Genomic DNA, 72089 nt, shown 5'->3' with positions numbered 1-72089 from the left:
CCTAGTCCCTCCCACAATTCTCTGTATACACCAAATGATTGGGCCAGCACAGGATAGTGGGAAGGGCCATTTTCCAAGCATATTCTTATAGAGTATTGTCCAATCAGTAACTAGCTTCAAGTGCTCTATTGTCCAACCCAGTGCATTGACTCAAGAGTTTCAGCCTTTTACAATAGGGTTCTTTTGAATGGAATAAAACAAGTTATCTTTAAAAAAAAAAAAAAATGTATTATATCTTTTCATTTACAAAACATATGCATGGGTAATTTTTGAACATTGATCCTTGTAAAACCTTCTGTTCCAAATTTTCCCCTCCTTCCTCCCACCCCCTCCCTAGATGGCAGGTAGTCCAATTCATGTTAAATATGTTAAAATATATAGTAAATCCAATATATGTATACATATTTATACTGTTATCTTCCTACATCAGAAAAATTGGATTTAGAAAGAAAGGAAAAAACCTGAGAATGAAAACAAAAATGCAAGCAAACAAAATGTTATGTTGTGGCCCACATTAATTTCTCCTAGTCCTCTCTCTGGGTATAAATAACTGTCTTTATTACTGAACAATTGGAACTGGTTTGAATCATCTCATTGTTGAAGAGAGCCACGCCTATCAGAGTTGATCATTGTATCGTCCTATTGCCATGTATAATGATCTGGTTCTACTCATTTCACTTAGCATCAGTTCATGTAAGTCTCTCCAGGCCTCTCTGAAATCATCCTGTTCGTCATTTCTTACAGAACAATAATATTCCATAATATTCATATACCACAATTTATTCAGCCATTTTCCAATTGATGGGCAACCACTCAGTTTCCAGTTTCTAGCTACTACAAAAAGGGCTGCCACAAACACTTTTGCACATGTGGGTCCCTTTCCTCCTTTAAGATCTCTTTGGAATATAGGCCCAGTAGTAACACTGCTGGGTCAAAGGGTATGCACAGTTGGATAACTTTTTGAGCATAGTTCTAAATCGCTCTCCAGAATGGTTGCATTCGTTCACAGTTTCACCAACAATGCATCGGTGTCCCAGTTTTCCCACATCCCTTCCAACATTTGTCATTATCTTTTCCTGTCATCTTAGCCAACCTGAGAGGTGGTATCTTAGAATTGTCTTAATTTGCAATTCTCTGATCAATAGTGATTTAGAGCACCTTTTCATATGACTAGAAATAGTTTCAATTTCTTCATCTGAAAATTGTCTCTTCATATCCTTTGACTATTTATCAATTGGAGAATGGCTTGATTTCTTATAAATTTGAGTCAGTTTTCTATATATTTTGGAAATAAGGCCTTTATCAGAACCTTTCAAAATAAAAATGTTTTCCCAGTTTATTGCTTCCCTTCTAATCTTGTCTGCATTAGTTTTGTTTGTACAAAACCTTTTTAACTTAATATAATCAAAATTATCTATTTTATGATCAATAATGAACTCTAGTTCTTCTTTGGTCACAGATTCCTTCCTCTTCCACAAGTCTGAGAGGTACACTATCCTATGTTCTAATTTATTTATAATCTCATTCTTTATGTGGAGATCATGAACCCATTTTGACCTTATCTTGATCTACAGTGTTAAACGTGGGTCAATGCCTAATTTCTGCCATACTTGTTTCCGATTTTCCCAGAAGTTTTTGTCAAATAGTGAAATCTTATCCCAAAAGCTGGGATCTTTGGGCTTGTCAAACTCTAGATTGTTATAGTTATTGACTATTTTGTCCTGTGAACCTAATCTATTCCATTGATCAACTAGTCTTATTCTTAGCCAGTATCAAATGGTTTTGATGACCGTTGCCTTATTAAAACAAGTTATCTTTTTTAAAAAATAAAACCTTTTCTTTTCGTTTTTTTATTATAGCTTTTTATTTACAAGATATATGCATGAGTAATTTTTCATCATTGACAATTGCAAAACTTTTTGTTCCAACTTTTCCCCTCCTTCATCCCACCCTTTCCCCCAGATGGCATGTTGACCAATACATGTAAAACAAGTTATATTAAGAAATGTTTTGATGAAGCTGATATAAACTATGTCCCCTTTAATCTTTAGGGGGAAAGGGTTGGAAAGGAATTTTTTGGGGAAGGGTGATGGTGGGGTGGGGCAGAGAGTCTCTAATCTTTCTGGCTTCTGGGAGGGCCACATCCTTCAGTTCATCAGGGAAAGTCCCAGATAAGTAATCTTATTTAATTGGAAATCTCTGCCTAGGGCATAGTCACTCAAACTGCTCCCCTGCTCCAGGCCAAAACAAACCAGACAACCAAACGCCCTTCAATATATCTCTGGGAATTCCTAATCAGGAAAGCCCAGTGAGAAGTAGGTTCTTCTCTGTGTAAACCCATCTTTGCTAAAATCTTTGCAACAATTATCCTAACAGGATTTTGCCGATAAAAAAGCTGTTTTTTAAGAAAGCTTTCTTTCATTCTTGCAACAAACCTCTAGCCTGTATCCATGGGTTTGCGAACTGAGCAAAGGGGATCTCATTGCTGTGAGGGGATCTCTCAACCTCAATTCTCACACCTCAACAAAGCCAACAAGAAAATTAAATATCCTGAGTAGAATGTTTTTAGTAAATGACTACTGAAAACCATCAAACAAGAAGCCTCTTGTAATTTGTATTCCTTTAAGGAAACCTTAAAAAAAGAAACTTTTAAAAAAAAGAATTAAAAAGAATGGGGAAAGGTAGAAAAGAGAATTTACACCCTTCTGAAAGAGAGTCAGAATTGCACAGCTCAATTAAAATAGTAAATCAGGGATTTGCATACAATTCTCTAATATTTACTTGCTCTTCTCTTGGAAAGTCACCCTCTGCAAACTAAGGATGAGGAAGGGAAGGGAAGGGAAGGGCCCTCAGACTGTACCCCCAATACACCAGTTCCCTTTTAAAACCAAGAAATCTGAGATCAATACTCTGACTTATTCCTGTAAGTTGAATTATGAGACTTATGAAATAAATTTGCAAGAAATTTAACTGGTAATTTGTATTGCTCCTAATTTGGCTCTTAACATTATTGCAAATTATTAAGGGATTTTTGTTGTTGTTACTGTTGAGACAAGTGACTTGCCCAGGGTCACACAGCTAGGAAGTGTTAAGTATCTGAGGTCAAATTTGAACTCAGGTCCTCCTTCAGGCTGGTGCTCTATCCACTGTGCCACATTGCTGCTCCTAACATTATTGCAAATTAAAGAAATCAAAACTAGTCACAGGAAAATCTTATTCTGATCAGATAAATTTTAGATTTTGCTGGGCAAAACGGTTTCCCCCTAAAAGGGATTTCTTCTTTATGTGTTTGTCTTATCATTTTGTCTGTGCTTGTGTCTTTGTAAAATGTAGGAAAGTCTTTATCTTGTGTTTGTATTATTTGTAGATTGTGTTACCTTCAAGAATTTCTAAAAAATAAAAGACACTAAAAGAACTCATTATTTTTCCTAATTAGATCCAGTTTCCAGTGTTGATAGGTGAAGATCATCCTATATAACTTCCTCTAAAGCGTCTCTTAGAAACAGAAACAATCAGTTAAGAACTTTGGTGGCAATAGTTTGAATTTTATGAGGTGGGAACTTTTTTGACTAAGTCAAGAAAGAAGCAAATTACTTGGTTAATAAAATAAGCTACACCTTAAAATAAGACACCTCTAGAGTCTTTAAATAATTGGGAGAATTTCAACAGTTTACCTCTTCATTAATTAGTCTAGCTGAAGAAGAGTTGGTTTTTTTAGTGTTTCTCACTTTAAGAGTTTGAGACAGAAATAGAAGAAAACCATCCTATGAAAGGAAAATCCCTTAGAGAAAGAGGGAGAAAAATGATGCTGTTTGAGTGTTCTAGATTCCTAGTGGTCTAGAGTTTAGTGGCTATAAGAGAGTTATTAAGAATCCCCATTAAATCAACTGTAGGTATTGGGAATGAAAGAATTCACTCATTCCTGAATATTAGTTGCAAAATGAAAGGTTATTATTGGATAGAAATCAGTTTAGCCAGAGAATGACTTCTATAGTGGCAGATCTATGGAAAAGGGAATTTTGCACTGAGAATGCAGTTCTCAGTGGACCGAAGGTCCTGGCAGCAAAGGGAGCTGTCTAGGTCCATCTGCAAAAGACCTTAGTTGATGGAAGCTATTTTATTGAGTGTCTTGGTGGGGAGTTGGGACAGCCCTAGCAGATCAGAACCAGTGGAGTCTGGGACAAGCCTGGATCTCCTATTGAAATTCAAAGGGATGCTTTTTGACCAGGATTTGTAATTGAATCAAAGGCTCTGGCACTCTGGAAAGACAACTTATCTGGGGAGGATATGCCTCAGCCAGGAGGAGCTGGGAATCTGAAAGGAATCACAGATCAAGAGGAAATATAGTTTCTTAAAGGGACCCCAATGGGCTTTAAAAGGGATTTGCTTTTCTTTCTCCCTTCTCTCCTCCCTGATCATGTTATAAAGATTTGAGCAGGAGACAGACATTCCAAGGATAGATGCATACAGAAACTGGAAAAAGCTTCAATGACCATAGCCCCTCATAACAGATAAAAATGATGGCTAAGTACCAGAAGTTTTGGGTTACTCCTTTATCATTCATGTTCCTTACATATATATGTGGCTATTTTACATCTAGGCCCACTCTTCTCATGGATATTATGTATATCTATAGGATTGTTCTCTCCAGTTCTTGGTGGAGGGGAGGCTTTACACTAATTATTCTTTACTATTTTAGTAAATGCCTTAGTTAAAAGTTAAATACACTGACTTTTGTCAAAGGAAAATTATAGTGGTAGGGACTCAGAAACTACAATATTAGAAGCATAGTCCTAGAGAAATTGTGAGAAAGTCAATCCCTTCTAAGGGACCAAACATAGAAGTGAGAGTATAAATTGGGGGGGGGGAAGCCCCCAAAGAAATGCTACATACTTTTATTAGTCCTATAAATAACAAAGTGAGTTTTGTAATTGGACATAACCAATTATTACCTGGCAATTTTACAACACTAAACAGAATACATTTTTAAACTGAATGGGTAATTATATTGTGCATAAGTAGCATCATATTAGTGTCCATAAAGTATAATTACAATAATTCTATGATAGATCACCCAAAGGAAACAATTATTGCAACCTTTGTTGTCTTGCCTTCCCGAAGATGACTATGATATCAGGGAGGTAATACCATGACATACAAGTGAAATAGATTTAAGTGAGGGACGGCTGTACAAAATCACTAGTCTTACTTTCTTCTCTAGAGCCATCTGGGTCCAGTGGCTAGATACAGTTCAGGGCAGCTGGAAATGGTACTGGATGCATTGAGAGACCTTGATCTTTTTAAGGTCTTTAACAACTATCTGTTTGATGAGACTATATCATTTGTTGATTAAAACTAGGTAAGAGATGAGGCAAAGAATGGCTTCTTTTATTCAATTAAAAAAAATTAGTCTGGTTAGGTTTCTGGCCAAAACATAAATACTTGCTATTTACATTCACTAGAAGGCAATTTGGACCCAAACAAAGACCAGATGTTAGTCAATAAATGAGAGCCAGAGTGATTTGCGTTTAAGGCAATGTCTTAAGACAATAGAAAGAAATCTAGCCCCAACACATCTTTGTAAGTTTCAGTGATTAATTTTTTTTTTTTTTTTTTTTTAACATTCCTTTTGGATTGAGTACCTACAAGTAACAGCAGGAGGGAAGAAGGGAGGAAGGCAGGCAAGAAGGAAGGAAGAGAGGATGGAGGAAAGAAGAGAAGGAAGGACAGAAGGAAAGAAGAAAGGGGAGAGGGAAAAAAGGAAGAAAGTGTAATATTCTTCTCTAAAATGTAATATTCTCTTTGAGCAGATTTCTTGGGGGGTTTCTGGAGGCAGCCTTCCTTTTACTTCAGTCACCCCAAATACAGCCAGGTATTAAAGTTCAAATCCTTTATTGTCTCCTTCAAAATCTTGTCTCCTTTACTTGGGGTTCTGCTAGCTTTTCTGGAGGCCTTCTGGATCTTGGTTTCAGTGTTCTCCACAGGACGGCCTGCCGCCACTTCTCTGTCTTCCTTAGTTCTCCCCCACTGCCTTCACTGGCTTCTGAATCTCCCCTACTGAATCCTAGTTGAGGCTCCTAATTTATATATCCTCTTTTAAAGGTGTGAATCTTGTGGAATTATAGTAAGTTCTAAGTACCTCTAGAGAACTATTAAGCACTCCGCTAAACAACCATTGTTTCTATCAATTCCACTGACTTAGTACCTTGTTTCAAGTTTTGGTCCATAACAAGAAAGGAAGGAAGGAAGGAAGGAGGGAAAGAAAGAAAGAAGCAAGGAGGGAAAGAAGTAAGGAGAGAGGGAAGGAAGGAAGGTGGGAAAAAAGAAAGAAAAAGTCAAATACACATTAACATTGATGAAATATAATCTTAGGTTTAAAAAGTTATTTTTCATACCATCTTCCACCCACTGGAGAAATCCTTTCTATAACATCCCTAATAGGCAATTAACCATTTTCTATTTGAAAACTCCCAGAAAAGGAAAATTCATTACTTCATTATGAAGTGCATTTATTGAGCTGATACCCTGATATTTCCACCCAGTGGTTTTGGTTCTTTTCTCTTGAAATATGTGGAATGATTTTAAGCTCAATTTTCCATGATCTCTCACTAATATAGGAAGGATAATCCTCAGCATTTTTATACATTGCCAACACAATCCAACAGCAAGAGATACAAAGAGAAATTCCATTCAAAATAACGGTCGATAGTATAAAATATTTGGGAATATATCTACCAAAGGAAAGTCAGGAATTATATGAGCAAAATTACAAAACACTTGCCACAAAAATAAAGTCAGATTTAAATCATTGGAAAGACATTAAGTGCTCTTGGATAGGCCGAGGGAATATAATCAAGATGACAATACTCCCTAAACTAATCTATTTATTTAGTGCTATACTAATCAGACTCCCAAGAAACTATTTTAATGACCTAGAAAAAATAACAACAGAATTCATATAGAACAACAAAAGGTCGAGAATTTCAAGGGAAGTAATGAAAAAAAAATCAAATGAAGGTGGCCTAGCTCTACCTGATCTAGAACTATATTATAAAGTAGCAGTCACCAAAACCATTTGGTATTGGCTAAGAAATAGACTAGTTGATCAGTGGAATAGATTAGGTTCACAGGGCAAGATAGTGAATAAAAATAGCAATCTAGTGTTTGACAAACCCAAAGATCCCAACTTTTGGCATAAGAATTCATTATTTGACAAAAACTGCTGGGAAAACTGGAAATTAGTATGGCAGAAACTAGGCATGGACCACATTTAACACCACATACTAAGATAAGATCAAAATGGGTCCATGATTTAGGCATAAAGAACAAGATCATAAATAAATTAGAGGAACATAGGATAGTTTACCTCTCAGACTTGTGGAGGAGGAAGGAATTTGTGACCAAAGGAGAACTAGAGACCATTATTGATCACAAAATAGAAAATTTTGATTACATCAAATTAAGAAGCTTTTGTACAAACAAAACTAATGCAAACAAGATTAGAAGGGAAGTAACAAATTGGGAAAACATTTTTACAGTTTAAGGTTCTGATAAAGGCCTCATCTCCAAAATATACAGAGAATTAACTCTAATTTATAAAAAATCAAGCCATTCTCCAATTGATAAATGGTCAAAGGATATGAACAGACAATTTTCAGATGATGAAATTTAAACTATTTCCACTCATATGAAAGAGTGTTCCAAATCATTATTGATCAGAGAAATGCAAATTAAGAACTCTGAGATATCACTTACACACCTGTCAGATTGGCTAAGATGACAGGAACAAATAATGATGAATGTTGGAGGGACTGTGGGAAAACTGGGACACTGATGCATTGTTGGTGAAACAGTGAATGAATCCAACCATTCTGGAGAGCAATCTGGAACTATGCCCAAAAAGTTATCAAACTGTGCATACCCTTTGATCCAGCAGTGCTACTACTGGGTTTAATCCCAAGGAAATACTAAAGAAGGGAAAGGGACCTGTATGTGCCAAAATGTTTGTGGCAGCCCTTTTTGTGGTAGCTAGAAACTGGAAAATGAAATTTCAATTGGAGAATGGTTGGATAAATTATAGTATATGAATGTTATGGAATATTATTGTTCTGTAAGAAATGACAACAGGAGGAATACAGAGAGGCTTGAAGAGACTTACATGAACTGATGCTGAGTGAAACAAGCAGAACTAGGAGATCATTATACACTTCAACAATGATACTGTATGAGGATGTATTCTGATGGAAGTAGATATCTTCAACATAGAGAAGAGCTAATCCAATTCCAATTGATCAATGATGGACAGAATCAGCTACACCCAGAAAAGGAACATTGGGAAATGAGTGTAAACTGTTAGCATTTTTTTTTCTCCCCAGGTTATTTTTACTTTCCCAATCCAATTCTTCCTTTGCAACAACAACAACAAAATTCGGTTCTGCACATATATATTGTACCTAGGATATACTATAACATATTTAATATGTATGGCAATGCCTGCCATCTAGGGGAAAGGGTGGAGGGAAGGAGGGAAAAAATTTGGAACAGAAGGGAGTACAAGAGATAATGTTGTAAAAAATTACCTATGCATATGTACTATCAAAAAAAGTTACAATTATAAAATTAATTAAAAAAATAACATAGGAAAGATATGGGGAAAGGATAAGTTACAGTGTTTGTAAAATCTCTGAATAGCATATAGCAAAATTCCTATTCAATAAAGTTGTAATTTCCCTAAAATTTCAGAATTAGGTTTGACTCCAAAGTTGTTAGCTAATTTCCCTGTTCTTTTTTCTTTTCTTTTCTTTTTTCCATTTCACTTTTATTTGCACTGTCATATTTACTCTCGTGCCATAAGCTTTTGCTTCTTCAATTTCTTTTGGGATATCTTTTTTTGAGCAACTTCCTCTTCTGGTTTAGGAACAATTTGCTCCTTTTCAGTAAGGATCAAGTCAATGTGGCAAGGAGAACTCATGTATGGGTTGATTCGACCATGAGCCCTATAAGTATGCTGTTGCATTTTGGGGACCTTGTTAACCTGAATATGCTCAATGACAAGAGAATCCACATCCAAACCCTTCAGTTCTGCATTACTCTCTGCATTTTTAAGTATATGCAGCAAGAACTCAGCACTCTTTTTTGGGCCACTGACCCTATGTCCAACCCCACTGCTTAGCCTGAGCACATCTGCCAACTCCACCATTATATTGGCAGAAAGCCACACATTATTTTTTCAATGTGACATCTTTCAAATACTTGGTAGCTTTTCTGATATGCATGCCCTTGATAGCTTGGGCTGTTTCACAGGTATTCTTGAAATGGACCCAGAGATTTGAGCCCCTTGATTTGCATGATTTTGTGGGGTTCTCTGGATCAAGAGAATACCTCACCATTGTTAATGATTACCTAGGACGGTTCAAGGGAAGAGCAATTTCCCTGTTTCTAAGAGTCCCTGTAAATTAAGTTATACAGGATAGTCATTGATGCGGGTCTAGTGGTAGAGAATTGAGTTGTGAGAATCCCCTCTGGTCAGCAGAGGTCCAATGTGAAAGAATTCACTAACCAAAAAGTCTAAATGGCAAAAGGGATTTTTATTGTCACTGAGAAGCCAGCTTTGTTAAGAAGACAGACTTCTCAATGGCAAGAGGTAATAAAGGTTATCACTGAGAAGAGAATGTATTCATAGTGGGCAAGAGTCCTGATAGGCAGCTGTGCCAAGAAGAGAGATCCCTTGGAAAAGCATAATCCTACTTCAGACTTCTGCAGAGTTTTGGAGTTCAGCATTGTTCTTTATAGTAGTCTGAGGCCTGGTTCCAGTTGGAAAGAGAGACAACAATACCTCCAGGGCTAGTTACTTATCTTGGAATTTCAAGCCACTCAATAGGAATAACATACCCAGATCTCCTAGAGCTTGTAATTTCCTTTTTTTTTTTTTTTTTTTTTTAATTTTTTATTATAGCTTTTTATTTACAAGATATATGAATAGGTAATTTTTCAGCAATTGCAAAAGCTCTTGTTCCAACTTTTCCCCTCCTTCCCCCCACCCTTTCCCCCAGATGGCAGGTTGAGCAATACATGTTGAATATGTTAAAGTATAAGTTAAATACAATATATGTATACATGTACTTTGTTGTACAAAAAGAATTGGACTTTGAAATAGTGTACAATTAGTCTGTGAAGGAAATCAAAAATCCAGGCAGACAAAAATAGAGGGATTGGGAATTCTATGTAGTGGTTCATAGTTGTCTCCCAGAGTTCTTTCTCTGGGTGTAGCTGGTTCAGTTCATTATTGCTCTATTGGAACTGATTTGGTTCATCTGATTGTTGAAGAGGGCCACGTCCATCAGAATTGATCATCACATAGTATTGTTGTTGAAATATATAATGATCTCTTGGTCCTGCTCATTTCACTCAGCAGCAGTTCATGTAAGTTACTCCAAGCCTTTCTGAAATCATCTGCTGGTCATTTCTTACAGAACAATAATATTCCATAATATTCATATACCACAATTTATTCAGCCATTCTCCAATTAATGGGCATCCACTCAGTTTCCAGTTTTTGGTCACTACAAAGAGAGCTGCCACAAACATTCTTGCACATACAGATCCCTTTCCCTTCTTTAAAATCTCTTTGGGATATAAGCCCAGTAGTAACACTGCTGGATCAAAGGGTATGGCACAGTTTGATAACTTTTTGAACATAGCTCCAAATTGCTCTCCAGAATGGCAATTCACAATAATGTATCAGTGTCCCTGTTTTCCCACATCCCCTCCAATATTCTGCATTATCTTTCCCTGTCATTCTAGCCAATCTGACAGGTGTGTAGTGGAATGTCAGAGTTGTTTAAATTTTAATTTCTCTGATTAATAATGACTTGGAGCATCTTCTCAAATGGCTAGAAATAATTTCAATTTCTTCATCTGAAAATTGTCTGTTCATATCCTTTGATCATTTATCAATTGGAGAATGGCTTGATTTCTTATAAATTAGAGTAAATTCTCTATTTTGAGCTTGGAATTTCCTGAAGAGGATCAGGCTACTCCCAGATCAATGGAGAGTAGATTTGACTAAGATTTCCAATTGAATGAAGCCACTTAACTTGTTTGGAAACATATGCTTTCCCAGACTTTTTCAGAGACTTGGGATTGCCCTTCTTTTACAGATCAAAAGGGACACAGTTTCAGAGTTCACTCCCATCAGTCATTATCTTTCAACACTGGAAATTCTGGATCTATTGAAAAAAAAAAAAAAGAGTATTTTAATGACTGAAGCGCTTAGGAAACCATAAATTGTACTTTGGGTAACCTTTTATGCACAAACATCCAATGGACTTCACAGTAGTTTTCCATTTGTTATAGGACATTTGGGGATACCCCCTTAATCTGTTAGATGGTGTTCTTATCCAAGGAGATGGGTAAATACTTTGGTCTTCTTCTGAGGAAATAAAAAACAAAAACCTGTTTTTTGCCTCTGGACAGGAAAGAAGCCTGAAGTCTTAACCTTTCCACCTGGACCCATATGTGGGTATGAATATGGGTCTCTGATTTTTGCTTCTTTGCATTTATTCTTTTAGATGAAGGAGTATTGGACTAGAATACTACTTTGTGAGCCTCAAAAAGTCATGAAGGAAAAAATGAGCCATCAGAGGTATTAGAGCTGATGTCCATGTTGTCACATTTTGTGTACAGATCAGTCTGTTGAGAAGCAAAGTCCTGAACAATCTACTTGACCCAACCTCCCTACTAGCTTCTTGGCATTATTCAAATTATTGTAAAAAAATCAAAGTTAAATAGTATGAAGCAAAGCTTTGATCCCTGAGAGCATGTCATTTGACATTAAATCAACCTTTTTTATTTCTCCCTAATTGATCCTCTAGCCAATATCCTTACTAATTTTTCTAAAGCTTTTTTTTTTTTTTTTCTTCAATGGCTTTCAAAAAACTTCCTCATCTCATTTTCTTAACTTCTGGACCCTTATCTCATAACAAGAATATTGAGAAAGTTTTCTATGAGCTTTTTCTTCTTTTTAATTCTTTATCATAATACACCAAGATCATCCTCTTTTTTTGCTTTAAAATATTTTATATTAATAATTTTTGTTTTTAAATTATTCAGATTTCCTCCTGTTCTCTCCTCTTTTTCTTTCCAAATATCTGAGAAGTTAAAATAAAGATTATAAAGAGGTTAAAAAGAAAGAAGGAAAACATCTCCTCTATTTCTGTTGACGAAATAACTATTCTAGAGACCTAAGTTTGCAACCTTGAAGTCATCCTCAATTCTTCCCTCTCTCACTCACTTCCCTTTTCCAGCCAATCAGTTTCCAAGTCTTTTTCATTTTCCAATCACGTTTTCCAACTATCTATTTCTTTCAACTCATTGGACCTGGGAGCTCCAGTTGATTTGGCTTTAACCAAGTCATCCATAATTTTAAAAATCCATTCCTTCCTCTCATATTTGTAGTGTATCTTTCCTTCTTTGATTCCTTCAAGATGAATGGAGATCAGTACCCCCCCCTACAAGAGTCCTCTTCTGATTCCCCTTGGTATAGAATTCTCTCTGTTGAAATCCTTTTTTTTTTCTCTTTCAATAATATTTCATTTTTCCAAATACATGTAAAGATAGTTTTCAACATTCATTTTTGCAAGACTTTTTGTTCCAAATTTTTCTCTTTACTTTCTCTTCTCTTCTTCTCAGGACAACAATCTGATATGTGTTAAATATATGCAATTTTTTCAAACATATTTCTATATTTTTTATGTTGAACAAGAAAAAAATCAGACCAAAAGGGAAAAAACCTTGAGAAAGAAAAAAAAAACAAATAACAAAAGAGGTAAAAAATATTGTGCTTTAATCCACATTCAGTCTCCATAGTTCTCTCTGGATGAAGAAGGCATCTTCCATCTCAAGTCTAATGTAATCGTCCAAGATTATCTTTTTGATTCCAAAATTGGATGGAAAGATAGCCTTTCATTCACAAAGGCCAGTCCCTTTACACATTGATGCCACCTTCCCATTTTCTCTTACTAATTGCTCTCCCAAATAATCATTCTGGATATTCTTCAGTCTCCATTTTTGCTGCCATCATTAATATGGCTTGAGTCTCCCATATTTTTTGAAAATCCTTGCTAGACCTCTTTTGTTTTCTTTTCTCATCCAAATTTCTCTTGAATCCAGGACCAGCTCTATCCATTGGTGCATCTAGTTGTACCTACCAGATTATTATTATTGTTATTTCTTCTTCTTCTTCTTTTCTTGTTTTTTTTTGTTTGTTTGTTTGTTTTTTTGTGAGGGAATTAGAGTTAAATGACTTGTCCAGGATCACACAACTAGAAAATGTTAAGTGTATGAGGCCAGATTTGAACTTAGGTCTCTCAACCAAATTCCTAGAGAATAAAACTATCTATATTCATTGACTTGCACTCATTTCTCAGTTCTTCGCTTTTGACTTCATCATTCAACAGAACCTACTATTTCCAAAGTTACTGTTGATTTCATAATGGGTAAATTGTATAATGACTTTTCTTAGTCCTCATCCTTTGTGACTTTTTGTAGTATTTAACACAGTTGATCACACTCTCCTCTTGCATACGATCTTCTTTTGAGTTTTCATGACATTATTCTCTCTTGGTTTTCCTTTAACCCTTCCTTGACTCTGGGATTTCCTTTAGCTCCTGAGATTTTTCTACCCTGAAACATTCTTCTTCCATGTTCACCTCATTGTCCCCTTTTCCAAGGTCTCCATTTTGGTGTCAGGCCAAGGCCAGTCATATTTCATTCTTTTCCTGCCTGGGCTTCTGACTCTTTGGGATTCATCTCCATGCTTCCCTTGTGGATATCTTCTCTCATCTTTCATATTCCTTTTATATATTGTCTTCCTCAGTTAGAAAACTGGCTCTGTGTCTCTAATTTGTAGCCCATCTTTTGGAATTCAAAGATGCCTGTGAATGGAGCAAGGGAATAGGAGCAGGCCTGTCTTTGTGAACAAATCCTTTCCAGTGCTCTTTAAGCTCTGAGTATTTGTAGACTTTTAAACTGTCCAGAGTACTTTAAAAACAAATTTGGTTATTGATTGGGAATGTAGGACAAGAGTGTTGGAGTTGAAGAGGACCCTGAGGCTATAAAGATAGGTGATTTATGAGGATTGTGATGGCCCAGAAATAAGGAATCTGGAAGAGGAATGGGTTTGGACATTTTGATTTTGAAATACCTTTTGCATATCCAATTTGAAAGGTTTAATGGGCATCTGATGATGTAGGATTGAAATCAGAACAGAGGCAACCCCTTAGAGAGGGCATAGAAAAAAAAAAGCTAGATCCCAGTCCAGAACATTGGTTCACTTCCATTGAGGGCGAGACATAGAAAATGAATCAGCAAAAGGAGACTGAAAAAAAGTGGTCAGTACCATTAGAAGTCATATAGGCTAAAGAAGTCAAAGATAGAGGGAAAGGACTATCTATTGGTCTATTTATCTGGCAACCATGTCATATACATATTTATATATGTATGTATATACACATATGTACATATTTAGGATCATAGCTTTAGAGTTTAAAAGGATCTCGGAAATTATCTAGCATAATTCCTTTGCTATTTAGAAAATAAAGACCCAAAGAGTTTAAATAACTTGCCCAACATCAAATATGCAATATGAGTTATGAATCAGAGTTCTCTGATTTCAGAGCCATTTTTTTCCTACTATACAAATCTACTTCCCTTATTTGCATAGCAGTACTTTTTGTTATAACCTAGAGCTGGAAATAATGGTTATTAATTAAGGAATGACTGGACAAATTGTACAGAAATACAATAGAATATTAAAGTGCTTTGTGTATTGGAATGTTCATATTTGTTAAGTTCATAATAAATTAGAAAATGGGGGGGAAAAAAAAGGTGATCCAGGAGATACTTAATATCAGGTAAAACTAAAATCTACCCTCTGCTTGCCTGGTATTTATTGCCTCATAATAAGCTACTAAACTAACTCTTGCTAAGAGCTATGTTTCTCAGATGTCCAGAAAATACATCAAAGGTTTATGGGCTCTCCATAACACCACAACTGTTTTTATATTCCCTTAAGATTTTTTTCTTGGGCAGCTAATTATCAACAAGGGTACAAAAGTCAGCTGAAAAAAATTATTCTTTTGCTGGAAAAGACTCTATATGTCATCAGTCACTTTGCTCTTCTTGGCATTTCAAGTTTGCAAAGTGCTTTATTAGGCTATCTCATTTGGTTCTCACAGCAATTCTGTGATTATTTGAATTTTGATTGCTGCATTTTGGCAGACATGAGAGGTGACTTGATGCTGTGGCCCTAAAACAAATTAATAATAATAGATGACATTTATAAAGTACTTTAAGATTTATAAGGAGCTTTACATATTTGATCTCACAACCCAGTTAAATGGGTACCATACAGATATTATCAGTCAGAGAGAAAGAGATTAGCCATTAAACAAATCCCAACAAAACACTAAGCAGAGTCAGGGTCCATTATGAGTCCTTTCAGCAAGTTCTAAAAAGAAGACGAAGGAGACATACAAGCCTTTCCTAATACCCCTAGTTGTTAGTATTCTTTTCCCGCTCAAATAATTTTATATTTATTCATCTGGATAAATGTTATATCTCCAAGTAGCATATAAACTAATGGAGGGCAGAACATATGTTTTAGCGGTCTTTGCTACTCTGTTCTCAGAAAGCACAATTCCTCTTGGTGACACAATACATAACAATTTCTTTTTTTGCCTTTTTGATCTGCATGTTCACTTCATTGAACTCCCTTTATTGGTGCAGATTAAAAGCTCATTTGTAACACAATTTTAGAGAGCTGTTTGGGGACACTAACAGGCTGCCTAGCCTATAAACATAGTGTCAAAAGCAGGACTTAGAATCAAAAGATCATTGATTTGGAGTTAAAAAACATTTTAGAAGATGTATTGTCCAATCCTCTCATTTTTATAAAGAAATTGAAGCTAACAAGGTTAAATGATTTGCTAGATGCCATACAATTAGCAAGCCAAAGCCAGAATGCAACAAACACTGACTCTAAAACTAAGTCTTTCCATTTTGCCATACTTTTTTCTACTCCAAGATTAGCCCTTTATTTATTGCATCATAATATGCCTCAGTATTTCATTATATAGTCTATGGAACACCTTGGGATTTTGTCATCCACATCCTATCTCCTCCACAAAAATAGTGATCCTACTTTCTAGCTGTGTGGCTCTGGGTAAGTCACTTAATCAGCAAGAAAAAAAAAAGATCCAATTTATCCAATAAACATTTAATCCACAATGCAAAATAAATGACATGCAAGTTCTGCATGTGCACCCATGCATGCCAGAGGAGAAAAGGTCACTTTAGGGTGTTAGGATTACAAGGTGATAACTCAGGCTGTCTAAACAATTCTCTGGCTCAGAATTCATACCTTTTGTTCAGGCCTTTGAAGGGAGTTTACACCTTTGGACTTCTGAGGTAGAGTTTACATGTTTAAAGGAGTTTACATCTTTAAAAGGAGCAAGTTCATTGGCTGTAGGAGTTCTCACAGGCCCATTCTCTGGGAGGATAAAAAAGGCAACATTGGGCCTGGAGAACAGTCTGACTGGGAGATTGAGTTTAGACGGCAGTCTGAAAGGATAACTTAGAGAGGACCGGACCTTTACATTAGGGGAGTATGATTGTCAAGGCAATAAGCATTTATTAAGTGCTTACTATGTGCCAGGTTCTATATTAAAGGCTGGAGATATAAAGGCAGGCAAAAATATTGTCCCTATTCTCAAGGAGTTCACAGTCTAATGGGGGTACCAACCTGTATCATGTAAAAGCAAGATATATAAAAGATAAATTGGTATTCAACAGAGAGAAGGCACTAACATTAAGAGGAACTGAAAAGGGCTCCTTGTAGAAGATAAGATTTTAGCTGGTACTTGAAGAGAGGCAGAGAATCCAAAAGGGAGAGATAAAATAGGAAAGAATTTCAAGAATGGACAACAGGCAATGACAAATGCACAGAAATGTCTTGTGGGAAGAACAGCAAGGAGGCCAGTGTCACAGCACAGTAGATATAAGGTTTGATTTATGAAGAGCTTTAAAGATCAGAGAATATTTTATTTGATGGTGCAGTTAATAGGGAGCCACTGAAGTTTTATTGAGCCAGATGACACAGTCAGACTTGCACTTAAGATCAATTAACAGCTGAGTGGAGAACGGCCTGGAATGGGGATATAGAAAGACCAACCTGAAAATCTATAGCAATGGTTTAGGAATGAGATGATGAAGACCTGTACCAGGCATTGTCAGGGGAGAGAAAAGATACATATGAGGAAACTTGATAAAAACTTGGCAACTAACTATGTAGGGAGTGTGAGCATGAAAAGTTGAGGATAAAACCTAGGGTACACGCTTGAGTGACTGGAATGTGGTACCCTTGAACATAACTGAAAAATTAAAAAGAAGCAAAGGTCTTGGGGGGGAGGGAAGATTATCTAGTAAGTAGTGGGATATGCTGGACTGGAGGTCAGACACAGTTTATTTGTATGAGGATAATAATTGGACCATAGAAGCTGTTGGGATCACCATCTTAAAATAGTATATAGAGAAAAAAGATGAGGGGCCAGGACAGTCTTGGGGGACAGGCAAACAATTTGAAGGAAGATACATCCAAGGAGACTGAGAAAAAGTCATAAAGCAATAGGAAAACCAGGAGAGAGCAATGTGATACAAGCCTAGAGAGAAGAAAGTATCCTAGAGGGTAACAGTCGGTGTCAAAGGCTGCAGAGATGTTAAGAAGCATAGAGATTCCGCGAAGATTCTGCAGTTAAAGAGATAATTTCCAGTGATGTCCTCAGGCCATCCTAGGACTGCTGTATCTGCCGTGAATCCTTAAACCTGCACCTGCTCTCTGCTGCCATCTTCTGGTTTTCCTTTGGAATGGGGCAATTGCTAGGTGCAGATGGATGGAGGACCCAGAGAGTGGCATCTAAGCAGCTAGCGAGGAAAGCCTTGAGGTGGTCAAGACTCATTATTTTCTTCATGTTGTTCCACCTTTTTTTTGGATCAAATTCTTAATTGACTTAGATCGAGATTACTTCTCTCATGCTTCTCTCCGACTCATTTTCCAGATGAGGAAACTGAGGTAAAATTGAGTGACTTGCCCACTGGAGGCTGGATTTGAATCCAGGACCTACAGGCTCTTAACTTTGTTTATTGTGGTTGTGGTTGTCCCCATTTTCCAGATGAGGAAACTGAGGTAAAATTGAGTGACTTGCCCACTGGAGGCTGGATTTGAATCCAGGACCTACAGGCTCTTAACTTGGTTTATTGTGGTTGTGGTTGTCCCCATTTTACAGATGAGGAAATTAAAGCTGGGAGAGGTTAAGTAATTCTTGTCCAAGATCGCCAGCTAGTACACGTCCAGGAAACACTTGAATTTCTTTTCCTGACGTATAGCGTCTAACCACTTTGACGTTAGACGTGGGCTTCCATCTCTCAATAGAGCCTCATAACGACAAGTCAAATGGATGTGACTCCTCCATCTAAGAATCAATACAGTTAAATGAAATGAACACCGAACCAAACTACAGTATTCTCTGCGCTTGCGCAGCTAGATATTCGGTGGGCGGCGAGTTTGAAGGCAAGGATGTAATTTGTGCAGGTGAGGAGAGGCGCTTCCCTTTCTGGATCGGAATCAGAGGGCGGCACGGAAATGACGCACAGAGCGCGGACGCTTATTCCCGCGACGGGCGGCAGGTCGCGCCTACCCGAGCGCGGGGAGAGGAGGGGAGGGGAGGGGAGGAGGGAAGAAGGAGAGGTGGAGTGAAGTCTCTTGTCCCGCGCAGTGGCTGCTGGGTGCACCCACACTCCGCCCCCCCCTCTCAGCTCTCTCCGCCCTTCCCGCCCCTTTCTCCTCCTTCCCAATCCGGTTCCCCCCCACCCCCACCCCCGTTCCGGCCTGTTCCGTCCGTGGCGTGACTCGGCACGTCGAGCGCGGTGAGGAGAATCTGTCGCGGCGTCAGCGCGTCTCCGTCCCCGCTTCCCCGGGGCGTCCTCCCTCCTTGGTCCGGAAGCCGGTGGTGCCGTGGCCTCGGCTCCCTGCAGGCCCCTCCCGCGACCATGGTGGGAGTAAAGGTGGTCGGGACCGACCCGGATTTCCAGCCGGAGCTGAGCGGCGCGGGCTCCAGACTCGCCGTGGTCAAGTTCACCATGAGAGGGTGAGGCCCCGGCCCCGGCCCGGGCCCGGCTCCCGGGCTTTAGGCCTCCCGCTAGGCCTCAGCCCGCCGCCCCGGGGCCCTTAACCTCTCCTGGGAGCTACGACTCTCTGCTCGGCCCTGACCGGGTCCCCGTGCTTCCCGGCTCTAAGCCGACTGTCACCCGGGGCTTCCCGCGCCCGAAGCCGCCTTCTTCAGGCGGGCCCGGGCTTCCTCTCGCTCCCTTTCCCCTGACCGCGAGTAGTCGCGGAATGCCTCACGGGCGGGACAGGTCCACAGGCCCTTAACCTTCTCCGTTTGGGTCCGGTCTTCTTTCCCAGGGCTCTCTAAAACTTTTTTAAAAAAATATGTTTTGACAACTTAATATAATTGCTTAACTTTGTAATGTTTAGAACATCTCGGGAAGGGTTTTATAGACTTTATAAACTAAGAAGAGTCCATGACCCACGCAAAATTCAAGGTATCTGAGAGTTTGCTCGATGATATGTTTTACTTATCGACCTTTTTTGAAACGTCCTGGGAAAGCGTTCATAGACATCACTAAAATCTCCAGAGTCCAAGACACGAACAACAACAAAAGATTCAGGCCACTTAAAAGCATCCTTGATGGCATGTTTTATTTATTGTCCTTACTAGCATGTGAGATTTGCCATAAGTTTTGCCAAGTTCTGTGTATGTATGTCCTTTTGCTTATTGTAAAGACAGCATATATAGTATTGATCTTTTCTAGGCTCTTAAATATTCCTAGATTTCGAATATCTGTTCGAAAGGGATAGTTGCCTAGAAATGTAAACTAGTGGTGTAATTGTTTCATAGCAAACCCCAAGACAGTAAGATTTTTAGTTCTTATTACATAAGATTAAAATTCTAACCTAGGGTATCCATTTTTCCAAGAAGACTGAATTTTTTCATATCCCGTCGCTAAAACAATTAGGAATGGGGCCTTTAAGAAGGAAACTTTTTTGGGAACAAGAATATTACTTTAAAAATTTATTGGTTTTCAATCTCATGTCAGTTATTCTCTGAAATGTTTAGTGAAGATTTAGTGACATGAGTATTCTAAATGGACTGAATAAACCTTTTACCATCAGTTGAAAGAGAGGATTTTTAGCAAAACTGACTGAAGTAAAACTTTATATTAAATTTCATTTAATTCTGTTAACAGGAAATAGATTTCTAATGGTAGAGAGTCTTAGAGGGGGACAGTTTTTGAAAGTAGGGGATAAGTTGAAGTAGAAATTTCTGCCCCCTACAGCCTGGTGATGGAACTGGCAGCAAACTATAAATTGAAAGTTGAGTTTGCTGAGGTGGAATTTTATCCTTAAAGTATTAATAAAGTGGGCTTGAATTTCATACACATTATTTGCAGGACTCTATCAGTAACCACACTATGTGGTAATTGAGTTTAACAGTAACATACTTCATCAGGTTTCTTAAAGTATTCCATAAAACTGAAATTCCAGGGCATAGTACCTACATATTTACAAGAACTGATTTTCATAAATTTTGGCTGAAACAGAAGTGACAGGGTTTTTGTTTTTTTTTTTTATTTGTTTGTTTCATAGGAATACTAAATTCCCAGTTAGTGAGGAGAATATAGTGGAAAGTACTTGACTCTAGAGGCAAAGGTTCAAATTTCTTTTATTGTTAGACCTTGGGGAATTCATTTAATTTCCCTGATTATCAGTTTCCTAGTCTCTAAAATGGGAGAGTTGGACCCCGTGGTCTCCAAATAGAGGTAATAACTTCTGAGGTCTGTGGACTTTAAAAAAAAATTTCCACAACTATTTAAATATAATTGGTTTTATTTGTAAATCATGCATTTTACTTTATGGGGGGTCCATAGCCTTCATCAGACTGCCAGAAGAGGGTCCATAGCCTTCATCAGACTGCCAGAAGAGGGGTTTATGACACAAAAAAAGGTTAAGATACCTGCTGTAAATGCATGATTCTCCATTTTTGTTCAGTAAGGGGAAAGGGAAATGTTAGATGTTTAGGAAATTATTTTTGATTACAGACAAAAATTTTTCTACATAGGGAATTTTTTTTAATAGAAAATTTGTGCCATAAAGTTTTGAAATGCATCCAGTAGAAAAAAAAAGTATTTTGAGGGAAGAAGCTTTATTAAAAAATCTGTATCCTAAGCCTTATTGCTTTTGCCTATAGACAATTAAAGTTGTTTAAATTGAATATTGTATATATTGACCAGTGAATTCAATAGCATTACATTATTAAGTGTCCTTTACTAGCTTGTTTACTTTGGCACATTGAATAATTTGGATTTTTTCTGTAAACTCAAAGACAAGTTTGATAAATTAATTTAGAAATATTTAAGTTCAAAAATCTACTTAGTAGGAAATCCTTAATATTCATAAACTTCATTGTGATAATTGCTTAAATACTTTTAATATAGAATCACAAAATCTCAAATTTGGAGGTTCCATTTATATCCAAATAGTGTTAAGTATTAGTTTTGCCTTATGTAGACATCTGCCTCTCTGCAGTTTTCATTTATTCTTACTGATGTCCTGTAGGGTCAAGCAGAAAAAACTCAGCTCAATGATTCAGTTTTCATTTATTAATGTTTAATCTGAGGTAAGAGGAAACAATCTCTGCCTTCAGGGATCTTACATTTCACAGATACAGGAAAAAAAAAAGTCCAGTATTTGCAAAAATCTTTGGAGGTGGAATGAAGGAGAACACAAAATAATGGGGAGGATCAGGAAAGATGGAAATGTCCTTTAAACTGAACCTTGAAGGGATTCTGAAAGGTGGAGATGGGAGAGAGCATTCCAGGTCAGGACCATTCTACAGTAAAAGTTCAAACAGAGACTCAATCGAGGCAGCAGGTAGAATGTGTTTGAGGGCATCATGAAAATAGGGAAGTCAAACTCAAGGCTGAGGGCCCAAAGTACTCCCAAGTACAGCTAGAACCTTATTAAAATGTAATGGGAAATGTTTGACAAAAGAAAAATACAACATATTGTTAACTTACAGGTTTCTAAGTCAGCAAGGATCCCTGAAATCCCTTTCTATTTGAGTTTGACATTACTGATAACAGATAGTTCTTGTTGGAAAACTTCTTGCCTTTGGTTGAATATTCACTAGTCTATATAATTGAAGGTCCCGCATCACTACATTCAAATCAAGAAGTAATTATTAAGTACCAGACAGAGCTAGGTGTTGGGGATTATAAATTCAAAGAATAACCTTGTATCTAAAAAAGCTCATATTCTAGCATAAAATAAATACAAGGTAGTTGTTAGGGAGTCGAGGGCATTAATATTAGAGGAATCAAAAAGGATTCATGTAGATAGTGGTCTTTGAGCTTCATCTTTAAAGAAGAAGGGTTTCGCTGAGGCACAGATTGAGAGTAATGCATGTCAGGTATAAGAGAGTCAATACAAGGGCATGGAGATAGAAGATACAGTTTATATATGATGAACAGAGGAATCAGTTTGGTTGGAGAGAGACAACTATGATGAGATTGGAAAGATAGGTAGTGACCAAATTGTGAAGCACCTTAAATTAGGGTACAAGTAACATGGACAGAGTTAAATTTAAGGAAAGTCACTTTGGCAGAGACCAGTTAGGAGACTATTACAAAAGCACAGGTTAGTACAGGATGGGAATGTGAACTAAGATAATAGCTGAGTAGAGAAAGTATCTGAATTAAGAAGTGAAGTAGATATAGTTTAAGCAAAATTTGTCAACTGTATTAAGAAGTTAAGTCTTTTCAGTTATGACCGACTTTCTGTTGGGGTTTTCTTGGCAAAGATACTGGAGTAATTTGCCATTTCCTTCTCCAGCTTATTTTACAGAAGAACAACTAAGGCAAAAACAGGGTTAAGTAACTGGTGTCTGAGACTAGGTTTGAACTCAGGTTCTCTTTACTTCAGACCAGGCACCCTATCTACTTTGCCACTTAGCTGTCCCCATTGGATAAGAGGGTGAGGAATCAAAGATAGCAGAGTCTTGAAGAATGATGATACTCTCTTTAGACAAAGGAAAATGTAGAGAAGTTTGTGTTAGGGAGGACAGCCGTGATATAAACAATCACTCTCCAGTCTAAAGTTTCTTGCCTAAATCTTTATAATCTTTCACCTGTAGTCTTTTTGATAGTGCAGTTTGTGTCCATGTGATTCCAGAAATGGGGAGTAGTTATCAATTTTAATAAGTCTTTGGAGGTCCTTTGTCATACTCTAGAAAAAATGCTCTGGGAAAATAGCAGGCCTTATTATTTTCAAAGTGGCAAAAAAATTGCCTTGGAACCTTTAGCAAGGACTTAACCTTTATCTCTTCGGTCTGGTAGATTTTTCACCTAGCAGTGCTTATATATCTATGTCATCATTTCTTTGGAAGACAAGCATGTTTCCTCATCTCTGCATAGAATCTTATCTTTTGATTAGCTTTTAAGTGTTCACTGCTCTATCTCCTTTTTTTCTTTTTGGTCTTAAAGAGTCTTTAAATCTTCTGAAAGAGATTGGTTCCCCACTCTGTCTTTATATCCTTGATTTTACATCAAATTACTTCTGCTCCTCTTCCCTTCCCTTTTCTAATAAAATGTTTGTAATGTGTTACTTTTGTTTCTTTGTTTCTTTCTTTTTAAAAAAAAATATTTTAAGATTTCCTATCCTTCATAGTTCAGATTTGGAGCTTTAGTTTGGGTAAGAAAGATTAGACAGATACAGTTGCTTCCTATCCCTACTCATATTCTTGTTTCTTAAGGGGCACTTTCAGTCATCTTGTTTCTGCAGTCTAGGAAAGTTGAAAGGAGAAAAAAAAAAAAGAATCAGAAAGGACAGGGAATAAATGTAGACTTAATTTTCCTACTTATCCTTGTTAGGATAATTCCCTGTTTTGTTTTTTAATTTAATTCTCTTACTGGACAAAAGAAAATTAAGCACCAGAAATTTTTGATAAGAGAAACTTTTGGTGGTGATATTGCCAGTTCAAAGCATGAAAAAGTTGGTATTTCTATGAGGATGTGTGTATATGCAAAATACTTTAATTCCTTCCTTGTCACCAACATTTTGTTAGGAGTGATTAGAATTTGATTTCATTTCTGGAGTATGATGTTTTGTATAAATGAAAATCTAATTAAAATGTAATGTGGGTCCTATTTGAATATAGTAATAGTTATTAGAGCATTCCAAGTTTATGTTTTTGATAGTTTTTGGTGAGCTTAATTGAATATGGTAGTTAATTCTACTAAAAGATATTTTGTTTTTATGCATAATTTTTTTCAATTAACAAAAATCCATTTTTCCTCTTTACTCCCATATCCCATTAGAAAAAGAAAACAAGTTCCCACATTGTCCGTGTCTGAAAAATTTCTCAATCTGTACCCTGAATCCATAATTTTTTTTTTTAGCTTTTTATTTACCAGATATATTCATAGGTAATTTTACAGCATTGACAATTGCCAAACCTTTGTTCCAATTTTTCCCCTCCTTCCCCCCATCCTCTTCCCCCTGATGGCAGGTTGACCAATACATATTAAATATGTTAAAGTATAAATTAAATACAATATATGTTTACATATCCAAACAGTTATTTTGCTGTACAAAAATGAGTTTGAAGTAGTGTACAATTAGCCTGTGAAGGAAATCAAAAATGCAGGCAGACAAAAATAGAGGGATTGGGAATTCTATGTAAGTGGTTCATAGTCATCTCCCAGAGTTCTTTCGCTGGGTGTAGCTGGTTCAGTTCATTACTGCTCTGTTGGAACTGATTTGGTTCATCTCATTATTGAAAATGGCCACATCCATCAGAATTGATCATCATATAGTATTATTGTTGAAATACAATGATCTCCTGGTCTGCTCATTACACTCAGCAGCAGTTCATGTAACTCTTACAGGCCTTTCTGAAATCATACTGTTGGTCATTTCTTAGAGAACAATAATATTCCATAATATTCATATACCACAATTTATTCAGCCATTCTCCAGTTGATGGGCATCCACTCAGTTTCCAGTTTCTGGCCACTACAAAGAGAGCTGCCACAAACACTCTTGCACATACAGGTCCATTTCCCTTCTTTAAGATCTCTTTGGGATATAAGCCCAGTAGTAACACAGCTGGGTCAAAGAGTATGCACAGTTTGATAACTTTTTGAGCGTAGTTCCAAATTGTTCTCCAGAATGGCTGGATGTATTCACAATTCCACCAACAATGTATCAGTGTCCCTGTTTTCCCATATCCCCTCCAACATTGTGCATTATCTTTCCCTGTTATTCTAGCTAATCTGACAGGTGTGTAGTAGTATCTCAGAGTTGTCTTAATTTGCATTTCTCTGATTAATAATGACTTGGAGCATCTTTTCATATGGCTAGAAATAGTTTCAATTTCTTCATCTGAGAATTGTTTGTTCATATCCTTTGCTGGTCCTGCTCATTTCACTCACCATCAGTTCATGTAAGTTTCTCCAGGTCTTTCTGAAATCATCCTGTTGGTCATTTCTTAGAGAACAATAATATTCCATAATATTCATATACCACAATTTATTCAGCCATTCTCCATTTCTTCTAACACTGGTGTTTCATTTTATTCATATATTTAGGTTTAAAAATTACTATTTTTAAAATTTAAGCTAAATTAACAGAAAATTTTAGCTTTCAGGACTTTCAAGCGGGATAGTTTCTTGACTATAGTTTTCTGTTCTGTAAAATGAGTGATCCTTATTAGAGGAATCAAAGAGAGGAAGATAAAGTTTTAGAACCTTATCAGCTTATAGACTGTGTAAATGTAAACTAATATCATCCCTATGGTTTTGGGATACTGATAAACTATTTCCTTTCCCTTTTTTTTTGGAATTGGATCTGTGATTGCATTTATACTGAGAACTCCCACTGAATTATCTTCTTCCCAGCTATAGTCTTACCTACACTGAAAGATTAAGGGCTTGTCTAGTGTTAGTGCTGGGTTTTGAGCTCAGCTGCTTATTCTCTGTTATCTTGGGCAAAGCCACTGCCAGGTCTCTTTCTAGACTTCAAGAGTCCTCTGGCACTGTGGTTAGTTTCATTAATCAGAGTTCTTAATCAGGTCTTTCTGATTCAGGCCTAGCTTTCTATACAACCTCTTTCCATTTATCTCTGTCTCTTTGTCTCTCTGTCCCTGCCTTTCTGTCTCTGTTTCTCTCTGTTCTCCATTTCTCTTGTTATCTCTCAGTTTCTCACCATATCTTTCTTTGTCTCTCTCTATTTCTCTGTCTCATACATAAATATACACATTCACAGAGCAGGGTAATTGTGGTAATAATACTTTTTTGTTATTCCTTTTCTTTATGATATTTCATTTGGTATAGAGAGCAGTCTAAACCTCTATTAATGGAGAATATTTGATAATCTGTTAAGTGATAGTGTTAAAGAGTTGTCTGGGATACTAAGAGGTTAAATGGTTTTTTTCAGATTCATAGAGCCATTTGCTATATTTATTGCAGCTGTAGGCAATTTTTAAGATTATATAAGTTCTATAGAAGGTGCTGACTTGTACTGAAATCTTTGTGAAAAAGACCTTTTCCCAGTCCCTGATCTCCTTCCTCCTCTTCTGAGAGTAATTTCCATTTAGTTTGTACCTTGTATGTACATAGTTATTTACATGCTGTCTGTCCTATTAAGAATATGAACTTCCTGGGACCATTTTTTTTTTTTTTATTTTTAATTTTAGCTTTTTATTTACAAGACATATACATAGGTAATTTTTCAGCAGTGACCCTTGTAAAACCTTCGGTTCCATTTTTTCCCCTCCTTCGCCCCCACACCCTCTCCTACATGGCAGATAGACTAATACATGTTAAATATGTTAAAGTATATGTTAAATAAAATATATGTATACAAATTTGTACAGTTATCTTGCTACACAAGAAAAATTGGATTTAGAAATAAGATAGAAATAACCTGAGAAGGAAAACAAAAATGCAAGTGGACAGTGACAGGAGTGGAAATGCTATGTTGTTGGGACCATGTTTTTTTTCCCTTGTTGGGAATCAGTTGGTAAATGGTCTAAAAGAAATGAACACACAATTTTCAAGGGAAGATACTCAAGCTGTGTATAGTCATATGAAATATGTTCCAAATCACTATTAATTAAAAAATGATAAATTAAAGCAATTCTCATAAGTTTTACCTCATACTCATCAGTTAGAAAGATGACATTTAAAAAAATGATATGTGTTGGAAGAATTGTAGGAAAACAGGAATACCAATGCATTATTATTGGATCTGTATATAGGTATAACTATTCTGAAAGACAACTTGGAATTATACAGAGAAGTTACTAAATAACTGTGTGTCTTTTGACCCAGCTATATCACTGCTATTAAAGAAAGAAGAAAAGGATCTTACAATCATTGAGGAATGGTGTATTGGTATATGAATGTGAGAGAACATAACAAATAAGGAAATTGATGATTTCAAAAAGAGATAGAAAGATTTAAAGGAAATGTTGCAGAGAACAGTAGAACCAAAAGAACAATTTATACTCTAATATGAGAATATAAAAAAAAAAATTGAAGACTTTATTAACTGATGAATGAAATGAACAGAATTAGAAGTTAATATTATAACCATTTCGATAACAGCTGTGAAGATAACTTTGAAAGCTGTAAGAATTGTAGTCAGTACAATAACCATTTATGATTCCAGAGGACTGATGACAAACTGCAAAATGAGACATTTTGTATATAGACAGTAAGGGAATATGTTTTGCTTGACTATACGTATTTATAAGAAGTATATTATTTGGTGTATTTTTCCCCCAATAGGATGGGAGAGGTAAGAGAGATGGGGATGGGATGGGAAAAGAGGGAGAGAAGGAGACAGAGATACACATATAGAGAAATAGATCCCTATAACTTTTTACTTTATCTTTTTATAATCTTTTTTACTTTATCTTTTTATAATCTTTTACACACAAGGGGTGGTGTGCTTCAGATGTGAAATGTATGTACTTTCAGATGAGGTTACTGTAATTAGTTGTACTTAACTGTTTCACTTTGTTTCAGGAAACCTCTCAGGAAGTAAGAGTAATCTATAAATAAATGTGTGTAATGTAAAAACAAAACATCAATATAACAGAAAACAAATAAGCTTGAAGAATTTATGTAATGTGTCCTAGGTTATATAGTAAGTTAAGAAGCTAAAATTTGAACCTAGGTCTTCACTCTTCCAGGGCTTGTTTTAGTTAACTAGCGTAGGTTTATAAAGGAAGTCTTCTTGGGGCAGCTAGATGGTGCAGTGGATAAAGCACCAGCCTTGAATTCAGGAGGACCCGAGTCCAAATCTGGTCTCAGACACTTAACACTTCCTAGCTGTGTGACCCTGGGCAAGTCACTTAACCCCAGTCTCAGAAAAAAAAAAAGGAAGCCTTGCTTTAGGACCAATAATTTAGTCTTGTCTGCCTTTTGTAGTAAATAAACTACTTTTGACTCCTTTTAAAAACAGTTTTAAATTCAATTTTATTTTCATTTTCAAAATTTCTTCCATTTCTCACTTCCATCCACCCATTGAGAAAGCAAGGAAGACAAAAATTATTACAAATATGCAAGCAAACACATTCACTCATTGGCTAGGTCAAAAAAAAAAAAAAAGCTTCAGCCCACACTGGATCCATCATCTCTATCTAGACTTCAGGAGTCCTCTGTGGTTAGTTTCATTAATCAGAGTTCCTAAGCTTTCAAAGTTTGTTCTTACTATTTTGTTATTGTACAAATTGTTCTTCTGATTCTCCTTAGTTTACTTTGTATCAATTCATATATGTCTCCAAATTTTTCTAATACATTGAGTGGAATGATTTATTCTACCCTTATTTTACTCCTATAAGTATTAATCAGTTTAGTGTGATTCCATTGGGGTAAGTGATTAGAGTGAAATGCTTATCTATTAATAGGTATTTAGTCAATCCAATCAACTATATACTAGTATTGTATTTATATAAATTAATACATATTTTGAGGTAAGAAAGATAATTAGCCCCTAACATTAAACTACAAGCTATATATGTTCACTGTTCAAGAACCTGTTATAAAAATTCCAAGATTCATTTGCCTAACCACAAGAATGCTGATTAGGGGCCTTTATCCTCTTTTACTTTATCTTTTGGACCATGCCCATTGTGGATGGGATGTCATGATAATGATATGGAAAATCCCCTAGTTTATTTTTGTACCTCTCATATACCATTAGGAGGGACCCATCTTATGACGGCTTAGTTGCCCAGCCTGTGAGCACTCTGCAGATGCACCATTTCTGGCCTCCTGATGGGTCAAAATCAAGATTTGTCAATAAGTTTTTGCCTCTTCTATGCTTTTGGGTATGAGGCACTATAAAACTAAGAGCCTAGGGAATAAGGACATCTCAGATTCTAAAGTCTACTTCATTAGAGGGGATCAGGGACTCTTTATTAAAGTGATATTGGCTCACTTTTATTAGAAATTGGAAATTTTGAACCCTATACCATTCTCTTCATAATTTCTTATTTGCAGCATAGTATCATTAAATATATAATCTTGGTTTATCCATGATTTTGTTTATGTTCTCTTGAATAGATCTGGTTGCGGCTCATCCAGAAATTTTTATTTGTACCTTCTTATCCATGTTATTTGTTCCTTTTATGAAAGACCTGGCTATTAGACTCTGGAGGACTTCTACATCTAGGTATAAGGTTCATCTTTCCATTGCTTTCCTTGATTCTGGTACATAAACGATTATCCAATATATTTTTGTTGCCAAATCACCAGAAAGAAGGTAGTTTTAAAATAAATTTTGCTTATTTGTACATAAAATTATATGTATTAAAGCTAAATATTCAGAATGAATAATGAAAAATTGTAATATTTGGGCTAGTTCTCTGGAGGGCCTCAGGATCAGTCAGTCAGTATCAGTTAAAGTCCTTGGTCTTTAGGAGGAGAAGTGAAGGAGACAGGCAAGTCTGGAGTTTGGAGCCTGAAGTCTTCCCTGCTAAGTATGCTTTGGCCGAGAGGCTCTGACTTTCTCCCTCTGCCCACCAATCCTTCCCTAAGATTATCTCACCACAACACATTCAGCAGGCACCAATCATGAGGAGAGCTGGCACATTACCATATCATCATATGTTTATAGAACCATTATCTCACATTGAGTAAGTACTTAGCCTTAAGTACTCTGTTGTAGATTCAAGTACACCTTTTCAGAGTTGCAGTCCTCTATAATCTTTCCAGCCCTCTACAAAAAATAATATGCAAGCATCTAAATTAGAATTAACTTCACTTTACAATTGTGAGGGTAAATCATTTTGTTGCAAAAGAAGGTTTAGTACAAAACTTCACCATGGGAAAAAGGAGAAAAAGGATGTAGTCCTAACTAATACTTTTTGTCCATTTTGTAACAAACAAATCATGTAAATTCTCTGGTCCTCCTACTTTGAAATGAAGGGCTTAAATTTGTTTATAGCTACACTTCTTGCCATCACAGGATTTCTGACTTGTCAAGTAGGAGAATATTGACTAAATCACTTGGGACTAGGAAATGCAGTTTTGGAATTAAAATATATCTACAATCATAGTGTTTTAAATTCGGAAGTGACTTTGATAATCTAGTCCAATGTTCATTTTGCAAGTGAAGAAAAAATTGGAGAGATTAAAAGACTTGCTTCCAAAAGTCACAGTGGGTATTTAAAGAATGTAAATACTCTTATTTCTTAATTCTTACCATCAATCAAGTAAAGTGACTGGTTATATTGGACAGTTAAGAAATAAGAGTATTTACAGACTGAGACTTATTAAAGATCTTAGCTTGAAAAGCCCAAGATCTTCCATTGTATTGGGGCTATCTCTAATTGTCTTGATCTATATCTTGCCCCTGGATCCAGATAGTTCTAAACCAGAAAGTGAGGCTGGTGACTTTGCAAAGCCTTTCCTCACTTCACTCTAATTCACTTGCATGTTATGGCATTACCTCCTTGATGTCATGATTCACTTTGAGAATGAAGGACAATGCCTTCAACTATTTTAATAGCCATAAAACTAGCATCTTTTTGGTGGTGTTTAGTTGTTTGAATCATGTCCAATTCTTCTTGACCCCATTTAGTGTTTTCTTGGCAAAAATACTTGAGTGATTTTGCCGTTCACTTCTCCATCTCATTTTGTAAAAGGAGAAATTGAGGCAAATAGTTTTAGTGACTCTAGATCTGGCATGCTATCCACTATGCCACCTGGTTATCCAGCATCTAGTTATTCTTTTATTTAGTTCATTCTTTACAAAGTTAACAGAAGAATATATGCAAATGTAATCATATTTTTTCTTTGCTTAAGAAGCTTTTTTTTTTACTCCCAATTGCCTCTTATAAAAATACACCCTTTATTTTTAAAACATTTATTGAGTATTTTATTTTTCTCTAACTACATGTAAAAACAATTTTTAACACTTATTTTTAAAACTTTTGAGTTCCAAGTTCCTTTCCTTCATCCCCACTGTTCCAACCTCTTCCCATGCCCCTCCACCCCTATTGAGGCGGCAAGCAATTCTCCATATTGGCCATGTTGTGAAAGAAAACAATTTTAAAAAAATGAAAATAAAGTAAAAAATGTGAAATATAAAGTAAAATAAATGAAAATAAATGTAAAATAAAGTTAAAAAGAAAACATGCTTTATTCTCTAGTCATATAACATCAATTTTTTGGAGATGGATAGCATTTTTTTTTTTATCATAAATTCTTCAGAGTTGTCTTGGATCATTGTATTGCTGAGAATAGCTCATTTATAGCTGATCATTTTACAATATTGTTGATACTTTACACATAGTATTTTTTGCTTGACATTAGCTCATCTTAGTCTTTCCAAGTTTTACTGAGAGCATCTTGCTTATCATTTCTTATAGTATTTATTCACTTTTTCTATCCTATTAGCCAGTCAATAGGAATGATGTAGTAATCTCAGAATTGTTTCAATTTACATCTTTCCAGTCAGTAGGGATGTAGCGCACTAGCTAACTTTGAGTACTTCACCTAAAAACTGTTCATTTATTTTGATCATTTGTCAATTTGGGAATGGTTCTTATCTTTATAAGTTTGAGTTGATTCTCCATATATTTGAGAAAGGAGTCTTCTGATAAGAGAAATTCCTTCAAAATTTTTTTCACTGTTATGATTGCTAAATGTATTTCCCTCCATCATACTTCCTCTCTCTCATTGTAATTGTCTCCTTTTACCATGTCCCTCAAAATTGTTTTTCTTCTGACTTCCCCCTTCCCCAATCTGCTCTTCCTTCTATTACTCACCCGTTCTCTGACCTTCCCTTTCTACTTTCGTGTAGGAGTAAAATAGATTTCTTTACCCAATTGAGTGCTTATTTTATTGAGTCTGAACCAATTCTGATGAGAATAAGATTCATTCACTTTCTTCTACCATCCCAGCTTTCTCTCCATTGTAAAGCTTTATTCATATCTTTTTTAAAAATTTGAGATAATTTTTTGTCATCCCTTCATAGTCAACTCAGATTTGTGTTCTGTCTATTTGTACTGCTAATTGCTGAGATAGCTTTTGAGTTATAAGTGTCATCTTCTCATGTAAGAATGTAAAGTTTTACTTTGTCTCTTATGACTTCCCTTTCCTATTTACCTTTTTATGCTTCTCTTGAGTCTTGTATTTATTTGAAAAATCAAATTTTCTATTCAGCTCTGGTCTTTTCATCAACAATGCTTTAAAATCCTTGTTGAATGTTAGTTTTTTCCCTTGGAGGATTATTTTCAGTTTTTTAGTTATTTGCTAGTTATAATCCTAACTCTTTTGCTCTCTGGAATATCATGTTCTAAACTCTGAGGTAGAAGCTGCTAAATCTTGTGTTGTCCTAAATGCTCCATGATACTTGAATTGTTTCTTGCTGGATGCTTGCAATATTTTCTCCTTAACCTGAGATCTCTGAGTATTTTCATTTTGAGATCTCTTTCAGAAGGTAATTCTTTAAGTGTGTGTGTATATATACATATATATATTTATAAATATATATATTTTAATAAATATTATATTATATATTAAATATTATATAAATATTATATATATATATATATATTTTTTTTTTTTTTTTACTCTGGTTCTAGATTATCAGGGCAATTTTCCTTGATAATTTATTGAAAGATGGTGTCTAAGCTCTTTTTTTGATCATGGCTTTGAGATAGTCCAGCAATTTTTGAATTATCTGTCCTGGATCTATTTTCCTAAACTTTAGAAATTTTGTGCAATTGTTTTCAGAGATACTTCTAGGGACCTGTAAACTTTTAGTTCTTCCAAGGTCATATGATCCAAATAAAAGTGTGTTTACAATTCCCCTGGCTCGAGGTTCTGGTCTGTGAGTGACTATAAGCACTCTTTTGTGCCTTGAAACTTTGAGAGGGTCTCTATTCTGATGCATGTTAACTCCCACTGCTCACCTCAACGAGGGTCAACTGATATCTTACCTTCCCCAGGTCTTCACACTTCTTTGGCTCCAATTATCTCAATTAGAGAGCTACCTCTTTAGAGGTTCCCCCACAGAACACCCAAGTCACTCTGAGTATTCGGCTACAGGTCTTTATTCTAACACTTTACATAATGGCATTCCCTGACATTCCCTCTAGCTTTCCTTCTGGAGTTCCCATTGTTCTTCCTTGGAGTTCCCTCCCCTGCCTTCTGTAACTCCCTTTTTATAGTCCCCAGGTCACATGACTGAGAGTGCATGAGTTTGAGCATGATCAGCAAGAGCAAGGAGGCTTTTCCTCCTTAATGTGGTTTACTCAATACCTTCAATGGCCTGTTTATCAGGCTCAGGCAGAATAAGCCTCTATGTGCCTCTTACTTTCTGCCCTTGAGATCTGTCTCTGACTCTAACAGCTGCATGTGCAAGCTCTGATGTGCCCCTTCTTGCTCTGGACTGTAATCCAAATCTCGTTATGGGCAAAAGCAACAGAGTCCTGTCTCCTGTGTCAGTGAAGAGATTCCTGTAATCTTTTGTTCAGTTGTTTGTGGGCCTAGGGTTTCAGAAGTGGCTGCTGCTGATTTAAGTAGCTTTCAAGGCCTTTTCCTGGTTTGTCTGCTGTGGATCATGCTCTACTCTCACCCAGGTGCAATATAGCTTTTCCGCCAACCTTCTAAGTTGGCTTTGGCTGGAAAATTATTTCTTCCCATACTTTGTGGAATCTACTCCTTTAAGAATTGTTTCATGGGGGCAGCTAGGTGGCGCAGTGGATAGAGCACCAGCCCTAAATTCAGGAGGACCCAAGTTCAAATCTGGTCTCAGACACTTAACACTTCCTAGCTGTGTGACCCTGGGCAAGTCACTTAACCCCAGCCTCAGGGGAAAAAAAAAAAAAAGAATTGTTTCATGACATTACTTAGAGGACTCTAGGAGAAGAACTCAAGTGAGTTGCTGTCTTATCTCCACCAACTTGGCTCTGCCCTAAATACAAGTTCTTTAGGTATTATTTAAAGCCTTTTATGGTTTTGTTTTTGCAGTTCTAACTTTCAGATTTAATCACTTTATTCCTCTTAAAGAAATTTCAGCCAAAATAGACTACTAGCTATTCCTAGTTTTGCCTTAATGTATTCAAGTTGTTTCTTATGCCTAGAATGTATTTCTCTTTTATCTCCATTAAGTAAAATATTTTCCATCGTTTGAGGTTCAGCTTGGGTAATATCTCTTCCTTTATGAAAAAATCTTGTATTATGAATCTCTCCTTCTCTAAACCCCCATCCTCATTTTTAAGAGTTTGTTCCTGCCTCAACTTTTTCTAGAGTATTAGACTCGCTCCTTTCTGTTTTATCTACTTGTATTTTTCTGTGCATCTTTTGTGTGTCTCCTATTAGATTGTAAACTACTTGATGTTGAATTTTGCCCTTTTTTCTTTCTTGTTTTCTTGGTGTCCAGCATGGTGCCTTACAACTTGTAAATAAATGTTTATTATAAGTTTTTTAGATTGAGTTGTCTTGGAGTGATCAGGGAAAGCATAATGTATATACCATTATAATTAAGCTTTGAAGAGTTATTTGGAGAGGTGAAAAATCTAAATTTGAGATAATAGCATTATTTAATTTAATTAGCCAGATTTTTTGTTGTTAAGTCATTTTAGTCATGTCTGACTCTTTGTGACCTCATTTGTTGTTTTCTTGGCAAAATTGCTAGAGTGGTTTGCCATTTCCTTTTCTAGCTCGTTTTATAGATGAATTGAGGAAAACAGGATTAAATGATTTGCCCAGGGTCACCCAATTAGTAAGTATTGAGGCCTGATTTAAACTCAGGAAGATGAGTCTTTCTGACTGAAGGTCCAGCACTCTACTAGAGACAGAAATTTGCAAGGTATACTGAATTATTATTATTGGTGATAATAACCAAAATACCTTCCATTTTTTAGTTTTTCTTTTGTAGGTAGATTTAAATTAATCAATAAACATTATTTTCTCAAAATTTAGCACAGTATTAGCAAATTGAATGCTGGTTGACTAGTCATGTATAGCTATTATATGTTATATAATATGTATATATATATATATATATATATAGTTGCATTATACATAATTATATAACATAATAGTTGTATTTCAGAATTAATGTCAACATCTGTAAGTTAGAAATTTAACATGCAAAAGTTGAAAATTTAGTTTAGATTTTGTTAGAATTTTGGAATAATGAGATCTAACAAAAATCATTAAAATGGATAGAGGATAAGTTAAAATTTCATAGATTTTAGAATTCACAAAAATGTTTTCTTCATTGTACCCTTGTAAGTATATGTTTTACTTACATTTTGTGTGTAATAACATTTTACACTAAAATAGCTCTATAAAGTTTGCAAAGTACTTGCATGCTTTCTCATTTGATCCCCTTAGTGAGCTTAGTGATACAGGGATTTTCAAATGAGAAAACAAGATTAGAGAACAATTTGCACATAGCCAGTTACCTGATAAGTGTCAGAAGTAGGAGATTTCATGCTCTCTGACTTTAATTAAAATACTTGGTTCACAGCACCATGTTTCTTTTCACTTTTTACAACTTGAGTAAAAATTGAAGCTTTCATCTTAATTAGCTTAAATTATAAGTTCTTGTCAGATAAATTTTCTTTCTTTTTAAACAGTTGTGGCCCATGTTTACGGATAGCACCAGCTTTTAATGCTCTGAGCAATAAGTATCCACAGGCAGTTTTTTTGGAAGTGGATGTACATCAGTGCCAGGTAAGTAAGAAGTCTGTGGTTCTTTTTAATTTGTTTTATATCCAGCTGTATTCTTATCATCCTTCACCCTCTACTTTTTCATGATACAGCATGCTATTACAGATAGATAGAATTTTAGCTGCTAATATTACATAGTCAAGTACAAAGTCTGTAAATATAGACACATTATTTAAGAAAGTTGTTCTTCATAAGATACAGTCAGAAGTATTAAATTGTCGTACTTTTTTACAGCCTTTCTTCTAAGGATTGTTTTTGAAACTTGTTAGTGATTATTCTTATAATAATTTGAAGAAGAGCAATGATATTTAAAAAACTAAAATATTTTCTGTCAAAACCTGAGGAACATATGTGACCAGATCAGCAGAAATATTAGAAGAATCTCCTGTTAGGATTTTTTATTGAACTAATTACTCTTTTTGGGTATCAGTGAACAAAGACCTGAATATATTGCTTGCTCATTGAATCATCATATACTTGTAGCTAATTAGCTAATCTGAACACTTAATGCTTGTGTGACAAATGAGTTTGTTTTTATAGAACAACATTGAGGGAAAAGTTCTCTCTGAAAATAGTAAAATAAAGTGTTTTGACTTTCTGAAAATTTTTGACACTTAATATTTTATGTCTTAAGAAATAACATTTTTAATAAGCTTAATTCTCAGGTAAAGCTTTTTAAAAAGTAGTTTGTTGGTCAAACCTTTCATTTCAGTTTTACAAATAATATAATGATCCCTTCCTCTTACTTGAGCATATTGCTGTTAGATACCATGAAATCTTAAGGTGACTATTTTTCTAATGCTTCATTTCTTGATGGCTTTCTTGCTACCAAAAGCCCATACTAACTACTGTTATAACTTTTGTTATTATTAAGCTCTTTTCCCTTCTTATCTAGATAGATTACTAAGTTTTATCTGAAGTATGTCACATTAGGTAGTTGACTAACATCTTTAGCTGTAAAATAAAAGATTTTCCTTAAAGAGTTAACAGCATAAAACTAGCAAATAGTCAAAAGAACATGCTTCAGTATTGTAATTGAGCTGTGATTTTATAGGTGTGATTGCTTTGACTTAACAATGTGGATCACAACAAATTTACACTCTTTAAGAAATCATTCTTATTTGACATATGTTCACATACTTGTGTAAATCATTCTTTATATTGGGACACTTTCTCTAGCTCTATAAATATCATTTGAGTGTTAAGGTAATATATAGTCTTTTTACCTTCTATCAGTGCCTAAAATATAGGTATGCTTTTAACCTTGTTTGAAGAGATAGCAGCAGAAGGGTTATGGAAAGCACTTTATTTTGGCTTCTCCTAGGAACAAGCCTCATAGGTAACATTTAGTTCAGAATTGTCTATTGAGATAAGGACATTTAATTGAATTCTAATCTGTTGTATACATGTTTTTAGTTCTTGGTAATTAAGCTTTTTTGCACTTATAAAGAAGGTAATATGAATACTGAATTTTTTTAGGATTTCTTTTAATTCATAACACTGTCTAACTTGTGAATTCTAGGGAACAGCTGCCACCAACAATATATCAGCAACACCCACATTTCTCTTTTTTCGAAACAAAGTGCGAATCGACCAGTATCAAGGAGCAGATGCTGTGGGATTAGAAGAAAAAATTAAGCAACACTTAGAAAACGACCCTGGAAACAATGAAGACACGGATATACCCAAAGGCTATGTATGTAGTTATGAAAAAAATCATACTTTTATAATAGTTCACAGTAGAAATGCATAGTTTGTTTAAAATTGTGATTTAAAGTACTAAACTATTCATGCTTAGAGACTTTTAAATCTTCACCTGTTTTTGTTTTTTATTGATTATTTTGAAGGTAAATTTATTAAGAGAATATTGACTTCATATTTTTTAATGAAATAACTTTCTTGCTGAGTTGCTGGATTTTCTATAATTTGTTTTTACTTTTAAGTATTGTTTTAATAGACATTTTTTTTTAACACTTGTTTTATGCATATTTTTTCATGATAAGTGAAGAAATGTGTTTTGGAAAGTAAATGTTCCCACATCTTGACAGTTGTGTAAAATAACTTGTAAATTTTAATGTGCAACCATTACATACTGAAGTACTTGTACTGCTATTTTCTTTTGGAAAATTTCTCTCCTTTTAAATATCTTCCCTTTTCTTTTTGGCATATCATTTAAGAAAAAAGAGAATCTAGTTGCCTTTAGTTATAGATCTAATTGGTAGGACAAAGGAGTTGATCAACACATTAGTTATAAGTTCTTTTAGGTATTATATAAAACCTGACATGTTAGCTAATCTGTACAAGTGCTAGGTGGCTAAAGGTTCCTCAAAGTCTGACAGAATTTAAAAATGAAAATAAATTAAAGCACATAGCTTGTACATCATCTTTACTTAATTCCCCTCACTCGTCAAGGAAGTAAATAGTAGTTTTCTCTTAATCCATTTATTGAAAGGTGTGCTTATGGATTCTGAACTGCATTAATTTTAATGATTTGAATTGCTCTATTTAGTATTAATTTTTTTCTTTGCTTTTGTCACAAATTGCATCCTATATCAATTAAAATATTAATTTAAAACTAATAATTACAGTTAGGTTAATACTTACTAAGCAAAAAATGTTCATAGTAAAGATTTTTGGTTGTTTTAAAATACATTAATGATGAATATATTCTTCCTTATAATTAAAATTTGTTTAAATTAAAATGTATAGTATTTTATACAGTTGTATGATATCTGGCTTGAAATGCATGGTATTTTATGTCAGGGTTGTGACACCTTTTGGAAAATTTTGGAAAGCATTTTAATTGTAAACTGTTGTTTACATCTTTTATTTCTCTTCCTTTATTACTAAGGGTGTTTGCATGAAAAAGTCTTATGAGCTCCACAGTCCTGCTGCTTAGCCACAGGGATACTTCCTTACAGATCAGCTAATTGTGATATCAGTGTTTTGACTTCAGGTAGGAAATAAGCAGGAAAAAATGAAGTTTAAAGAATTAGAAATTTTATTTTCATGCAAATGTTATGGATAAAATGTGAAAAGCCTTAAAAGTGTTTTCATCTTTTTCCATGAGGTGTCAATACATTCAGAGCTTGAATAATTTGGGCCTGGTAGGATAGCTTAAATACTTGCATCTTGCAACCAAGAACTATCTTTATTCTGCCAGTATAACAAACCTATGAAATGATACTAAGTAAAAATCTGTATGTTAAAAAAATATAAGCATACATGTAGCAAATGCTGAGGATTAATAATATTATTTATTATACTTTATTAATAATTAATAAAGTATCTATTAAGAGGTCCTGGATTCCTAGGAGAGGTGATTTTCATCTCAAATCTTATGATACTTAAAGCTTTCTCCAGAAATAGACTTTATTGTATATTAAGAATTGGCTCCAAATTCTCAAATAAAATTAATTTAAATTTAAAAAAAAAACCTCTGAATACCACTTTTAGAGAAATTGGAGCATTTTGAATTTAACAGAAGGTGATGGGATATCATACCAAAAAAAAAAAAAAAAGAACAAGAAATACTGTCTAGACAAATGTAGTGTATATATCAATTTTTCCCTCCTTACCTCCCCTCCCCCCAAAATGCTTCAGTCTTTGGCAGTATTTAAGACTGCCCTCTCCTCTGCCTGATGCATCAGATTTCTGTTATTTGGAGTTTGAGTGGTTGTTATTCAGTCATTTTTTTACTCATATCTGACTCTTTGCCACCTCATTTAGAGTTTTCTTGGCAAAAATATTGGAGTTGTTTCCTTCTCCAACTCATTTTATTGATGAGGAAACTGAGACAGTGAGGGTTAAGTGACTTGATCAGGATCACAAAACTAAGCAAATTTCTGATATTTTTGAAAATTTGAACTCCTGCTCTGTCCAGTACTTTATAATTAATGAAGTACTTTCTACAGAATAGTCCCTTGAGGGGAGGTAGCACAAGACTGCAGATAAAGAGATGAAGTTTAAGTTGTTCAAGGTCATATAGATAATGAGTAGCACAGAAAGGATTTGAACTGAGTCCTCTGTCTTTTGAGTACAGTCCTCTTGCTTCTATTGTATATGTGCCTTGTCATACTCAAATAGAATCTGATTAACATTGTCTCTGTTGTATTGTATTTTTATTTATCTTGTTAAATATTTCCCAATTACATTTTAATCTGGTTCAGGCAGCAAGAGTTCTATGGCCACATGTAACTCATATGGGAGTTAGTCACCTTTGTTTTATGTCATGCTTCCATTTTGATAGCACTATTAAATGGGACATAATAGTCCTTTTTAAAAATTATTTCTTGTGTCCCTCACTTTTGAAGAACTTTGTGGTTTGATAGGATGATTTAAATTCAGCATGCCTTTGGATTTGTTGCATCCTTTGAGGAATTTTATGTCTAGGTGTATTAGCTTTCCTCTTAAAATAGAAGTTATCTCCATAGTAGATTTAATAGTACTCAAAAGTCAAAAGAGATAATACTAATAGTAGAGATTTATGTTGTTGGTTTTGTTGTGCATCCATACATAAAGTGCTATGTCAAAAATAAAAATTATATGTACTAGACAAATGCTAAATAGATACAACCTGTCCCAGAAGTCTTAGTGCAGCCTTGAGACTTCAAAGCTGCACTAAGACTTCTGGGACATACTGTGTACTTTGACAGCTGTAATAATAACTAAACACATATAAGTGGGAATTTGCTTTAACACCTTCAGAAATGTCATTGTAAGTGAAATTCCCTAGGACAGCTTTTCAGAAAAGGGATTTTATCTTTCTCTGTTAGAAGATTTTTAAAATCCGTCCTTAAATTTTAAGACTTAAATGACAAAAACCCCTAAATTTTAATTAGCAATAAGATATGTACTTATGATATGAATGTTTGCTTCTGTTTTTGGTACTATGGTATATTATACTAAATTATAAGTTTCACAAATATTCTTAAGTGCAATAACATCTTTTGTGTAAATATCACTGTCAACACTTAAAAATTCACAGCTAAATATGGAGTGTATCTAATATTGAAGTGCTGATGAATTTACATGAAGTTTGACTAATATTTTCATTGGTATCTTTACTCACTGTGATTTTATGTATGTATGTAAGTATGCATTTTTTAAAAAGTCATTATCTTGGGATATGAGCTTGAGGCCCATGGTGAATTCTTGGTTCTCTTATTAACCAGTTCTGTAACTTTGGACAAATTGTAAATATTTTTGGAATGATGTAAATCTCTTCCCCAATTTACAAGGATATTTTAGAGGAGTATGTGATAGTTTGTCTAAAAGTGTTTGGGGAAGTTGAATACTTTATAGAAATACAGGAATCCCCTTCTATATATTGGAGGAAATAAATCATTTCTTTAGGTATAGTAACAGCAGATTTCTACTTGCTTTGCAAGTGCTTTCTAGATTTCATTAACCATCTCTTAAAAATATTTTTAACAATATATCATCAGGTAGACCCATATAACAGCTTGTATAAAATATTTGTCTTAATCTTAAATGGATAGCTTTGTCATATACTTTATTCAAAAGGCAGTACTATTTGATGTCTTTATAGCTGTAGGGTTTTTCTTCTTGTCTCCCTTTCCTTCAGTTCTGTCATTGAGTTTATGATTAAAGGAGAGTTCTTTTGAGCCAGTAATAATGAGCACTGTAAGATCTGAATCATAATGCGTTATTTACCTTGCTCTGTTGGAGAGAACATTGTCCTTTCTACTAATTAGTGATTAAAAAAAAAAACAAAACCAAAATTTTTATGTACCTGTTCTTTAGAATAAACATAAACAAAGGCCTTCAATGCTTGCTGCAGATTAAGTACAATTAATAATCCCTCTCTTTAAAAGGAAAAAAAAAAGCCTAATATACTAATGTACTGGGGAAAATGCTTTCTAAATGTTGAGGTTATAGAATTTAATTCTATTGTTATTCATGCCTGGAGACCTAACCCTTAATGAATTATTTTAGTGTAATCTAGAAATTGTTAGAAGAGGCTTAATATGAAATGTTTCTCCTGTAATTATTTTAAGGTGGATGCTTTCTTGAACACTACAATTTCATTGAATTCAGCTTAAGTATACTTGTATAAGAATTATTGTTAGGACATTTATATTAATATAAATAACTATAAACATTATGAGGAAAAATTTTTTAAAACTATTACTTCAAACTCCCCAAATCTACTAAATTCTCATGACTTTCTCTAATGTTCAGCTATATGCAAAGGCTGTCATTTTATTCTGAAAAAAGAAATGAACTTAGCTGAATACTTCTAGTGAAAATTTGTTTTTTAATTCATTTTATCAATAAATATGGTTTTTTCCTATTAGGGAAAATGTTACTACTTTGTCTTGTATTTGACTTATGGATAATTATAAATTTGGAAAAACATTCTTTTTTTATTAAAGTTTTTTATTTTCAACATATATGCATTAAGTTTTCAACATTCACCCCATGCAAAACCTTGTGTTCCAAATTTTTTTCCTCCTTCCCTTACCTCTACCCCCTCCCTTGGACAGCAAGCAATCCACTATATGAAAAACATCATTCTTAGTTTATTATGATTATAGAATCTTATATTGGAAAGAACTAAAGAGATTTAGTCCAACCCACATGTGAACTTCGATCTGTCATATAGAACAAATGATCCTCCAGCAGTAAGGAATTAACCACTCCCTGAGATATTCTATGTCATCTTTGGATAGTTAATTTGTTAGGAAGTTTTTCCTTCTGGAACTGTGATTAAACTTTATTCACTGTTCCTAGTTTTTTTCTTTAGGACCATGCAAAACAAGTATAATCCTTTTTTCTTTCACAAGTCAGGTACTTGAAGAGGTACCAGGTCCACATACAAGCATTATCTTTTTAAAATTCAGTATCTCCAGGTTTTTTAAAAAAAATTTATCATGGCCTTGTTTCTTCGTACATCTGGGTTATCCTTCTTTGGATGTATCCATTTCTTCCAAAAATGTGGCAAACAGAACAGAATAATCTTTCTCTTAATGGAGCTTAGTATCATGCTATTATTTTGGCAAAATGTAATGTTCTGTTTTTCTAGATTGTAAGCAGATTTCTTGGGGAACTTCTGGAAGTAGCTTCCTTTCAGTTCAGTTCCAATAATCACCAAAATGCAGCCAGGCGTGAAAGTCCAGGTCCTATATTGTGTCCTTCAAATCTTGTCTCCTTCACTTGGGGCTTGGCTAGCTTTCTTAGAGGTGTATCTCTCTTTTTGGTTCCCGAGAGCTCTTGTCCGAGTGTCTGCAGCCAGCTTCAGTTCTCCTCCCAATGTTTCCAGCCAGCACCACAGTCGAATCTCGTATCACAGAGTTGACCCATTAGATCTTAGGTCTTTTATGATTTTTTTTAACACTACTTGTACTTTCCATTTCATCTCTCCTTCCACGTCTCCTAGAGAGCCATCCCTTATAAAATAAAGAATAAAGGGGAAAAAAAAATCAGTCTCACATTAAATGTAGTGTTTAATACTCATGGCCCTCCCATCTTTTCAAAGTGGAGGGGGGAAAGGAGCAGTTTACTTCTCATATCTTTTTTGGGGTAAGATTTAGTTGCTATAATTTTGCAGCATTGTTCTTTGTTGTACTGTTCGTGTACATTGTTTTGTATATTTTCTTGTCTCTGCTTAATTTCACTCTGAATTTTTATAAGTCCGTTTTCCCTCTCATCAGATGCATCATTTCTTATGTCATAGTAATATTCTATTATGTTTCTGTGCCACAATTTATCCATCCATTCTCCATTTGTTAGCCATCTATTTTATTTCCTGTTCTATAACAGAAAGTGCTGCTATAAATAGTTTGATACATATGGTACTTTTCCTTTTTGACAAATCCTCATGGGCCTCTATTTGTAAGGAATGCAGTGAAATCTCCAGGCCCCAAGCTATGGAAATTTTAAATTTTTTTTTTTTTTTGCTTAATTTCATATTTTTCAGAGTGGTTGGATTACTTCATAGAGTATCTTCCTTAGTGAGTTCAGCCTAACTATATTTTTCTTTCTATTCTTTTTTTTTTTCTTTCTTCCTTTTTTTTTTCTTTTGCTGAAGCAGTTGGGATTAAGTGATTTGTCAGGGTCACACCGCTAGGAAGTATTAAGTATCTGAGGTCAAATTTGAACTCAGGTCCTCCTGACTTTAGGGCTGGTGCTCTATCTACTGTGCCACATTGCTGCCCCTTTCCTTTCTATTCTTAACTCCTGTCTTTATAGGAGGGAATTTCAACTTACTGTGGTTTTTCTCAAATATCCTAACTCTATTCAGTTCCAGTGACTTATTCTACATTTCCACCAGAGACAGAGATGTTTAAATCCTTGTTCTTGTTATTACTCTCATTGTTCTATGTCTTAGATATAAATGCCAAAATACTTTATTGTATCATTCCGTTTTTATCATTATATATTTCCATATGCTTTAGAGTCCCAAATCTTTTACTTATCATACTCTACATTCCCTCCATTCCTTAGTGGTTTATTTGTTTGCTTATTTGCAAGTCATCACCCTTTTATTAATTTCTTTAAATTTTTTTAAGATTTAATTTATTACATTTTGAATTCTGATCTGTTTTCCTTCCTCCTTCCCAACCTCCAACTAGAGAAGGCTAACTTTTGTCACAGACAGAAATGTGATGCATACTTCCATATATCAGCTCTTTGTCTAGAAGTGAGTAGTATCTTCCTTCATAGGATCCTTGTAGTTTATTTGAATATTTATATTACTTAAAATAGCTTAGTAATAAAGTTATTTTTCAAACATTACTGCTATTACTGTATTCTGTGTTCTCTTGATTCTGTTCCTTTTACTCTTTATTTCATGTAAGTTTTTACATGTTTTTTCTAACATTAACTTGCTCCTTATTTCCTACAGCATAGTAGTATTGTATCACAATCATATACTGTAGCTTATTCAGCCATTTTCCATTTGTTGGGCATGCCCTCAATTTCCAATTCTTTGCCACATCAAAGAATGTTGCTTTAACTATTTTAGAACATGTAGGTTCTTTTCCTTTTTCCCTGATCACTTTGGAAAAGACCTATTTCTGGGTGAATGGGTATACCTAGTTTTATATCTCTTGGGCATAATTCCAGATTGTTCTTCAAGGTATGTGGATCAATGTTCACTGTTCTATCATTAGTATATTAGTATCCCAATTTTTCCATATTCCCTTTCAATATTTGTCATTTTGCCCTTGTCATTTTAGCTAGTCTCATTGGTGTGAGATGGTAACTCTTAAAAGTTGCTTATTATCACTACAGAGTGATTTTTTCTTCCCAAAATTACATTCTTTGTTACATTTGTTACATTCTTTGACCGTTTATTTTTGACCTTTTTATGCATCATTTGACGCATATTCTTATAAACTTGAAAAAGTACTCTAGATGTTTGAGTAGATCTTTATCTAAGATAATATTTTCTTAATTTCTTATTTTCTTAAAATATTTTCCCAAATATGTATAGAAGAATTATACATATTTAACATATTGAATTACTTGCCATCTTTAAGGGAGGGGGTGGGGAGAAGGGAGGGAGAAAAAATATTGGCACACAAAAATTTTGCAGGAGTGAACATAGGAAACTATCTATGCATATATTTTGAAAATAAAAAACTTTAAAATATTTTCCCAATTTGCTGCTTTCCTTGTAATCTTGGCTAAATGATTTTGTTCATACAAATGAACAAATGAAAATATAATGAAAATATAATCAGAATCCATTTTTTGTTTTTATAGTACTTTCTATTTCTTGTTTATTCATAATTTCTCCTGTCCATAGATCTGATAGATAATATATTCCAAGTTTTTCTAATTTACTTTTGACATCTCCCTTTATATTTAGGTCATATATTCATTTTGATGTTATCTTGTTAAATGGTGTAAGATATTGATCTATGCCTTATTTCTGCCAGACGGTTTTCTAGTTTTTCCAGTAATTTTTTTTTTTTTAACCAAAAGGGGAATATTTATCCCAGAAGCTTAAATGTTTACATTTGTCAAACATGAGGTTACTATAATCATTTGCTACTGTGTTTTGAATATATCTACTCCATTCCACTGATCCAACACTTTTTCTTAGCTAGTTCCAGATAATCTGCTGCTCTCAGGGCTTGCTTTTTTTGCTGACTTGGTGGAATTTGCTCAGTAGCATCTGTGCTTCCTCAGTTGTTGGTTAGACTACTATACCTTGAGGTCAGATCTTGCCTAATAGTCTCCAAAGTTGTTTTAATTGGGCAGCTGCTTGACTCCAACTTTGAATTATTTCTTCTTTTATAAAATTCACTTTGAGGTATTATTTTTAAGTTATTTGGGGGAGCCTCATAATTTCCTGTCTTATTCCACCATTTTCCCATAGTTCCTTCACTATCACCCATTTTTTGGCTATTCTCTCATCTTTGTCTTATCTCTACACTTTGAATCAGTTCACTACCACAATATCTACCTGATCCCTGTGCAGTTACCAGTTATTCTTTGCCAAAACTCAACGTTGGATCTCTCATTTTTCATCTTATTTGCTTCTATTCACAAGTTACTGAATGGAACCAGACAAAAATCACAGAATTTTTGATTGGGTCCACTACAGAATTATTTATTTATTCATTCACTTATTTATTTATTTTCCACTACTGCTTTGTCTTACATAATCTCATCTGGGCACTCACTGCAGTAAAGGAATCTTTTTGACATCTTCCTAATTAATTCTCTTTTCTACTTGCCAGAGAAACTGTTCAAAACCAACTGAGGATTTCTCACAAATTTGAGGCCATTTCCTTTTCCTTTTCTTATGCCATTCCTCTCTTTCCTCTCCACCATTTTCTCCTTTCTATCTTTGAAGAGGTGGTTTTTCTGATCTCACCCATTCCTTTCTAAAGGAAATGCTCCTTTTACCATCCCTACTGTATAATCTTTTCCTTTTTTTTGATATTTTTCCTACTGGTTACAAGCATGAATATTTCATCCTCACCCTTAAAAAAACCCCTAACAACAAAAAAAACCCTTACAACCAAAAAAACCCTTGCTTAATCCAGTCATCTCCATGCTTCATATTTCAGTATTTCTATTTTTCTTTTTTTTTTCATCTATTTATTTATTTTTGATTTATTAATTTTTATAATTATAACATTTTATTTGACAGTACATATTCATAGGTAATTTTTTTTTTTTTACAACATTATCCGTTGTACTCCCTTCTGTTCCAAATTTTTCTTCTCCTTCCCTCCACCCCCTCCCCTAGATGGTAGGCATTCCCATACATATTAAATACCTTATAGTATATCCTAGGTACAATATATATGTGCAGAACCGAATTTTGTTGTTGTTGCAAAGGAAGAATTGGATTGGGAAAGTAAAAATAATCTGGGAAGAAAAACAAAACAAAACAGTGCTCACAGTTTATACTCATTTCCCAGTGTTCCTTTTCTGGATGTAGCTGATTCTGTCCATCATTGATCAATTGGAATTAGATTAGCTCTTCTCTATGTTGAAGATATCACTTCCATCAGAATACATCCTCATACAGTGTCATTGTTGAAGTGTATAATGATCTCCTGGTTCTGCTCGTTTCACTTAGCATCAGTTGATGTAAGTCTCTCCAAGCCTCTCTGTATTCTTCCTGTTGGTCATTTCTTACAGAACAATAATATTCCATAACATTCATATACCATAATTTACCCAACCATTCTCCAATTGATGGACATCCATTTTTTTCCAGTTTCTAGCCACTATGAAAAGGGCTGCCACAAACATTTTGGCACATACAGGTCCCTTTCCCTTCTTTAGTATTTCCTTGGGATATAAGCCCAGTAGTAGCACTGCTGGGTCAAAGGGTATGCACATTTTGATAACTTTTTGGGCATAATTCCAGATTGCTCTCCAGTATGGTTGGATTCTTTCACAACTCTACCAACAATGCATCAGTGTCCCAGTTTTCCCACATCCCCTCCAACATTCATTGTTATTAGTTCCTGTTAGCTTAGCCAATCTGACAGGTGTGTAATGATATCTCAGAGTTGTCTTAATTTGCATTTCTCTGATCAATAATGATTTGGAACACTCTTTCATGTGAGTGGAAATAGTTTAAATTTCATCATCTGAAAATTGTCTGTTCATATCCTTTGACCATTTATCAATTGGAGAATGGCTTGATTTCTTATAAATTAGAGTCAATTCTCTGTATATTTTGGAGATGAGGCCTTTATCAGAACCTTTAACTGTAAAAATGTTTTCCCAATTTGTTACTTCCCTTCTAATCTTGTTTGCATTAGTTTTGTTTGTACAAAAGCTTCTTAATTTGATGTAATCAAAATGTTCTATTTTGTGATCAATAATGGTCTCTAGTTCTCCCTTGGACACAAACTCCTTCCTCCTCCACAAGTCTGAGAGGTAGACTATTCCATGTTCCTCCAATTTATTTATGATTTCTTTCTTTATGCCTAAATCTTGGACCCATTTTGATCTTATCTTAGTATGTGGTGTTAAATGTGGGTCCATGCCTAGTTTCTGCCATACTAACTTCCAGTTTTCCCAGGAGTTTTTGTCAAATAATGAATTCTTATGCCAAAAGTTGGGATCTTTGGGTTTGTCAAACACTAGATTGCTATTTTTATTCACTATCTTGCCCTGAGAACCTAATCTATTCCACTGATCAACTAGTCTGTTTCTTAGCCAATACCAAATGGTTTTGGTGACTGTTGCTTTATAATATAGTTCTAGATCAGGTACAGCTAGACCACCTTCATTTAATTTTTTTTTTCATTACTTCCCTTGAAATTCTCGACCTTTTGTTGTTCCATATGAATTCTGTTGTTACTTTTTCTAGGTCATTAAAATAGTTTCTTGGGAGTCTGATTGGTATAGCACTAAATAAATAGATTAGTTTAGGGAGTATTGTCATCTTAATTATATTCGCTTGGCCTATCCAAGAGCATTTAATGTCTTTCCAATGATTTAAATCTGACTTTATTTTTGTGGCAAGTGTTTTGTAGTTTTGGTCATATAATTCCTGACTTTCCTTTGGTAGATATATTCCCAAATATTTTATACTATCGACCGTTATTTTGAATGGAATTTCTCTTTGTATCTCTTGCTGTTGGATTGTGTTGGTAATGTATAAAAATGCTGAGGATTTATGTGGATTTATTTTGTATCCTGCAACTTTGCTAAAATTCTGAATTATTTCTAATAGCTTTTTGGCAGAGTCTTTGGGGTTCTCTAAGTATACCATCATGTCATCTCTATTTTTCTTAAGAGAGCATCTTCACTAGGAGCTTCTGTTTCTCCTCTTACTCTCTTTTCAGCATTGCATTTTGGTTACTGACCCAGATCATTCCACTGTTATTACCTTTTCTAAAATTATCAGTGGCCAAATTGTCAAATCTTAACGTCTTTTCTCAGTCCTCATCCTTCTTGACTTCTGTGCAGCCTTTGACATTTGATGACTGCCTTCCTCCTAGAGATTAGGTAGTCAGGAGTAGCTACTGTGTTAGTTTTGGAGTCAGAATGAGTTGAGTGTGAATCCTGCCTTGGAGACTTATTTGCTGCAAGATCTTGGATAAGTCATTTAAACTCTGTCTCATTATCTATCAAATGGGGATAATAATAATATCTCCTTTATAGAGTTGTGATTATGCAAAGCACTTTGACTTTTTCAGTCGTCTTTGTTAAATCTTCATGTGTTTAACCCTATTAATAGTGGATGGGGTTCCATCCTAGTCCTTATTTTCACCTTATACTGTCTTGTTTGGTGGTCACATCAGCTTCTTTGAATTATTGTCTCTTTGTCAATGATTCCTTGATCTATATTTCCAGCCCCCTTTTTTTCTCCAGAGCCATTAAAGCTCTTTATAGCTTATTTAGATGTTCTCTCTCTGATCAGAATATGAGATCCTTATGTGTAGGGATGGTTTTTTTTTGCCTTTCTTTATATTCCTAATATACTTAACCAATTCTTTGTATTATTAATGCGTAACACAGTGTTTAGCACATAATAAATGCTTGATAAATACTTGTTCACTGCTTGCTGAACCCTTCCAACATTGACTCTTAACTTTTTTTTTTTTTTTTTTTTTGGTCATTTTTCCTAGGTGTAAAATAAAATGTCAGGGTTGTTTTGATTAGCCTATTTCTTAGTAATAGATTGGATGTTTTTCATTTGATTAATAGTTGCCAATTCATTTGAAAATTTATTGTTAAGATTTTTTGACCATTTATAGTGTTCAATAATGGTTAATAAATATTCCTTTGGCAGTATGTATTTGTTAGTTTCCTATATATCTTGAATATTAAGACTTTTTTCAGAAATACAAAGTCCCTCTTTCCATTCTTTCCTTATCTTTGCTATATGTTAAATTTCTTTATACAAAAGCTTTTCGGTTTTATATAATCATAATTATTTTTTAATTGCTTCTATCCCTTGTCGAATGAAGAGTTCAATTCCAACTCATAATTGTGAGAAATATACGGTCTGCTTTTAATTTTTTATATTATCTTTCATATTCATGTCAGTATTCATTAAAATGTATTTGTATCTAAATAGGTACTGAGAATACTTTGGTTGATTGTCTTAGATTTTTTTGGATTTTGTAGCTATTTTGAAGAGAACTTCCCTTTCTATATTTGTCTCCTGGATTTTGTAATTACTTCATAGAAATAGTATTTATTTTTATGGATTTATTTTGTGCCCTGCAACTTTATTGATGCTATTAATTGTTTTAATTTCCTTATAAATTTCTAAGATTTTCTCAGTAAACCATTATGATACCAGCCAGAAGAAAGTTTTGCCTTTTCTGATTTTATGCCTTTTTGACTTCTTTCTCTTCATATAGCTATTACCAGCAGTTCTAAAATGTTTTAGATAATAGCAGAGAAAGAGGCATTCTTGCTTTATTAAAAGCTTCTAATGTTTGCCACCTTAGGTATTTTTCTTTTTCCTTTTTTTTGGGGGTGGGGACAAAGTAATTGGGGTTAAGTGACTTGACTACAATCATATAACTAGTAAGTGTTAAGTGTCGTGAGACCAGATTCGAATTCAGGACCTCCTGACTTCAGGGTCAGTTCTGTATCCGCTGCACTAACTGCCCCAACTTTTAGGTTTTTTCACAGGAAATTTTATTTCATCATTTCCTTCTCCTGTGAAGTTGATTTTTTTGAATGACATTGTAATATACTAATTTGTATTATTCTTTGCCCAGTAAAATTTGACACCCATTCTATTCTGTTGTGATTCTTGCTAAGAGAAAAAAGAAGTAGGATTTTTAAAGTTTCTCCATACATCTTAGCTTTTGCATTGCTATTCCAGTCTACTAGAACTGAGTTTGAGAAATATAATTAAATCATTTGCTGTCTAAGGATTAGCAAGTTGTTTCCAAATAAATTTGTTATTTTTGAGTGGGCTAAACCTTTTGACTTTAATTCTGATTGTTCTGTAGTTAAGATAAATACATTGTATCCTATATAAATAAGGAAATGTTTCTTTTTTTTCCCTCCATAGATAAAGGCTCTTTTATTCTGCTGTACTGTACTTATATAGAGAGTTGTGTTTTTTAAAGTATCAAGTTTGTTTAACATCTGGAGTAATATTTAATAGCCATTTTCATCTTGATTTATGGTTGGAATGTTGGTATTTGATAATGAAGAGTAGGTTTCGGGCAGCTAGGTGGCGCAAGGGCAGCTAGGTGGCGCAGTGGATAGAGCACCAGCCCTGAATTCAGGAGGACCCGAGTTCAAATCTGGTCTCAGACACTTAGCACTTCCTAGCTGTGTGACCCTGGGCAAGTCACTTAACCCCAGCCTCAAAAAAAAAAAAAAAAAAAAAAAAAAAAAAAAAAAAGAGTAGGTTTCAATTAATAATTAAGATTGGAAAAAGAGTGTAAGCATCATTACAAATTATGAATGCATTTCCTTTAAAAACTGATAATGAGAAGACTTGTAAATACTGGGTTTTTTTTTTTCTAAATTTTTAGGGTATTAGTATTGGATATTTTCTCTGAAATCTTAATTTAATTTTTTCCCCAGATGGATTTAATGCCTTTTATTAACAAAGCTGGATGTGAATGTCTTAATGAAAGTGATGAGCATGGATTTGATAACTGTTTACGCAAAGACCCTTCCTTCTTGGAATCTGACTGTGATGAACAGGTATTAATATTTATCTCAAAATTTGGAAGCAATACTAAATGTTAAAGGGTCTCTGAATAGAAATTTGATGAGCTTTTTTAGAGCTTAAAAAATGGTACCTGCTCCTAGCTTTCAAGTCTCAAATAAATATCTTTTCCCTGACATTATAAAACATAAAATAATCAAACAAATAGGATTTTTATTCCTATTGTTCCTAGAAAGTTTACCAAAAGCATCATTTTGCCTAGTCAAAGGAAGCACTTAAAAAATTTTATTTACATCTTTTGTTTTTATATCACCTGAAATTCCTAATATATACCTTCTGTGACTTGCTGGGGCTAATGCCTCATAACAAAAAATAAAAAAGAAAAAAAGACAAGTTTGACATAACTAAGAGTTTGAATATGTCTGACGGGACAGCTTTCCATCTCTGAAAAGATGAGACTGTTTTTCTCTTATTTGAGAGTAAGCTTGGTTTATTTTAATTTCATAGCATTCAGTTATTTTGGTGGTGTCGATCTTAATGTTTTACACTGTAACAATCCATCTTGTAAGAATCAGGGACCATTCCATTTGTATTAGAAGGACAAAGAATAATATTGATTGTTTTTGGCAATCAGAGCATTTTAAGGGGTTTAATATGAAATTATTGAATCATATCACAAAGTATTTTTTAGTTCCAGGTAAAAGATATACTATATGCTTGGCCCTAGGAAATCATTGAAGATTTTGGAACAGAGAAGAAAGATTAATCTTGCTGCTGTAGAAAAGATATTTTAAAGAGGGAAAAAGTTTCAACTTTTTTTTTCTTTTACCTGCTTAGAGTAGTGTTGGGCAGTCAGTAAATGCTTATGGATTAAATGTATTAAATATTGCTTAATTCAGTCAACATTTATTCAATATCTACGCTGTATGAGGCTTTGTTTTAAAAAAGCTTTGTGGGATGCAGAACTAAATTAAGTAGATTCTGGCCCCTTAAGGGACTGTTGTCTATATTAAGCAAAAGAAATTTCTATAGAAATAGCAAACATAAGATATGCTATGATAAAGATTTTTAAAGTTGCAAAGAAAGTGCTATCATATATAGAATGTATATATACATTTGTCTTTTCAAGGGTGACATTTATATTTGTTTCATTCTAATTGGTTTGGATTCTAAATTCCCTTACTTAAGTCAAGGATAGGCAAAATTTTTCTCAGCAGTTTGACCAAAGTTTGCCCATCTTTCACTTGACATATTCAGGGTATACTAGAGAAGGATCTTATGAGAAGTTCATACCACACAAATTAATTCTAGGGAATATATTATTAAGCAAAAGAATATTATCTGGAGTGCCTGGTTTTATACCACAAAGTATCACACTAAATTCCAAGACAATGGAATGTTGATAAAAGAATATTGACAGGAGAACCTAAATTTTTCAGAGTGAAATTGCCAGGAGAACCTGGCACCAGAGTGAAATTCAGATCCTACAAGATGAAGTTAAATTATAATAAATTATAATAAAGAGGTTAAATGGTGTCATCTATTTCGTTTATGCCTTTCACAAGGTTTGGAAAACTATCCCATACAGGTCTCTCCAGGGCATTGGGGACGTTTTTTGTTTCTCCCCTCCCATCTCTGAATGGGTACCTTTCCTTTGTGATCTAAGATAATAGCTTTGGGGAGGAGAAATGTCAGCCCTGGGAAATACTGAAATAACTTCACTTCATCCAGTTTTTCCTTGAAACTTTTTTTTTTAATTGTTATTTTTATTTTAGTCATTTCTCCTTTATCCATTGCACCTACCTTTCCTTGTAACACAGAAAAAGTTGTAGTTAAAACCAAGTGATACTGCACATCATCTATCCGTAATCTCTCCCTCTAACCTCTATACCAAAAGTGGAGGTAAATGGTTTCATCAATAATTTTTCACAAATGAGCTTGATTGTTAATTAAAATTCAACTGACTTTATCATGTATATAATTTTCCTGAATCTCCTTGCTTCATGATGCATTTCCTGAGCTACTCATGTTCATGTTTTCTTATGGAATGTTTTTATTCCAACATTCTTATGGCATATTCATATTCCATTACATTCATAAACCATAATTTGTTCAGCTATTCCCTAGTTGATGGGCACATATTTCATTTTCAGTTTTTTTTGTGACCAGAAAAAATGTTACTATAAATATTTTAGTGTGCATGGGACCTATTTCCGACTTTGACCTTCTTGGAAAATATATTTAATAACGGGATGGTCAAATGATTTATGAATAGTTGAGTCATTTTTTTCATGCATAATACCAAATATACATTTTTAAAAATAGTTATTAATTCATGGTTCCACCAATAATATATAAATAATTTGTCTTCCCACATTTCTTGCATTATGAACTATTTACATATTTTATTGACCCTCTTTGAGGGGTATGAGGTGAAAAAATGAAATGTTGTATTTTACATTTCTTTTATTTCCAATCTACTTTGGGGGCAGATATTTTTAATGTTAAAAGTATGCATACCTATAAAAGTAAATTTTTTTCTGCTAGCCTTTGATATTTTATGTGAATTGAAGTGATGGACTTTTTTTTTTTTTTTTTTTTTCTCACTGCATAAACTTTTCATGATAATGAAACTTATATTTTCTTCACAGCTGCTTATTACTGTGGCTTTCAATCAGCCTGTTAAGCTTTATTCCATGAAATTTCAAGGGCCAGATAATGGTGAGTAAATAGCCCTTCTTTTGACTGTCAGATTTAAAATTTTTAGTTATTCAATTTTTTGTTAGCTTTTGACTGAGAATTACATAGGAATTAGGAGTGTTTGACATCTTTAATGACATGAACTGAAGAGTAGTATTTACTAATCATTACAGAATCTAAATTTTGCATTTATAATTCTAGTATTGATTTTTAAATATACTAGATTGAAGTGGATAAAAATTGGTTTACTCTAAAAATAAACTTTAAATACATTCTTCTTAATTTAATATTTTTATAAAATTTTAATAGCTTATTAAATGTTGAAATCAGGTTTTGTTGTTTTAACAACTCATAGATAACTTTTTATTAAAAAATCAAAACAAAATGGTATAAAAGATCCTGTTTTCTTGAACTAATCTTTTTTGTGCTCTCCAGTGCCTACTATAATTCTTTGCAGATAATATGCATTCTAATTGAATGTTTGTTGAATGAATAAAATTCTACTTTCTTTTTGAAATGAAATTGTTAATTTTATTATAAATAATTAGCATGGGCATTTATGATAGATTTGGATTAATTTCTTTATAGAAAGATGACATTTTCTTTTAAAATGGGAATATTTAAAATTGTGGGTGAAAAAGGGAAATATATTTAAAATTGGCCATCAGGTATTTTAAAGTCTAAACCCTCCTCTGTGATTTGAAAGATCAAATTGACAGTGAAGTCTTTGGGATTTCAAATAGGCCTAAATTTATCTTTGGAAAGATTATTAGCGGTAACGTTTCCTTGATAAATATGGCAGCATATTCTGCCTCATAATAGATTATATGAATAGTTAGCACATATGTAAGTGCTTGTTTTTAGATTATGAGGGAAGAAAAGAAGCTTGAAGAGTTTCCCCTTTTTGAGCAAGCAGATAATTTCTCAGTTCTGAGCAGTTAGCTAAGTGACCTTTAAAAAAAATTTGCTTTCCTACTGTGGGAACCTTGATTCCTTTGTTTTATTTCACTAGGTTTTAGTTTCTATATCTGTAAAATGGTGTTGGATTTAATCTCCAAAGTACTTTTGGTTTTAAAGTTTATAATCCTTAAAGACTCCCTTATCAGCTAAGTTTTTGATTCTTTCCCTCTTTTCAAATTTAATATATAAAGAGGGATTTTAATATGCTCTGAAAGTTAGGAGAAATTATTATTATTATTATTATTATTTTTTATTCATTTTTCCAAATTATCCCCTCCCTCCCTTCACTCCCTCCCCCCGATGACAGGTAATCCCATACATTTTACGTGTGTTACACTATAACCTAGATACAATATATGTGTGTAAATACCATTTTCTTGTTGCACATTAATTATTAGCTTCTGAAGGTATAAGTAACCTGGGTAGATAGACAGTAGTGCTAACAATTTACATTCACTTCCCAGTGTTCCTTCTCTGAGTGTAGTTATTTCTGTCCATCATTGATCAACTGGAAGTGAGTTGGATCTTCTTTATGTTGAAGATTTCCACTTCCATCAGAATACATCCTCATACAGTATTGTTGTTGAAGTGTATAGTGATCTTGTGTATAGTGATCTTCTGGTTCTGCTCATTTCACTCAGCAACAGTTGATTTAAGTCTCTCCAAGCCTCTCTGTATTCCTCCTGCTGGTCATTTCTTTCAGAGCAATAATATTAGGAGAAATTATTAATGTTGATAGTCCATTGAAAAAATGCCCCAAATTAAATTTGATATTCACTATTCTAGTGTGATTTCAAGGCCTTTTTGCTTATATGTCCTCACTTATACATAATCTTTTAAATGTTAAGATCTGAATAATTATTGGATGTTAGCAGACTATGTAAAAGTTCCCTTACAAAGTTTTTGATTTTATAGGTTTAAAAAACTCATTACTTTTTGCAGGTCAGGGTCCTAAGTATATAAAAATCTTTATCAATCTACCCCGATCTATGGATTTTGAAGAGGCAGAAAGAAGTGAACCAACTCAGGCCCTGGAACTAACACAAGATGATATTAAAGAAGATGGTATTGTCCAACTTCGTTACGTTAAATTCCAAAATGTTAACAGTGTAACTGTAAGTAATATTTCATGAAAACATCAAAAAGATTTGTTAATGAAAGTTTGTTTTTAAATATAGTAATTCTGAAATCATGTATGTAACTAATCATTCCTGTTTGTGACTTCCATTTAGTGTGTGTGTGCATATATACCTATAGATGTATATGTCACTAGGCTTATTGTTTTTCTTTTACATTTCTGAATTCCTTTTCTACCTTCAAAGATGAAGGCAGTACTGATTGAAGGGAAAATTATGGTCTAGCTAATAATTCATGTTTTGACATGTGGAAAATATTGGTTTAACTTGAATCAACTTTTTAAAAGGTAAATTGTTTTTTAAGATTACTTAATTCTTTAAAATTTCTGTGGAGCTGTAGAAGGCAAAAGTAGAATTAATTGGGTATAAATTACAGGAAGCTCGATATAAAACTTTAACAATTAGAGCTCTCCATTGTCAGGTAATGAGCTTTCCATCATTGGAGATTCCCTCTGGAGACTGGATGATCATTTATCAATAGTGTTGCAGAGGCTACTTATATATTAACAAACTTTGAAAAGAGTGCAAAGAATGACAGCCAGGGTAATGAACGATAAAAATTAAGTGAATGAAATTCATGGGATAAGGAAGACCTTGAAATGTACAGTGGTAGGAATAGTTTCTTTAAATTTCATTTCTGTTCTTTTGCTTTTACCTCTAATGCAATTTAGAATATAGTCCAAGGAAATTATTTTGTAAATGTAAAAAAAAAAAATTAATTAATTTTTTGCATGTTGATCAAAAATTCATAAAAAAATTTTTCTTCTTTATTGTAGTTATTTGTTCAGTCCAATCAAGGTGAAGAAGAAACAACAAGAATTTCATATTTTACATTTATTGGTACTCCAGTTCAAGCAACAAATATGAATGACTTCAAACGAGTAAGTTTGTTTTAAATAACAATTTCCTAGAGGAAATATAAAGTCTAAAGAAGTATTCTTTAAAGCAAATATAAGCACATTTATTTTGTTACTGTTAAGTGATGTAATCATCTATGGTGAAACAATGTGAAATTAAAAGTTACATTATCAAATAAGATATATTGTCTCATCAGCTAAAAGGCACCTTGCTGGATTTAGTAACTGTACCTTTACAACTAATTCTTTTTGGTAAATTGGGTATTGGCTAATAGTATTTTAGACAAGTTACAGGGGAAATGATAGAAAGGTGGCTGACATTAATATTGCTAGTATTTGGTGCTTAAAGGAATTGACTGCCAAGTAATATTATTAGCACCTTGTATTGAACAACTTTCAGGTTGCAGTGTTAGAAAGATTTTTATTATTGTTTTATTTGAAGATTTATTTAAAAAACAAAGCAGTTTGAGGAATTTGTATAGAAAAAGTGCATTTCACTGGAACTAATCTAATATTTTTAATATGAAAAGACAACTTATATTTGAATATCAATTGACTTTTATTGAGAACTCTTAATATATGTGATAGCTTTGGTGACCTAAGATATAATATTTAAATAGAAGTTCTGTCCAGACTGGAGCATACACATGTCACTCATTCCACCATAAGAAAACATTTCATTATTAATACCAGTAGGCCAGTAACTAGTTTAAACATGAAGATTCTAGAAGTATGGAACCTGGTGATCACCATTATAATCATCATAAACATTTAAATTCTTCACTCAAAAATTTTATCTACCATGTGCCAGGTGCTGGTACTACAAAAACAGACATGAGAGATTATTTTCTACTAGAGGTATACATGTTCACAGAGAGGTATTTAGAACATATACAGAATAGATACATAGTAACTGGGGGGACTGACAACGGGAGGAGGCACTAAACCACAAATCAGTAGAGTTCTCTGGAAGGGAGGAGGTGAGTTTGAGCTAAGCCTTGAAGGGATTGGTTTCAAAGAATGGAGATGAGGAGGCTGATTAATTAGTTCAGGAATGGGGGATGCTTGTATCCTTTACTGTTAAATGTTTTTAACTAATCACATATTCTTTATAAAAGTGAAAATTGATAAATATCTCGGCTAGGTATTAGTGGGAGGCCATGGAATACTAGAAAGTGCCAAATTTCAGGCCAGAGGGCTTAGATTCAAATCTCAGCCCCGTCTTGTGGCAAGCATTGACTTGCTTGAACTTTATTTTTATCTGAAAAATGAGGTTGGGGCTATGAATCTATAAGTCTGATCAAATCACATTTCCAAGTATTATCATAATTTAAAGTATGATTAATTTTCTGGAACTATTTTATCATTTCAAATAGGAATAACTATATGATTAGCTATATGAATAGGATGAAGGGTCAAAAGATAACTACCTATGGGAGAAATTTTGGTCTGAACAATCAACCACCAAAAAAACCCCAGTTCTTAGTTGACTGTTTTTAAGTCAAATGATACTTTGTTTAAACAGGTCTTAACTGTACCTCATCTGGAGTTCTCTAATGTCCTGTTTCCCTAAAATCATTGCTTATAGTCTCTTAGTAGGTTATATATGTTTATATTTCTATTTTTCTAGCCCGATATACTTAATTCTCATCCCTCACCACAATTTATATCAATAATTGACTTCAAAGATACTTTTTATATATTCACACATAATCTTCAAAGCTACCTTTTTCTTTGCATCTACTATCTGTCCATATTCTTTCTTTATTTGTATAAAAGTCATATCTTTCTGGTCTTTATTATGTACTTTTATATCTAGTCTAGTCATCTTTATTTTTATTTGCCAAATCAATATTATTCTCTTCTTTTTTTTTTTTTTTTAATTTTTAAAAAATTTTTTTTTATTATATATATATGTTTTTTTATAATATTATCCCTTGTATTCATTTTTCCAAATTACCCCCCCTCCCTCTATTCCCTCCCCCCGATGACAGGCAATCCCATACATTTTACATGTGTTACAATATAGTCTAGGTACAATACATGTGTGTGAATTATTCTCTTCTTTTAAGACCAGTTCATGACCTGCTTCCTTCAGGATGTCCAGCAAAGTGTTAGAAGAATACATTCTTGATTTGGGTGCTGTTTATTTTAGTACTTTGCTACATATATATCTCATTAGTTTGTTTAATGATCTTACTTAAATTGTTTTTATACTCTTTAAGTTTTCCTTCTCCATTCCTGTTTTTTTAATATAGCATGTTGAGCTAATGTTAATTGACAGGCTATTTTTCCCCTTCTATAGCCACTTATTTATTGTTTTTAGTGAAGATTTTTTCAGTTGTATATGTGATATCAGTTGAGTTGATTGAAAGCAAAAGATCAGTCAAAAAATAGGGATTTTATGGCATTTGGTTTAGCTTTTCTTTTGAATTGATAGTTGACATACTATAGCATAAGAAATGTTTATATATGAAAAGTGAGTTTTGACATGAAACTCAACACCTCTTTATATAACTGTATTTAACTACTGGAGATACAAGTGAAATCTAAAACACATTTCTTGTTAATTAAAATAATTTTTGGTCTAGTTAGGGAGGTGGAGATATAAAAACATTTGGAAAGTTACCCAACCAATGATAATGAAAGAAGTGTCACAAAGGTACTTACTACAGGATTAATATAGAGACCAGTCTCAGTAGTTATATAGGTGACTGGTCCTGTAAATTCAAAAGAAATATTCTCTGTGAAGCCTTCATGGCAAGATAATGAGACTCTAGCCAAGCTGGAGTTGTGATTGGAGAGAGGCCATGTCATTCATTCAGCAAAAAATTGTATGCTTGCAAAGCACTGGAGGAGATTCACAAGCAACAGCTTCTGCCCCATGAGCTTTTTATAAATTGGAATAAATGGCGTGAGCAAAGGCATGGAATTTGGAAAGCATGAGGGATGCTGACAAGTCCAGAAGTATAACAGTCTTTTCCCTTTTCTTGTTTACTCAGTCCAAATTTAAATGGGCTTATTAATAAGATTTTTTTTTTTTTTCAGGTCAAGTTAAAATTAACCTAGGGAGTTCTGTTCAGTACACTGAAGAAAAGTTTGATGTGTGTAGTGAAGCAACTAGCAGTGAATATTTTGTTATAACACTTTTAAAGAGTAGAAAAGAGTCTTTTAACTTTATTATCTTGGGAGTGAGGGAGTGTTGTTTCTCATTGTGTTACCAACATTGTATCTTTAAGATGACTCAAGTTCAGGGGATACTAAAGGAGGCACATTTAAATGTCAACAGAATTTTTTACCTTAGAACTCTCATTCTTCATCCTACTCCCTATTTGCCATCATGTGATTTCTCAGGCTACAGAAGAATTGATTTGAAATAAAGAGCGGGTAAAATTGCCATTATTGATTTCAGATTGGATTGTTGCAATACTTGTTACAATTAGTTTTTAATGCATTTTCAGAGAAGAAGATTGTTTTATGAATTTTGACTAGAAGGGGAAATAATATATAAAATCCCCAATGTTATATAGAGTGAAAAGCTTGCAGTCTAAAATCTTGGGAAATAGAGTGGGGATTTTTTGGTGCTAAAATATGCTACTTAAGTAGATTGCTTTGTTTTACTACTTTTTATTAAAACTGAAAATTGTCATTAAGTCAGCAAAAAATAGGTATTTCAAAATCAGCAAAAATATAGTTGCTTTTCCTATTTCTATTTGTATGTGGGAATGATAATCATAAAAAGCCAAACTATAACGAAACTATACTTCCCCTTATTCTCTAAATTGGCCACTCACATTTGCCAACTATATTCGTAACACTTTTGTCTGTTTATTTTTCAGCTGATTAATCCAACTCAAATGAACTAAAAACACAGAAGATTTTTTTAAATGAAGTAATATAAAGATTGATCTTGTCCCACTCTACTCCCCTCCTTGCTTCTCTGCTCATCTAGCACCTGTCTGCTCTCACCCTTTCCAGTATCACCATTGGTGGTGCAAGAGCCTTCTCTACAGCTCCTATCATCTGGATCAGCCTTCTTGTATCCATATTTCATCAGCCTTCTTTCTTCAATTCCCATCTTAGTCATTTCTCTCACTTGGGCTATTAATTTTGTTTTCTTTACAACTAAATGCTTTTATTTATTCACCATACCATGTGTTTTATACTGCTTTCTGTTAATTTTTAATTTTCTGCTGTTTTGTACTTAATTTCACAAAGCATTTTAAAGAAGTTGTACTACTAATCATGATTTGAAGTACAATTATATTTGATTTTTATATATGCTAAATTAATGTGATATGAAATAATCAGTCCTAAAAGCTGCTGTAGTTTTTGTTTTAAGGTAGCGTGTATGCTTTAGTTAATTTCATTTAGCAAATTAAGTATTGGTTAACCCATGATAGCATTTTCAGATTCTTTTATACTCACATAATGTTTTGGGTAGACTTTGAGGATTGGAGAAGGATGGGGATGAGGGAGAGAAAGAGGGGTTGTGTGGGTGTGCAATGTTTTAATGTATTTCTGATTAATTTTGTATTCTGATAGATTGGAAGGCTTTTAAGAGGCAGTTATTTCTTTTTTACTTTTGATTTAATTTAACGTGTATTTTAAACTTAAAATAATTTAGATTAAAGTTATATTGTGATTCAGAATAATAGAAAGCTCCCGGCCAGATGTAGGGTAGGGGTAAATATTAAAATAGAAGGCAGTCAATCTTTTTCTAAAAAACGAAATCTTTAACACCCAATATTGATGTACTTTAGATGCAGTTAGTCAGGGGAATGATGTATGAACCTCAGAGGATAAGGAAGAAAACCTTTTAGGGCTTGGGGGTGGGGAAATCCAAATGTACTGGTATGCTTAATTTCTTTTTTTTACAGAGAGTACACATTGGCAAGTTGAGAGGTATCAACCTGTGAAACCAGTATGCAGATTTGTATCTTCACTGTTACACATCTGCTAACATTTTAATATTTAATATATTAGTGAGGGGTTTTTTTGTTTTGTTTGCTTAATCCAAAAGCTCATTGTTGTGCTTATTGCCAAAATAATACAAGTGAAGAATAAATGCTTTTAATAATTTGTTTATATTCATTTCTTAAGAAAATTGAGTCTTTTAATGTCTTTTATAGTTCTTACACTCTTTACTTCTTTCCTCATTCCCTATTCTTAAAACTCTGCTATTATTAGTTTTTAAAAATTCTTGATATAATTCTTTCTGGAATCAAAAGCCCATTTTTGTTGGTCATTAGAATAATTTCCATATATAGGAGAAAAACCTGCACTGGAGTCATAGAATGCTAGAGCCAAGAAAGGATCTTATGATTACATATGATCATATGATCTATACTCTAACACAAAAATGACCTTTAAAGCAGTAATTAACAGTCTGAACTTTGTTTCTAATGATGTTAGGCTGAGCCATATTCTTTATCTTTTAGATTTGTCATGTATAGGATGTCCCAAAAGTCTTAATGCAGCTTTGAGCTTTTAAAGCTTAATGGTGATAAGAAATAAATTAAAGTTTAAGATTTGATAACTTAAAACTGCACTAAGATTTTTGGAACACCCTGTATATTGGTGACTTGACATGAATGTTGCATGATAAAGAATACCTGCTGTTGTCAGGAGATAGTTTGTAAGTGCTAAATTGCAGTGCATTTTATATTCACCTATTTCTGCTTTTAAAAATGCAATTTCTTTGGTTGTAGACTTTTAGGATTAAGTGCTATTAGCATGTAAATTTTATAATTTGATTCTAAAATAGACTTAAATAGTCTACAGTTACAGTTTTAGAATATTATATTTTTTAATGAAGCTAGTGTGCCAGGTCCAACTGAAAACAACTAAATATAGTAGAAAACTGCATTAAAGAAAGTAGCATCTCTCCTTATTGCAGACATTAGTTGTTTTCGATGGCCTTTTTATTGCATGTGTGTTATTGTAGAAGAAATTTAGAAACCTGTCAACAGCATGAAGATAGATATTTAGCATACTGTTAATTTCAAACTTTTTAATAGGCACCCAATTAAAAATATTTTAATAGTAAGAAAAATATGTTCTGCTTCACTTATATAGGAGCCTTCTGTTTTGCTAACTTTTCTGAATTGCCAACCGTGCTCGGAAAACTGTGTGGAATAACTAGAAAAATCCCGCATGTGTTCCATTTAATCTTTGGTATTGAGAGTTACAGTTTGCTCCATCACTGTAAATAGATTGCATGCCAAAAAGATCCAGTGATAGAAATTAACACTTTTTCTGGGGGGGAGGGGTGGCAAGAGGAAGGTCTGTTTTGTTTATATTGTTTATATTTCCAAATCAAATTAAGCAAAGTTACTTTTCTTTCCAGGTAGTTGGTAAGAAAGGAGAAAGCCATTAAGATGCAGAAGACACTGGAAAGACCTTATTGCAATCAAAATGGATCTTCACTTTATCTACGGCTCCTGGATAATTGCTTGACCCTAGCCAGAGACTGTCAATGTTTCCTTTAATGCCATTACCAATAAATCATTGCTTTTGTTCAGATGGTTTCACTAGTGTTTCTATTGTAATCTTGATACATGTATTTGTAAATAAAAGTCATTACTTTTGCCAAATTTAATTTTTGTCATTTTAAGTATATAAAAATTTTTACTTTCTATTTGTTTTGAAATTTTCTGGCTTCTGATTTTAGGAGACTTAATGTAAGTCTTATGTTATACTGGCTGACAGTTAACTTTAAAATTGAGAAACTGTCATAATTAAGGGTTATCTGTTTTTGAGAAAATAGCAGTTTAATACAGTAAAAATTTGAAATACAAGGGACTAGGAAGAATGGATTTTGAAGTATCCATGTTTGTATTATGTAATATTTTTATTAAAGAACAGTTGGTTATCTAGGGAAATAGGAATTTTACATGATCTTTTGCATAGACTTAAGATTTAACTGTCTACAAATGTTACCTACAAACTATTAGATAATAGGACTGAAAATTCCTAGGTTATCATACCAAGATTTTTATGCCCTTTGAATCATTTGTGAGTCACCATTTCATTTTTTTGTGGCAATGTGGACATTAATCATTAGGTAAAAATATAGTACTTGAAATTAAAAGTCTATTAGTGTCATTAAATAAAGTTATTTCTATTATTTCATTCATTTAACAAATATTCATTGTGTTCACTACCTAAATATTCAATGTGATTGTAGAGATGATGTTCCTGGGGTAAAATAACAAAGGGAGAAAAAGTATGGTTGGTGTAGCAAAATAATGTATAGTCACTTAAAGGATGCTTCAAAAACAATTTCGAGAAATTTGACATATCATAGAGGAACCAAAGTTTGTTGTCATTTTGAGCTGTAACCTTAAAGCATTGATAAATTTACTTTAAAAATATCCCTGAATACTTTAAAAATTGAATGACTATAAGAATACTACCCCTGGCACCTATAATTGTTTAAATTAACTGAGTGATGTCAATTTGGCTTTTGTGGGGGTATGTATCTAGGAAGAGAGTAGATATTCTTTTTTGTCTAGATATAGGTTTGATTTTGACTTGAGAAGATTAATATGTTTAAATATATAGCTTTCTGGGTGTAAATCATGCAGAAAATCTAGCATTGATTTCATGAAACACATGTACCAGTAGAAGTTTCTCATTTTTATGTACTGTTGCACATTCAATGGACTACAGTGATGCCTTTATTTCTTATGTACTAAATAGTTATATTGCCTTGGGTGAAGTAGAGGCAAAAGAGTCAAGAGATATAAGGCATATAAGACTATGTGGAGAGAATATCCAATGAATCACTTCTGAAGTTTAGGACAAGATGAATAGTAAGAACTATTTCTGTTACAGTTTTGTACACAACTACCTTTTTGGGTGATTGTTAAAAGTGCCTCATCTTACATATCTGACCTCATACTATTTATACTTGATGATTTGATAACCCAGTGATAGTGATTTTTTCATATTTGTAAAGGATTGGACATCAGACCTATATTGTTTATGTAACTTTTCTATAACTTAATTGGTTACAATATACAAATCTTCCATAATACAAATTGTAAATAGTTTTAAATGAATGTTTATAGGTAACTGTAAAATGTTTCACTTAATGGGGAGTTTTAATACTACAAATAAACATGTCATCTTGACATAACTTAAGTACCAAGCTGAAATCCTGATGTTTTCTCATGCTAAGAGAGTTAAAATCTAAAAGATATTTGGAACTGCCTAAAGGGATAAAAGCTGCCTTGGAAAAATATAGCCATAATCATTTTAACTAAAGCTCATTTGAATTTGCCCATTAAACAAAACTTTCTTGAGGAAGTTAGGTGTAGAACTAAAATTTTTAGTTAGGAATAGTGAAACCTCTCTAGCATTTGGGAAAACTTTTGATATTTCATAAGATTTTGATGTTATAAATCAATAAATTTGTTTTTTACATTTGATTCATCTTTTCTAATTTAAAATAAATTCTGTCTGGGTTCTGATTAATAATCCTATACTTCTCCCAGGTTGCCTATGTCTTGTCTGGAATATATCACTTCTCAGTAAGAGTATGGCATATAATGTACAGAGTGACAATTTAATACAAGAAACTACCAACCAAGTGTACTGATTAGACCTTGCTTTTGTAAAACTTTAAGGCTGCGTTTTCATTACTACTGCTATAAATCTGATACTAGAACTTCTGCCTAACATTCATAAAATGTGGACTGGAGTGTTATAGCAGTCATTTGTCCAATGATAATATGACTAAAACATTGAAAATGAGTTATTTAAAAGTTGAATATCGCTGTGAATATTTAAAGTGAGAAAAAAGTTGGCAGTTATTCATGCTGCTTGTTGAGAATAGAGCTGGATGAGATTTTTGATGTAGTCCTTTGATCCTTAATGATCATATTTGAAGAATATTTAATAGGTTTTGTTGTATAAGTAATAGTCAATGGATAATTAAAATTTATATGACTTCTGACTTTTAAAGAGGGGAGAAGACAAACATAGCTTTCTGTCATTTTGCCTGTTCGAATTATCTATCATTATATAGTAGAAGCAGAGGAAAGTCTATTAGAAGACTTAATTCATTTGCACTGAGGACAAACCTTGAAGGAATAAGAAAAGAAAGTTACCTCAAATTTATAATTATGATATGAAATGTTAGTATTGTATTTAGAATTGTCATTTTTCAGAGATTGAAAAGCAGTTCCCCAACCTTCGTATATTCTTTTTTTATATGTATATAGGAACCATTTCGAATGTAACAACTGAATTATGTCTTGAATATTTAATATCTACTTCAGACTATAGAGGTGCTAGGAAAATACTAGGGAAAAAATACAGAATGATTTTCTAATTGAAATTTTATGATTCAAAGTAATTTCTATTTGTAAGTCAAATGCAAATACACCTCACTTTGAAGGGACTGTGAAGATGGGAAGAGCAGGGGAACCAGTATAAAAATGTGAAAAAAAATTCCTTTGCCCTTGAGAAATTTATAGCACCATTTTGTTTTCTTCCACAGTCCATGGATTGTATGCATGGATTCTAACTTTAGGAGAATCTGTGTAACAAACATTGAGACCACCAATTTGAAAGTTTATGATGCATTATTTTTCCTCTACTGTCACTTCCTAAAGGAATGTTTTGGAAGATTTAAACAAAGTATGTTGGAAAAAACTAATTGAGTATATATTTGTATTGTACATATCAGCAAGCAACAGGCACAGTGGCTGTTAACAAGTTAATTCTTCAAGGGCTAGGCACATGAATAAGTTCGACTTTCTAATAAATGCCATACACATACAAACACATATACAAAGGAAAAGAAGTGGTTTTTTTCCCCTCTTTATGAGTAGCGAACCTAGTAGTGAAAAGAAAATAGCTTGCTTGGTAGAACTATATAGTAAGTGGTATGATGTGAAAATATTTTAATATAGTAATAATTGAGAAAAGGGGAAGAAAGCCTAGCTTCTAATCCCAACCATATAGTCAGCTATGTATTTTCAACAGTGAAATATCATTTGTAATTCTTAGTCTTGAAATGAACCTCATAGCCTAAAGTATCCAAATCTCCAATTTGCATTATTTGTTATAAAACCTATACCCCATATTCAGTCTTTTGTACAACCATTATCTTACTTTCAAATTGAGGAACTTATATGCTTCTCGAAGATAAGACTTTCATTTTTTAAATCATGAGTTGGAAAGAAGCTGATGTAGATAAATAGCCTTCCCAAAGCAATAGCCCTTCAGCCACTGGTAAAATATTCCTGAGTGAAACTCTCACAGAGCCTTTATAGGCAACACTTGATAGGAATTTTAATTACAGCTGTAGAGTACTGGCCCAATTTCCATTTTTGTCTATCTGTCCAGAGCTCTTAGTACAAAACACTTTTTCTTATATTAGGTGCTTAATGTTTGTTGAAGTTCTTTGGGTTCATTTGTACCATCTTTCCCAATGTCTAATATAGAATTATTTATACTAGGGATTCATTAAATAGTCATTTATTTAGCTGTGCTGTAATTGTAATATCATTTTTTTTAGTCTGAAGGCTAGGTTTTTATATCCATTTCTGCATTCTACCTGAGAACTTGGGTAAACTCTGGATATTATTTACCTTCTCTATGAAATGAAGAGACTATGCTAAATCCTTTTAAAATACCATTAATTGTTTTAATTTTTTTTGAGAGATATCAGACATGGTCAGGTTATATTGAATGTTAAGAACCTGATAAGAGCAAAATGCATATTAATCTTTTTCTTGTATCCTTTGAAATCTTTTTAAGGTCCATGGGATTAATTTTGCTCTTTTTGTTTCCAGGAAAAACAAGCAACTGTTCCTTTGACACTTATACTGGGAATAATAAACTTCTTGAAAAAAAAGAAATGCAGAGCAGTCTGCTATAGTCTAACTTTTGGGGAAATGGCCTAACAAGGGATAAAACAAACACCATGAATTTCTGTAAACCAGTATCCATAGAAGATTTCTATCGATACTCCACTATTTGCCCATTGTACCTCTTCAGAGATTCCAATTCTCAAATAGCTTATTAACAATTTTCAGTGGTTTAATATGTTGTTACATTTTTCTTATTTTATTTTCAAATTAAAAAAATTTAGTCAACAAAAGTCCACATAAACAAAATTTCTGTAATACATGTATAATCAAGCAAAAGAAATTCCGTCATTGGTGGTATCCCCAAAGAATCTCTCAAATAGCCCACTGAGTCTGTCAGGAAGTGTTTCTTCATCATTGTCACATTTATATAATATTTTAAGGTCTTCAATGTGTTTAGTAAATTTTACTTAATCTTATCCTCACAACAGCTCTGGGAGGGAATTGCTATTATTTTTTCATCTTAAAGATGAGGACACTGAGGCAGAAATAGATTAAATGTCTTGCCCAGAGTAATATAGCTCATAAATGTCTGAGGCAAAACTTGAACTCGGGTCTTTTTGACTCTTGGTCTAGAATTCTTTTACAAATCTAGAGGAATTCTGAAGTGTTCTCAAATATCTAATATTGTTTACTTTCACAATATTACAATTGTATAAATTGTTCTGGATTTGCTTACTTCATTTTACATCAATTCTTACTAGTCTTTACAGGTTTCTTTGAAATCACCGTAACATTTTCAGTTTGCAAAATATTTTACCTATATTAAATATGACATTACAGGTATGTGGTATGATATGAAAATATCTTAATATAGTAATGTTAATTGAGAAAAGGGAAAGAAAGCCTAGCTTTTAATCCCAACCATATTATTAGTTGTGTGTGACTTGGCCTATCTACAATATATGCTTCCACTTTTTTTCTTTTTACTTTCTTCTTAACCTCTAACCAGTTTCCAACTTTGTTATTACACTGAAACTGTTCTTTTCAATGTTATCAATGATCTCTTAATTGCTAAATCCAATGTTCTTCCCCCCCCATCCACAATCCTTATTTACCTTGACCTCTCTGCAACTTCTGATACTACATAATTCCCTCCTCTTTTCCATGATATTCTCTTCTCTTTAGTTTGTGGAGACCCCACTGTCTTCTAGTTCTCCTTCCTTTTAGATCCTCTTCAATCTACTTTGCTGGATCCTCATGTGGACGTCATAACATCTAATTGAAGGAGTCTAACAAGGTTCTTTCTTGGGCCCTCTTCCCATCTCCATTTATATCACTTAATTATTTCTTTAGCTTTCATGCATTTAATGACCATTTCTATGCTGATGATTCTCACATCTACCTCTCTTGCCCCAACTTATCTACCTCCAACCTCACATCTCCGAATTGCCTTTCAGACATAATAAACTCATATATTAAACAACTCATCACTTTCCCCTAAACCTTCCCTCCTTTTTAAACTTCCCTATTGCTGTCCAGGGGAACTTAGTCCTCCAGGCTCATGTCCAAAGTGTTATCCTTGATCTCTTAGTATCCTTTATGCCCATATCAAATCTGTTGCCAAAGCCTGCTGATGTCATTTGTACTTGAGCAAAATTAAACAGGGTCAAAATTTGTACTGTACCAAGTGGAATCAATCTGTTGCCAACTCACTTTCCATTAATCAATAAATAAACATGTATTAAACACTTACTATGTGCCAGGCACTGTGTTAGGTGCTTGGAGATAGAAAATAAAAGAATGACAGTCTCTGTCCTCAGGAAGCTTACAATTTTAAGGTGGCAGAAGACAATACACAGAAGAAAGCTTAAATCTGAAAGGTGGGGTGATATAAGGGAGGGGGCATCAAATGACCAAAGGACATTGGTGGGAAAAGCCAGATAATTCCTAAAATAGTGCAGCCAAGTGAGAAATGAGATATTTTGAGTTGAGCTTCTTTGTTAAAGGGAGGTTTTAGAATTCATGGCTTCACTTTCCAAGACCCAAGAGGGCCAGAAGGTAGTGATGAGGTGGAATACGAAGTTGGCTGATGGGATTAAATGCATTAAAAAGGCCTAGAAGAAAACAGAATTTTGTTTCTGACTTATACTGACTGAGATTTTGAGATTTCATTTTTATAGACCATATGTTGGTCATTGATGAAAATTAGTCAGTTGATGGAATTTTGATGCATGCTCACTTACACATAATATATACAGAAAGTCTTTAATGTACAGTACAATGGTAATAAATGCTAATAATTTTTAAAAGCTGAATTTAGATGATTCTATCAATACTACTGTGTCATTAGTTATCCTAAGTTAGTTTTTCAGTTGTATGAAATTAAAGTGCAGAACCTCCCTATAGAAATTTTACACATGTTAATTTCTGTCATTTAGAACAGTAGTCTCCAAGGTGGGGGAGGGAAGGGAGCTGTAAAATGATTTCAATCCAGCATCAAATGAGCTCAAGGGAGATATGATCAATCAAAACATGAGGAGATAGATTGTATTCCCTCACCAATAGCCATTCATGGCCATGTCTCCATCATCTTTTATATTCCCCATTCCAAATCATCCCTGGCATCCTAAGTAGCTGTACAAGTCTGACTCTTAACTTCTCTACTTAGTAAATAACAGTGGTTCTCTTTACTATAAGATTAATAATTATTTCCTCTCATCCTTTTGGTTTTTTTAAATTTTGTGTTTTATAACATGTAGTTTTAATACAGTATTGTCCGATGTATAAGTTATGAATGAGGATATTTAATCTATTGCTCAACATTCTTTATATATTTCATATTATATGAAATAAAAAAAAAATTGGAAACCTTTGGTCTAAAAAATCCAAACATATTACAAAATTTAATTGCCTTAGTTTTATCTAGCTTATTGCTCCATTCAATCATAAGTATTAGTGTAATCACTATTTTAACTTAGAGAATCTAAACTTATCAGCATTTATGGCTGGAACAATAATCAGCCACTTGAGATTACAGGCTAGTTTGGGAGTGGATGAGTTTAGTTTGGTGATAATAGTCAACATTCCTAAAGTGTGGATTAGAGTTTTTGCATAAATGGCATTAAATTGCCTAAGAGAT

At 33.8% G+C, this 72089-nt stretch overlaps 1 protein-coding gene and 1 pseudogene across 1 annotated transcript; one reads left to right on the top strand and one right to left on the bottom strand.

Annotated features, from left to right (window-relative positions):
• Positions 1–8811: 8811 nt before the first annotated feature.
• On the bottom strand, positions 8812–9421 carry LOC141554384 (large ribosomal subunit protein uL22-like; annotated as a pseudogene).
• Positions 9422–18760: 9339 nt separating this feature from the next.
• TXNL1 (thioredoxin like 1) lies at positions 18761–66276 on the top strand. The gene is made up of 8 exons (XM_074279426.1): positions 18761–19202; positions 36282–36378; positions 37898–38071; positions 52384–52506; positions 55123–55192; positions 57074–57246; positions 58044–58148; positions 64474–66276. The coding sequence occupies exons 1-8, from the start codon at positions 19105–19107 to the stop codon at positions 64501–64503; spliced, it is 870 nt and encodes a 289-aa protein (XP_074135527.1). The 5' UTR covers positions 18761–19104; the 3' UTR covers positions 64504–66276.
• The last annotated feature ends 5813 nt before the right edge of the window (positions 66277–72089 follow it).

This window comes from Sminthopsis crassicaudata, chromosome 1 (assembly GCF_048593235.1).
Source record: "Sminthopsis crassicaudata isolate SCR6 chromosome 1, ASM4859323v1, whole genome shotgun sequence".
Classification (NCBI taxonomy): Eukaryota; Metazoa; Chordata; class Mammalia; order Dasyuromorphia; family Dasyuridae; genus Sminthopsis; species Sminthopsis crassicaudata.
Note: the sequence above shows the minus strand (reverse complement) of the source record. Positions and strands in the feature narration are given on the sequence as shown.

Excerpts from the sequence above, each read along its gene's own strand:
- TXNL1 (XM_074279426.1), top strand. The coding sequence starts at position 19,105 with ATGGTGGGAGTAAAGGTGGTCGGGACCGACCCGGATTTCCAGCCGGAG. Across the intron at positions 36,379-37,897 it reads TGGATGTACATCAGTGCCAG|GGAACAGCTGCCACCAACAA; the intron begins GTAAGTAAGAAG and ends TGTGAATTCTAG. Across the intron at positions 57,247-58,043 it reads AAAATGTTAACAGTGTAACT|TTATTTGTTCAGTCCAATCA; the intron begins GTAAGTAATATT and ends TCTTTATTGTAG.